The sequence below is a fragment of the Girardinichthys multiradiatus genome, chromosome 7, assembly GCF_021462225.1.
Source record: "Girardinichthys multiradiatus isolate DD_20200921_A chromosome 7, DD_fGirMul_XY1, whole genome shotgun sequence".
Classification (NCBI taxonomy): domain Eukaryota; kingdom Metazoa; phylum Chordata; class Actinopteri; order Cyprinodontiformes; family Goodeidae; genus Girardinichthys; species Girardinichthys multiradiatus.
In genome coordinates this window covers 40,357,337-40,429,219 of record NC_061800.1, presented here as the reverse complement: position 1 = coordinate 40,429,219, position 71,883 = coordinate 40,357,337, and the positions used below count along the sequence as shown (strand labels likewise).

Here is a 71,883-nt window from a genome sequence, read left to right as displayed (position 1 = left end):
TGCTTAGGATAAGAAGAATCGTTCAACTCACTATAAAAACAAAAGTGTCGTGCAAAAAAAGTACACTTCATGCAGCAGTAATAAGCAAATAAAGTGTCACAGATGTGGTTTCGTTCAGTATTATTGTCCAGAGTTCAGCTTGTGGATAATAACTGTCTTTAAGTCTGATTGAAGATCCTTTTATTTAAGGCATATTTCAAAATAAACTCAATAAATCTCAAAAACGAGTCTCCCACAAAGTATTGCGAGATAACACAAAGACTATTGTGAGTGAACGCAAAAGAATTGCGTGGGAACGCAAACGTTTTGCCAGCGAACGCTAAAGTATTGCATTGTGACGCAAAAGAAAAAAATTCCCCCATTTGAATCAGGTGTGCTGGAGGATACACACATCTAAAACCTGCAGGGAAGAGGTCCCTGACCACCAGGGCTGTGAACCATTGAGATACAGTTTCTAAAATGTGAAGGCAATGCCTTTTTGCCCTTTTGTTCACCAAGTACATTTCTCTTGCTAGGTGCATTTTTCTTTTGTTTCAGCAACTTGAAACATAAAAGTAATGTCATTGTTCAAAGGAAACAGTCACTTAATAAATGAGTAAAATACAACTATGTACATTTTGTTTATTCAGCTAAGATAGGCATGGTCTGTTTCCTTGTTTGATATTTTATTTTTTCTTCATTATTATTCTTTTTACTTTAACTGGCCTTTACTACAGCTAAACACAGGGACCTAACTGGTCCTTCAAACAAAGAAATTCCCAAAAGACTAAATGAAGAAAACAAAAATGGGACTGTCCTTTAATGCTGAAGTGCTCAAAAAACTCAGCGACTTGTTACTTTGTTTATTGAGAACTGTGCAGGTCTTCCTGCCACTGTCTCTTTGTCCTGCAGGATACACAAGCAAAAGGCAGATTTTGGAGGACGACTTGAGGTGTTAACTCTGCCACAGACCTTTGTACATTTGGCATTCACTGATGGAGTAGCCTCCGCTTCCTGTAGTTGCTCCCCACCATGGTCTGTACTAGCCTATAGAACACCACCTTTCCATGGGGCTGGCCCTAGATGCAGTGCTGAGAGATGTCTGTCACTGTTACACGTCTTGCACTGCACAGGGTTGTCACAGTCTTTCTATGGGTGGATTAAGGACAGCACCTGAAACAGATGTGTTTTTCCTTCAGATATGTTTTTCTTTCCTCCAACATTTGTTTCTGAAGCCACAGCACTTTCTCAGCGGATGTTGCTTGCTATGTAGGGGGCACTGTTTGTCAGGATTACCATCAGATCAGGTTGCTGCAGCGCTGTTCCTGTTTGCTGAGTCTTCAGTCTTTTTCATGATGTTCTCACCTGGTTACTGGTTAGGTTACCTTTTTTCTGGTTTGTCTGTGCACCATGATCCTGTTATGCAGGCGAAGCTGGGGTCATAGCATGTTCGCAGATAACAATTACCAAGATTGAGAATAGTGGGTATGGAATCCCATGTTGGTCCTTTTAGCATGATCCAACATTTCTTGTAGGGTATGCAGGAGTTTCTGAACAATAGGGCTGACGCCATTGGAGGGGTTGAGATACAAGAGGCTAGGTAAGTACCCTTCTGTCTTAGCTGCTTCGAACTTAATAAAAATGTCTCTAAGTTCCCTTAGTTTGTGATTGTCCTTGACTGAGATTTTGGGCAAATCTTCAACCTCTCCGAGGAGGAGGTCCTCGATACTCTCCAAAGAGCCGCAAAACTCTTCCAGGCTCCACCACAACATCCTGTGATTTGGGAGTGTAATACAGATCATCCTGTAAACTGCGGTTAACTGCTGTTCATTAGGAGGACCTTATCAAAACCAAAAATCCTCAAAGTCTGCAGAACTACTACATGTTATTTTAGATTAACAGGCGTTAACACTGATGTTCATTGTAAATCATTTTTTAATTAGGGAAGATGTCTGGGTAGGCACTGAGGTAGAGAGGTGAGATGTTTGGATAAAGGGAAAGTTGTGGGGTAAGGTAATTGTCTAAATATTTTATGCGTAGGTGTCTAAACAAACATTAATAAATTTAACATTTTAAGATTTGTATTTGTTCCTTGTCTGTGCGAATACAAGTTAAGAAATTACAAATACAAGTTACAACTTTGGACAATACAAGTAGAAATCACCAGTTTATGAGAATGTATCACAGAATTTACAAGTATGAATCTAAAACCTAAACTAAAGTTGTTGCACGCCTTACCAGTTGGTGGCAGTAATGCACCTGTAAGTTGTTCGCCACACTCCGTTAAACAAGAAGAAGAAGAAGAGAAAGTGGGTCTTTTGCTGTTCCAATGCAAAGATCTGTTCTCCCAAATAAATTAACCAAAATAATAAAATTACTAAATCATTTAATCTTTTAAATGTAACAGGCCTCTGTTGATTTATTTATATGACACAAGTTGGAAACATTGATTCTCTTGGCGAAAAAAGAAGAAAAAACCCCCCACAAAACTAAAAAGAATAAAAAACAAGACATAAGGAACAGATCTTCCTCTTTTTCTTGTTTAAGCGGGGTTGGCGAACAACTTTCAGACTTTACCGCCACTAACTGGTAAGGAGTGTAACAGTATCTTCAGGGATTTATATTCGTACACGTAACTTTGTGACCTGTACTTGTATTGTTGGAAAGTTGTAACTTTGTAACTTGCATTCGTAACTTCTAAACTTGTATTCTCACAGAAGAAACATCTGATGTCACACATATGTATAAGTTGACAACAGCCAACGTATTTTGAGAACAATAATGTTTACATGTGTGACAAAAATGAAACAATCACATGTAGATAAAGACATTTTAACAATTTGTAATGACAGGGCTAATCACACTAATATTCCACTCAGACTTGAGAAGAGAAATGTGGTAAAAAGCATCCTGATGTCACCAAGTCTTCATAGAAAGATTTTATTTTGAGCCTTCTGGATTCATCTTTCTTTTGAAAATAACAATCCTTAAGCGGGTATGAAACATAAGTCCACCTTCCTGTATCAAACTGTTTTTATTTTATTGGTCTGATGTAATATTCACATCATAAATGTCATTGTGTCATTAGCTGTAAGTGGGAAATTACCCTAATTAACAGTAATAAAGGATTAAAAACACAAGTCTGTGTGTAATTATTCTAAATACAGCCTTTTTTTTTAATGAAGTGAGTTACTGAAATAAATTAACTTTTTATTAGTATTCTAATTTATTGAATATGACTGTAAACTATATGCAACCTAGACAGAAAACAATTGGCTGAATTTAATTAAAAGAATTGAAAACATAAATGGAGAAAACTTAATCAAAACAAAACATAAAAGGATCAAAAACTTAAGACTACAGGATGGTCATTTGATTCTCATAGTTTCCACAGCTTTTTGTTGGATTTTTGTCAACTTGAAACCATAAATAAGTGGATTCATTATAGGAGGTATGATGAGAAATTCTATAGAAACAAAGTACTTAAGAGTTTGTGGTAAATTCTTGGCCTCAAATCGAATATATATAACATCAAAAAGTATAATTATTGAAAAAGTTAACAAGGAGATCAAATGTGGCACACAGGTTTGCATGAACTTTCTCCTGTTTTCTATAGAACCAAGACATGTTTTGATGAGAAAAATGTAGGACCACACAATTATAACACTGTGTAGAGAATAAACCACTATTGTGGTATTTGCAACTATGCTGGTCACAGAAGCTTCAGCTGGAAAACAAGCAAGCAAAACAATGCTCCCATTCATACAAATTAGTCTGTTTAAATACGGGCTGCATAACTTCAACCTTGATGTAAGAAAAGTGTTTACAGCTATAATGCAAAAAGGTATTAACCAAGCAAGACAAACTGAAGTGATGGCTCTCTGCTTTGGCATGACAGAGTGGTACTGTAGTGGTCGACATATAGCCAGATACCGATCATATGCCATGAGGGCAAGGATGGACAGATCACTGCAGGCAGAGGAGTACACCACCTGAGCCTGCAGAAGGCAGCCTGAGTAAGAGATGACATGAACAGGAGAGAGCAGATCCCACAGAAATTTGGGATAGAAACCTGCTGTTCCATAAAGGGAATTCATACAAAAAACACACAGCAGAATATACATTGGTTCATGGAGCTCATTATTAAAGATTATGGTCAAAACAATACAGACATTTAAAACAATAATTATGAAGTAACACATTAAAGTGAGAAAGAAAATAGGTGACCTGTAATTCCTTGTCTCATTTAAACCTGAAAGAAAAAACACTGAAACTGCTGAAACATTATTCATCTTGGTTATGGAATGTGACTCTGCTCTTCAACCAGCTCTCTTGGAGTATCTAATGTTGTTTCTCTGTTGAATGTAGCAATGCCTACAGTAGCAGTGGGATTTCAAACCAGCCAATAACCCTTCCGACAGATCTCATTAATTTGGAGGGAGGCTGTTACTTTACAAACTCTCACCTGATTCCACAGAGACAGACAGATGGGGTAGATATCGAGGAGGAACCACAATCAGACTCCAACTACAACAGTTAGGACAAACGCCTCTTTCCTAGCCTTTGTCAAAACCCAGACCAACTCCCCCTTAACTTAATGCTGCCCTTTAACCCTCACATCAAAGGATTATTTGGTAATGATTCACAGGTGTTTGTGTTTTGGTTTTCTTTTGTGTTCCTTTCTAATTATTTCTGGGTTATTTCTAACTATTTGGTTTTTGCAACATCAGTTTATTCATTTGTGCTTAGTGTTTTATTTTATTATTATATCTTGTGATTTATGTATTTTGGTTACTCTCCTATGTTAATTTCAGGCTTTTTCTTTTGGTTTGTAGATCTTTTTGAGTTAGTTCACCTATGTGTTTATTGGTCTCCCTCCCTCAGTTTCCCTACTTTCTTTCTGCCAAAGCTGTTCCACATCTCCGATTAGCTCATCTGGCTCCTTTGTCATATTTCACCCATGGTTCAACATTGAAGCTCCTGGTGTTTCATTGTTCCTTGCTGGATTATTTCATTACCTTTCCCATGCTCCATGTGCTTTCCTGATGATACAGCACAAGAAATAATAATAAAGAAACTAAACATAAAAGAATCAACTGATATGGCAAAACCTAAATGGCAATAGTTAACAACTGAACATGGCAAGACCTATTCTAACAATAATAAACCTAGAAATTATTGGAAATGAACACAGAAGAAAACCAAAATACTACACCTGTAAATCATAACATCTTTCTGCATACCACTGGATGTCCCTCAGCCTAGACACATATTCTGTAGTTACAGGAAACCTTTCTGCTGTGTCAAGACTCAGCATGATATCTACTGGCAACACCATTTCCTGTCCAAACAAAATGGTGTGAACCCAATACTCGAGTCCAAACTACTCCTATAGGCTAGCATCCCATATGGCAACAATCAATCCCAAATGGCCTGGTTTCCCTCCACAAACAAGGACAACATTGACAAGAGTGTCATGTGAAACCTTTTCCACTAGACAGTCAGATTGAAGGTGATAGGGAAAAGTGTGGGTTTTATGAATATTGAAATGCGGACACAACTCTTCAAATAGACCCAACTCAGAATTTCTTCCATGATGCATGTGAATCGCATGGGGAGTACCCAATTGACAGACCTACTGTTCCACCATCACCCTAGCTACAGTTTGAACTTTCTGATAAGGAAAAGGAAAAGCCCCTATCTACTTTGAAAAATAATCTGCAATGATTAAAATGTGTTTGTTTTTCAAAGTGGAAGTGGCCCTAAGATATCCAGTGCCACCCTTTCAAAAGGTCCGGAGATTGGTGTGGTCTGAAGAGGGCAACAAAACGAAACCTGAAAGTCTTTTGACCCACAATCCTTACATTCATGACACCAGCCTTTAACATACTCAAACGAACCTGGCAAATAAAACTGATCTTCTACTTTTACTTATAACTACCGAACACTTACATGGCGTGCCAACATTAAATTCAAATTCAATTTGAATTCAAAAATACTTTATTAATCCCAAAGGGAAATTAAATGTTGTTGTAGTGTTATGATTTGGGGTTTTTTGGTTTCAGGTTTTTTCCTTATATGGTTTTCACTGCTCAAGTTGTGAATCATGCTTTTGTTTATTATTTTTCTGGTCATGTTTTAGTCTTGTTCATGTTTTGTCAAGTTTGGTTTTGTTTGTATATTAGAGTCTCTGTTTTTGCCACAGCCACGTTTTGTTCTGTCTGTTAATTAAGTTTATTCGGTTCACCTGCTCAAAGTTAATCTGTCTCCTTGCTCACCCTAGTTTTCACTCCATATATACACACCTGTTCAGTTAGTCATCGCAGAAACATTCTCAAACCAAGTCTTGTTTTGTTTTTTATCATGCCATGCCTGTCTTGCCTGCCCATTTGTTTTGTTCCTGCCTCTTGCTGAGTGTGAGTTTTTGTTATTAAACCTTTGCACTTACCATCACGCTGCCTGCTCGTCTGCATTCTGGGGTCCTATATCTCGCAAACCGTAACATGTAGCTCATTTTGCAGGTTTCTTGAAAGAGCTGCTGTAGATGCTGATGGCTGTGGGCAGGAAGGATCTCCTGTAGGTCCGTCTTACAGCACATCTGAAGAAGCCTCTGACTGAAGACACTCTGTTGTTGTAGGACAGACCCATAAAGAGGATGCTCAGGGTTATCCATAATGTTCATTTTATGAAGAATCCTTCTTTGCAGAATGATCTCCAGAGGTTCCAGAGGAGTTCCCACAACAGAGCCAGCCTTCTTTATCAGCTTGTTGAGCTTTTTTAGGTCCCTGGCTCTGATGCTGCTACCCCAGCAGATGATGGCAGAAGAAATCACACTCTCCACAACAGACTTATAGAAGATATGCAGCATCTTGCTGCAAACACCGAAGGACCTAAGCTTCCTCAAGAAGTACAGTCTGCTCTGTCCCTTCTTGTAAACAGCTTCACATTTGCATCTCCACTCCAGTCTGTTGTCCAGGTGATCACCGAGGTATTTATTCTCCTCCACCACCTCCACCTCTTCTCCCATGATGGAAATAGTTTTTGACTTATTCCTGTTTCTCTTAAAATCTACAATCATCTCATTTGTTTTATTCAGAGATGGTTGTTTCCACACTGTGCCGCAAAGTAATCCACCACCTTCCTGTACTCATCTTCTTGTCCATCTCTGATCCACCCCACAACTGCAGAATCATCCGAGTATTTCTGCAGGTCACAGGAGTCTGTCTTGTACTGGAAGTCTGAGGTGTACAGACTGGGTACTAACTAGTACTAACTAAGAAGAGTAATTGGTTTATCTCCAAACAAGCAAACACAATGCAAAATTATAAGAGTAGAGGATGGACAGATCACTGCAGACAAAGGAGAAGAACACTTGAGTCTGCAAAAGGCAGCCTGAATGAGAGATAGCATTACCTACAGTAGCTGCGGGGTTTAAACCAGACAATAACCCTTCCTTCAGGCACTGTAACGCATTGACTTAATTGGAAGTTGGAAGCTTCACAAAGTCACAGCTGATTCCGTGGGAAGAGAGGTAGGGCAGATCTCCAGAAGACCCTAAGGGGATGGCAGGAGAGCAGTGAGTGTTGATAATGAGAATGCTCATGTATTTCTAGAAAAACTGAACTAATAAGAAAATGAAAGAGCAATGGGGGGAACTAGTGGCAAGAAACCAGTGATGAGAAATAGGAAGGTCCCACAAATGGCTTGCATGAGTGAAAGTGGCATGGCTGAAGGGTCTCAAATATTTATTTACCAATATAGGGGAGAAGAAACATAAGATTTCCAACATGCATTTATATATTATATTAAAACCAATAAAATAAGTAAAACAACATTTTAATAGAGAAACATAAAACGTTTACACTACAATTATTTATTATTAAACACAAATATCAGTAAATAAACACACAGTTAAAATTTGTAGGATGCTGAAATAATATGAATCATACCTTAGCTACAAGCCAAAATCAAAAAGGTGCCTAAAAAAGCAAAATAGAAATAAATAAAATAAGATTAAGGACAATGCAATTATCTGATCTTTACTCATTATTACTTTCCTCTTACCCTATTAAATCAAATTTTGTGCTTTAAATTTTACTGGCCCCACCCAGGTGTAAATACTAACAGACCAAGGAAATTAAGAAATCACTGTCAGTCAACATGTTGTGAGGTAAAATATATTAAAGCAACACATCAGGCTCCTAACTAAAGCAATTCAAGAACAAATAAGAAACACAATCAAACCACCAAGACTCAAAAGCCAGTCTAACATCTCCCAAAAAGATTATCTTAATTTACAAAATTTGCAGCTGAAATTCTGTGGACTGAAGAATCAAATGTGGAACCCTTTGAAAGGTGTGCCTCAGAGCAGTCTAGAAAGAAGAACATTATGCTAACAGTAAAACGTGGTAGTAGATGTCTTAGTGTGGTTTGCTTCTTCAGGACCTGGATGACTTGCCTTAATTGAATAGAAAATCCTTAAGGATGTGGGGTCATTGTTCATTTTGTGAGCCAAAAGAACTGCTACGCAGCTCTGATGTCACAGGAGGTGAGCATTATAAGGGCTCGCGGAATGCTAAGACTTTGCTTTTCCCAGCTGGAGCAGAGACCCGTTAACACGCAACAGAAGCACATCTTTGGAGAATCAGAGACTTGCAGGCTGGTTTTCGCTCCATTCTTCATTACTGGCCAACCTCAGGAAAAGCTTGACAAAGATAGAATTCTTGCTGGGATAAGAAGACCAGAGGATTTACTTTATCCATCGAAGGCGTGTCTGTAGCGCGTTACTCAAGTAAGAAAAACCCACAGAAGATTTACAAGAAGACGGTTTTTCCTCATTGTTTTTGTTCCAGTCAAGCACATCCAGTTGAATGTGCTGACAACAAAATCACACAAAAATCATCAATGGAAATAAAATTTATTAACCAATGGAGGCCTGGATTTGGAGTCACACACAAAATTAAAGTGGAAAAACACACTAGAGGCTGATCCAACTTTGATGTAATGTCTTTAAAACAAGTCAAAATGAGGCTCAGTATTGTGTGTGGCCTCCACGTGCTTGTATGACTTCCCTACAACACATCACATTTCTCTTGTTCTTGGTGGAAGACACACGCGTTTTCTGTCCTTCCCTCCCTGCTGATCCCTGCTTCTGCCTTTTGTCTGTATTATTCTCTGAGCCTCGGTTTGCATATCCTCCAAACTTTTAAATTATGGATTTGGTCAGCTGGACTCTCAACGTAATTGATCAAATTTTTTTTCAACGGGAAGATAGGGTAAAGGAGACCCTCTTGTCCAGCCAGTACATTGTTCTCTGGATACAAAATGGATTCTTGGCAGCAGTGGAAGATTGTGTGTCTGACTACGATGTCGGTCGCGGACGTAGAAAATATGTACATATCTGGACTTTTGATTACAGGATTTCTGCTTTTTGGAGTTGGTGGTTACCTGGCTTATCAAGTGATTCGCAAAACGTGGGCAGCTGTTCAAAGCATTCCAAAGCTGCCTGCGATGTTGTATGGAGTGTGTAGAGCAATCAACACTCAGACTGAAATGTTAAGAGAGCAAAATTACAAGCTGGACACAATTCTTGAACAGAATCGCAGCCTGGCAGCGGTTGGACTCAGAGCTTAAAGGATACAATCTTGGAGAAATTGTACGCTCTAGATCCGCGGAAAATACCAGAAATGTGGCTATTTGGATTTGCAATTGAGACATACTATTATGGTTTGCAAGATATAGGACCCCAGAATGCAGACCAGAAGGAAGCATTACGATAAGTGCAAAAGATTTAATAACAAAAAACTCACTCACTACAGGAGGCAGGAACAAAACAAACGGGCAGGCATGGCATGATAAAAAAAAAAACAAGACTTGGTTTGAGAATGTTTCCGCGACGACTAACTGAACTGGTGTGTATATATGGAGTGAAAACCAGGTGGAGCAAGGAGACAGATTAACTTGAAGCAGGTGAACAGAATAAACTTAATTGACAGACAGAACAAAACAGAGACTCTAATATACAAACAAAACCAAACTTGACAAAACATGAACAAGACTAAAACATGACCAGGAAAATAACAGAAGCATGATTCAAAATCTAAGAAGAAGAATAATAATAAACAAAAGAAAGAGTCAAAACCTTAACTGTGAAAAACATAAGAAAAAACCAGAAACCAAAAAACCTCAAATCATAACACATACCAGTAAAACTCTTAAGGTAGTTGGAAATTCACAACTGCCTGAACCACAACATTTATTGTTTTTATAAATCTGGCGCCCCAATGTGGCCTTGGCAACTTCTGCTAACTGGCTATTGACAAAATATCTCCTGGATGTTATATAAACACAACGCTCTTCCCCAGCACTCCCCTACCAGCTGTGTGCTGATAGGACTATGTGGCCAATTGATAAAACTTCCACCTCTCTTCTCAAGGACAGTGGCGCTTCTATCAGTGTTGACAGTCTAATTCTTGCAAACACTCTCAGATTTATATATTCGCACCCTCAGGATTCCACAGTACCCTTGCTAAATCTTTACTTATGTGTGTGTTGCTTACCCCTGCTGAGGTTTTTTGTACTATTTCAGACTCTATTCTTAGCAGAATAGAGTCTGAAATATGATTTTTCTTCCTCCTATCTTACTTTACCTAAATGTGTGATTTCATTACTTTTCTTAGATATTCAGATTTCTCAGAAGGATTACCAGCAAAAGCCAATTATTATTTGTATTTAATTACTTTTTCATTGCTTTTTAGTTTTATCAGAAGGATTACCAGTGAAAACCAAACATTATTAGTAATTTGGACTTTAACTGCTCTTACACCAATGACCCAACTTTCTTAATTAGACTACAATGGACTGTTGTTACTTAGTTCAACTTCAATACCAGTAAAAGCAATATATCATTAGCACCTGGAAATGTGGATTAAAGCTGTTTTGTACCAGTGACTCAGCTTCCCTAGTTAGAATTAAGTGGAATGACGAGACTATCAATATTATCATCTTCTTTTAGCATCAGATGCTTTATTATTAAGAGTGGCTTGGAATCAATTTCTACCAGTAAACCCGGAAGGATTATTAATTATTATTACTCCCAAGGATTATTAGTGTCATTTGATTTGTTTTTCTGTGTCTGTATCTGTGTTTATTTTCTTTGTGATTGTATTGTAATTGTTCTTCCTCATGTACAGCGCTTTGAATGTCTTGTTACTGAAAAGCGCTATATAAATAAACTTACCTTAGCTTACTTACCTTACAACGCCTTTGCATGCTCCTGATGAGATGGCGGATGGTCTCCTGAGGGATCTCCTCTCAGATCTGGACTAAAGCATCCGCCAACTCCTGGACAGTCTGTGGTGCAACGTGACGTTGGTGGATGGAGCGAGGCATGATGTCCCAGATGTGCTCTGATTCAGGTCTGGGGAATGGCCAGTCCATAGCTTCAATGTCTTCATCTTGCAGGAACTGCTCACACACTCCAGCCACATCAGGTCTAGCATTGTACTGCATTAGGAGGAACCCAGGGCCAACCGCACCAGCATATGGTCTCACTAGGGGTCTGAGGATCTCATCTCGGTACCTAATGGCAGTCAGGCTACCTCTGGCGAGCACATGGAGGGCTGTGCGGCCCTCCAAAGAAATGCCACCCCACACCATTACTGACCCACTGCCAAACCGGTCATGCTGAAGGATGTTGCAGGCAGCAGATCGCTCTCCGCGGTGTCTTCAGACTCTGTCACATCTGTCACATGTGCTCAGTGTGAACTTGCTTTCATCTGTGAAGATCACAGGGGGCCAGTGGCGAATTTGCCAATCCTGATGTTCTCTGGCAAATGCCAAGCGTCCTGCACGGTGTTGGGCTGTGAGCACAACCCCCATTTGTGGACGTCGGGCCCTAATACCATCCTCATGGAGTCGGTTTCTAACTGTTTGTGCAGACACATGCACGTTTGTGGCCAGCTGGAGGTCATTTTGCAAGGCTCTGGCAGTGCTCCTCTTGTTCCTCCTTGCACAAAGGTGGAGGTAGCAGTCCTGCTGCTGGGTTGTTGCCCTCCTACAGCCTCCTCCACGTCTCCTGGTGTACTGGCCTGTCTCCTGGTAGCACCTCCAGGCTCTGGACACTATGCTGACAGACACAGCAAACCTTGCCACAGCTTGCATTGATGTGCCATCCTGGATGAGCTGCACTACCTGAGCCACTTGTGTGGGTTGTAGAGTCCGTCTCATGCTACCACAAGTGCAAAAGCACCACCAACATTCAAAAGTGACCACAACATCAGCCAGAAAGCATAGGTACTGAGAAGTGGTCTGTGGTCCTCACCTGCAGAACCACTCCTTTATTGAGTGTGTCTTGCTAATTGCCAAAGATTTCCCCCTGTTGTCTATTCCATTTGCATAACAGCATGTGAAATTCATTGTCAATCAGTGTTGCTTCTGTAGGATCTCTGCTCCTCCCCTTCTGGTTGGTTCTGGCAGCTCATTGTCTGCAGCTGCAACGCATTCTCCTAATGAGCTCATGGGCTTCTTAAGGTAGCTGCTGATACAGACCTTTGCTGGAACATAACCTCAGTTATGTGGACTCCTGTCTGTCTGCCTATCCGTCTGCCTGCCTGTCTGCCTGTCGACCTGCTTATTGGCCTACCTGCCTGTCAACATCTGGTAAAACTCCCTCCTAAGGACTGCACTGTAAATATTCTCATCACCAGTACTCTCTCCCTCTCCTTGGATTCCTGGGTTTACCTCCTCCTCCTCTGGCTTCTGGACAACTCCAACTCAAGATTCCTTAAACAAAGTCTACAGTAGAAATAAACCTCATTTACCGTCTTATCCTGTGTGCTGAGTCTGTTTCATCCTCTGGTTTTGTTCTACTTCGACTATTTAAGCAATTCATGATAGTATGTTCCAGCCATCTAACATGTCGAAGAACAATTCAGATGATGAACAGACTTCCTTAAAGGAACGCCTACAATCTACTGAAACCATGCTTCAACAGCTACTGCAACAACAAAGGACTACGGATTCTCATCTCACGGAACTTGGTGGTATGGTTCATGCTTTAAGCGAAAACATAACCAAACTCTCACCTGCCTCTTCAAATTTTCCAGTTCGTTTAGAGAATCCTCAGCCACCCTCAATTCTATTCTGTCTTGGCGGAGTTCGCCATCAACTTCCGGGTGGCAGCGCAGGAAGTGGGTTGGGATGAAGCGGCACTCAAGGGTATTTTTGTTAATTCCCTTGCAGATCAAGTAAAGGACCAGTTGGTTTTGAGAGATGAACCCGAAAGACTGAATGAATTAATCAACCTATCGATCCGCATTGACAACCTTCTAAGAGAGAGACAAACAGAAAGGAACTACAATTCACAGTGGCAGCACTCTCTGGCGCCTCGAACCACTTTCCTCGACGCACACACTTCCTCTTTAGAGGGATCTGCGGAACCGGAGCCGATGCAGATTGGTCACACTCGACTCTCCCCAGAGGAACGACAACGTCGCTTTGAGGGTGGTCTTTGCCTGTATTGTGGACGAGGAGGACATTTTATCACAAGATGCCCTAAGAAGGGAAAAGAGAGGGCTCGTCAATAGGTCAGGGGGCTTTGATGAGCATATCCCATTCATCCCCTGTCTCTCGTCTGTGTTTTCCGGTCACTATTATTGTTGGCCAAGAGAAGTTTCCTGTTGACGCTTTTATTGATTCTGGTGCTGAACAGAATAGTATTTCCTCTGATCTGGTTGATAAACTTCAAAAACCCTCTCAGCCTCTCAACAATTCCCTTTCTGTCACTGGCATCACTGGTCAAACCATGTCTCAAGTGAGGTTTAAAGTGCCTCAGCTTCACATCATCACCTCTGGTAACCATCATGAATGGGGTGAGTTCTTTGTTGTCTCTTCCATCTCTCTCCACTATTAGTTTTGGGGTTTCCCTGGTTGCAGAAACATAATCCCGCTATTAATTGGGTGGAGGTTAGAGTAGAGAGATGGAGTAATTTCTGTCTCCAGAACTGCTTAAGAACTGCTGTCTCTCACTCTATCAAACAACTCAAACCTTCTGAGCCTGTTGATCTGTCCAAAGTTCCACCTGAATATCACAATCTCGCACCTGTGTTTAGCAAACAAGGGGCTCTTTCTTTACCTCTGCATCGCCCCTATGACTGCCCTATTGATCTCCTCCCAGGCGCTCCGCTACCATCCAGCAGACTCTTTAATCTCTCCGGACCCGAGAGAAAGGTCATGAAAGAGTACATTGAGGATTCTTTAGCATCTGGGATCATTCGTCCGTCTACCTCCCCTGCTGGCGCCGGATTCTTCTTCGTGGGTAAGAAGGACGGCACATTAAGACCTTGTATTGATTATAGAGGATTGAATCAAATCACTATTAAAAATAAATACTCACTACCACTTATTGATTCCATACATGAACAATTACATTCTGCCAAGATCTTCACTAAACTTGACCTGCGCAATGCTTACCATTTGGTCCGGATCCGAGAGGGTGATGAGTGGAAAACAGCTTTCAAAACACCCCTGGGACATTTTGAGTATTTGGTTATGCCTTTCGGGTTGACTAATGCACCCGCTGTTTTCCAGGCCCTTATTAATGATGTTCTTCGTGACTTTCTCAACCTCTTTGTTTTCACTTATCTGGATGACATTTTGATTTTTTCCCAGGACATAGAACAACATCACCAGCATGTCAGAACAGTTCTCCAGAGGCTTTTTGAGAATCAACTCTTTGTTAAAGCCGAAAAGTGCGAATTCAGTGTCACATCTGTGTCTTTTTTGGGTTTTATTTTTGAGGCAGGCAGGTACAGAACTGATCCCGAGAAAACCAAAGCAGTGGCAGAGTGGCCTACTCCAACTGATCGCAGGCAACTTCAAAGGTTCTTGGGATTTGCAAATTTTTATAGGAGGTTTATAAGGAACTACAGTCAGGTCACTGCACCTCTCACTCAACTCACCTCCTCTCTGAAAACGTTCCATTGGACTCCTGAGGCAGAAAGGGCATTTGGTGAGTTAAAGACTATTTTCTTCAGCACCCATATTGACCCATCCTGATCCATGTGCACAATTTATTGTAGAGGTTGATGCTTCTGACATTGGAGTAGGGGCTATTCTATCTCAACGGTCTCCTCTGGATGATAAATTACATCCATGTGCCTATTTTTCTCGTCGCTTGTCTCCAGCAGAGCAAAATTATGATGTGGACAACTGTGAACTTTTAGCCATCAAGTTGGCGCTTGAGGAATGGCGGCATTGGTTAGAGGGTACTGAAGTCCCTTTTCTCATTTGGACTGATCACAAGAACCTCTCCTACATTCAAAATGCCAAGAGACTTAACCCCAGACAAGCCCGTTGGTCTCTGTTTTTTGCTCGTTTTCATTTTTCTATCTCCTACAGACCCGGTTCCAAGAACATTAAGCCTGACGCTCTCTCTCGCCAGTTCTCTCATTCTGACCAACTCAAGACTGAAGCTTCCATCCTACTGGATTCTTGTATTGTGGGCGCCCTCACCTGGGCCATTGAAAAGGACATCAGGGAGGCACAGAGGTCCGAACCTGACCCAGGTACTGGCCCAGTGGGCAAGCTGTTCGTTCCCAACTCTGTCGTCGATAACGTTTTGGATTGGTTGCACAACAATAAACTGACTTGTCATCCTGGGGTGACTCGTATGATCACATTTACCAAAAGGGTTTTTCTTGTGGCCGACTATGAACCTCAACATTAAAGATTTTGTTGCAGCTTGTCCCACATGTGCTCAAAACAAGAACACTAATCAACCCCCTGCTGGTCTTCTTCAACCTCTGCCCACCCCTAGCCGCGCCTGGTCCCACATTTCCGTTGATTTCATCACTGGTCTCCCGCCATCTGACGTTAACACAGTCATCCTTACTGTTGTTGACAGATTCTCTAAGACAGCCCATTTTGTTCCTTTACCCAAGCTTCCGTCTGCATTGGAGACTGCCCAACTCCTGGTTCTCCACGTTTTCCGCATCCATGGCATACCTTTGGACATTGTTTCTGACCGAGGCCCGCAGTTCATCTCGCAAGTTTGGAAGGAGTTTTGCAAAGCTCTTGGTGCCTCCGTAAGTCTTTCGTCTGGATACCACCCCCAATCTAATGGACAGACAGAAAGATGCAACCAGGAACTTGAAGTTGCCTTGAGGTGCGTAATAAATGACAACCCCTCTTCTTGGTGCAAACATCTCACATGGATCGAATATGCTCACAACACACATACTTCCTCTGCTACTGGTTTGTCCCCCTTTGAGGCTTCACTGGGCTATCTACCTCCGCTGTTTCCCAGTGTTGAATCTGACATCCTGGTCCCCTCTGTTCAGCATTATGTTTCCAGGTGTTGCAGGATCTGGCAACAGACCAGGAGGACCCTCCTACGCACTCTGGAACAAAATAAGAGGTTCGCTAACCGTCACCATTCTGCTGCACCTGTCTACCGCGTCAATCAGAGAGTCTGGCTTTCCACCAGGAATATTAAATTAAAAGATACTTCTAGAAAGTTGGCCCCCCCGTTTCATTGGCCCTTTTCTCATCGAGAGGATCATCAACCCATCTGCGGTGAGACTCAAACTACCATCTTCCATGCACATTCACCCTACTTTCCATGTTTCCCAGATCAAGCCAGTCTCGGAAAGCCCCGAGTCCTCCCACCACGCCCCCTCCCCCTGCTCGATTCATTGATGACCACCCTGCATATACGGTCAACCGTATCCTGGATGTTCGGCGTAGGGGGCGTGGTTTTCAATATCTTGTGGATTGGGCAGGATATGGACCTGAAGAGAGAACCTGGGTTCCCCGTTCTCACATCCTGGACCCTCCTCTCATCACGTCCTTTTACAAACGCCATCCTGAAAAACGTTCTGGATTGCCTGGAGGCAATCGTTGAGGGGAGGGTACTGTAGGATCTCTGCTCCTCCCCTTCTGGTTGGTTCTTGCAGCTCATTGTCTGCAGCTGCAACGCATTCTCCTAATGAGCTCATGGGCTTCTTAAGGTAGCTGCTGATACATTCCTTTGCTGGAACATAACGTCAGTTATGTGGACTCCTGTCTGTCTGCCTATCCGTCTGCCTGCCTGTCTGCCTGTCGACCTGCCTATCGGCCTACATGCCTGCCAACATCTGGTAATACTCCCTCCTAAGGACTGCACTGTAAATATTCTCATCACCAGTACTCTCTCCCTCTCCTCGGATTCCTGGGTTTACCTCCTCCTCCTATGGCTTCTGGACAACTCCATCTCAAGATTCCTTAAACAAAGCCTACAGTAGAAATAAACCTCATTTACCGTCTTATCCTGTGTGCTGAGTCTGTTTCATCCTCTGGTTTTGTTCTACTTCGACTATTTAAGCAATTCATGATAGCTTCCTAAGTGGACAGTTTGATTTCACATAAGTTTGATTTACTTGGAGTTATATTGTGTTGTTTAAGAGTTCCCTTTATTTTTTTGAGCAGTGTATGTGTGTGAGTGCTGCAGTGTGCTACCACACAAAGCGAGCAGTTGGTAAACCAAACCGATGGTGGCTACCGTTTTAGCATCAGCAGAGCTTTAGCTGTAGCATTAGAGATAAAAGACACAATTTAGCAAGTTTTGGACTATATAGGCATATTTTTTTGCAGTTTAGTGAGAGGAGGCGAAGGGAAAACACTAAACGGAATAAGTTCACGTTACTGGAGCATAGGGACTCTTTAGAAACTTTACAAAACAAATTTTATTTTGAGGCTCATTGGCCTGTTAGTACTCAGTTAAACACCACAAACAAAGCTACACAATGAAATAAACAATATGTAAATAGTTTAATTCCAAACCAATTTTTTCTGCCCAGGCACAATCTCTTTCCCGTCACAATCCCATAATGATGAACAGGAGTACATTCAAGAGAGTAGTGTGGGGGCCGATCTCGGCTGGGGTGGGCATCTACTTGGACTGGTGCACGCGTCGGGCATACAGAGCTGCAGTTTCAGTGTGGACTTCTTCAGATAGAGGGGGAAAACTGCTTTGTTGACTTAATTAGGGACACAGTTTCTTCTTGGGAAATCTATAATTCTTTCAGATTCCTTCCTGCTGGAGCTCAAGCAGCCAGGTTCAGACAGCTAGGGTACAGTCACTGGATACACAAGCACCAGACCATATTTTACTTTGTATTTACTTTGTATTAAGCCTTCAAAAATATTCATGCAGCATGTGTGTGTGTGTGTGTGGGGGGGAACCTAAATCATTATCTTACATGTGAGACTAGGTTTGATGTCTGGCATTCCACAGTATATCAATAATTAAAATCATTTAAGATTAAGCAGAACCATTGCTGAAGCCAGCATCTGAAATGTGTGCTTAAATTTATTTAAATTTAAAAGCAACAAAATCAATAATTCTGCTTCTAACTTTGGTCAATTTGAAACCATAAATGAGTGGATTCATAAGTGGAGGAATGACAAGAAATTCCATTGCAATAAGATTTTGCAAAGTCTCACTTAAATGTTTAGAACTAAGTCGATTGTTAATAGCATCAGTCATCATAGTCACAATAAAGGTGGACAAGGAGATTAAATGCGGCACACAGGTTTGCGTAAACTTTGCCCTGTTTTCAATAGAATTGGCACATCTTCTAACAATATACATGTAAGACCATACAATAAAGAAGCCATGAAATACATAAATTATTATTGTAATGTTCGCAACAATGCTATTAATGGATGTTTCATTAGGAAAACATGCCAGTGACACAATGCTCCAATTCACACAGAAAAGTCTGTTAATATATGGTCTGCATAATTTCAGTCTTGATGTAAGAAAAATATTGACTCCAACAATAAAAAAAGATGTTAACCACAAAAAGCATGCCAGCTTAATGACTCTTTGCACTGACATGACAGAGTGGTACTCCAGAGGACAACATATAGCCAGATACCGATCGTATGCCATGAGGGCAAGGATGGACAGATCACTGCAGGCAAAGGAGTACAACACCTGAGCCTGAAAAAGGCAGCCTGAGTAAGAGATGACATGAACAGGAGAGAGTAAATCCCACAGAAATTTAGGATAGAAACCTGCTGTTCCAAAAAGTGCATTAATGCAAAAAGCACAGAGCAGAATATACATTGGTTCATGAAATGCATTATCCAAGATAATGATCAGAATAAGAGAAACATTTACCAGGAGAGTTATGCAGTAACACATCAAACTGACAAAGAAGACAGCTGATCTTTGATTCCGACTTGTTTCTTTCAAACCTGAAAGAAAAAACACTGAAATCGTTGAAACATTATTCATGTTTGTTGGTAAAGAACTGTCTGTTATTTGACAGCTGACTAGCACTCTTCAAGTGATTAGTCTTTTACCTCTCTACATTTAAATAAATTTGTCAACAACATTAAAGGATTTCAAATCATCCAATCAGTCTTCTTTGAAACACTCTAACCCTGTCATCGGGTAGACGTTTGCGGCTTCGTGAAAATCAGAGTTGATTCCAAAAGGGAAGATAGTTGTTGTGGATACATTCCTCTGAGAGTTTGGTCCATATTGACATGATAGCATCACACAGATGTTGCAGATTTGTCAGCTGCACATCCATGATGTGAATCTCCCGTTCCACCACATCCCAAATGTGCTCTATTGGATTGAGATCTGGTGACTGTGGAGGCCATTTGAGTACAGTAAACTCATTTTTAAGTTCAAGAAACCAGTCTGGGATGATTCGTGCGTTATGACATGGCGCGTCATCCTGTTGGAAGTAACCATCAGAAGATGGGTACACTGTGGTCATAAAGGGATGGATATGGTCAGCAACAATACTCAGGTAGGCTGTGGCATTGACATGATGCTCAATTGGTACTAAGGGGCCCAAGGTGTGCCAAGAAAATATCCCCCACACCAGTACACCACCATCATCAGCCTGAACCATTGATACAAGGCAGGGTGGCTCCATGCTTCATGTTGTTGATGCCACATTCTGACCCTACCATCCGAATGTCGCAGCAGAAATCGAGATTCATCAGACCAGGCAACATTTTTCCAATTTTCTATTGTCCAATTTTGGTGAGCCTGTGCAAATTGTAGCCTCAGTTTTCTGTTCTTAGGTGACAGGAGTGGCACCCGGTGTGGTCTTCTGCTGCTGTAGCTCATCCGCCTCAAGGTTCGACGTGTTGTGTGTTCAGAGATGCTCTTCTGCATGCCTTGGTTGTAACAAGTGGTTATTTGACTTACTCTTGCCTTTCTATCAGCTCGTACCAGTCTGGCCATACCCCTCTGACCTCTGGCAAAAACAAGGCAATGCGCCAACAGAACTGCCGCTCACTGGATATTTTCTCTTTTTAGGACCATTCTCTGTAAACCCTAGAGATGGTAGTGCATGAAAATCCCAATAGATCAACAGTTTGTGAAATACTCAGACCAGCCCGTCTGGCACCAACAACCATGCCACGTTCAAAGTCACTTAAATAACCTTTCTTCCCCATTCTGATGCTCGGTTTAAACTGCAGAAGATCGTCTTGACCATGTCTACATGCCTAAATGCATTGAGTTGCTGCCATGTGATTGGCCAATTAGAAATTTGTGTTAACGAGCAGTTGGACAGGTGTACCAAATAAAGTGGCCGGTGAGTGTTTTCGAAATAAGGTGAGATCTTTCCATGTAATCCATGCAACATTCATTAACTGCTCACAGTTAAATCCATAAAAATTACAATAAATATCCTTTTGTGTAATCCATGCAATAATTATTAAAATACACAGTTGAAGCAGTAGAGAGTGAAACAAGCATATTCTCATATTCTAGAACTAAGAGACTGGAGAGGCCTGTGTGTCGTCACACATTAACTGTCTTATCTATTGCAGAAGTATAACCAAGAAGTGTAACCAAAGGAATAATGTATGATGATTTTCCATTTTCTACAAGTATTAAATGAAATTAGTAATCTTCGATTATCAAATTAAACAAGTATTAAATGAAACAAATAATCTTTGATTTTCAAGTTAAAACACGTGATTGAAATATGATTGAGAACTGATAATTAAAATAAAAAAACATTAAGGTTTAGAAATTCTCAATCAGCTATATATGAAAGAGATGATGTTGTGTGGTGTATGAATAAAAAGGATGAAGTTTAAGTAATGGTTTTAAACTGTAAATGAAGTAAATGCTGTAACTAAAAGTTTGAGCAGCACCAATGTAAGAATTAAAGCCTCTGTTTAAGAGGAAGCGTAATGTTGAGTGAGACAGGAATAGAGCAGATGTTCAGGAATTGGGGAAGGGAGAGCTGTAGCTTACAGCACAAGGCTGATGACTGAGGCAGGGGTGCAGGTCAAAGAAGAGGCCAGCAGACAGCTCAGGACTGAGGTGATGATGGCATGTCTGATATGGACACGACTCGGGAAATTCCAGAAAAAAAAGATCACCTTATGTTATGGGTGACCAATGGGACAGCCATGGCAACAACTACTGGCCAATGAGCACAAAGAGTTTGGTGGAAATGCTCTATAAAATGGGCAAGAATAGAGGAACTAGATGGTTGTTTCCTCGCAGAAGACCAGCGAACAAGATCGGAGAGACGCTACAGATGAATCAGAGGACCAGAGACACAGCCCAGCTGATCGACTGCATTAAAAAGAGAATCAACCCGTTTGCCTTAGAAGGACTATGCCTCAAGATTAAGAATCTGATTTCATCTAAAGCCTTTTTATCCAGACAACAGAAGTGAACTTGATCAGTGAACAGCTGATTGCTCTAAGTTTCAGGCTTCTGGAAGTCCTGAATCAACCTCATTTATGTCTCTGGGTTTCCTTCAACTCTTCAGCCTCTGGAAACTACTGTCTTCGGAGACATATGACAACAAAGTTCCTGTTTAACCATTGAAGCCTGGAGCATCAGTGTCCTAAATAATTTCAAGACAGGTTAAAGGTGCACCTCTAGTAAGGTATTGCAGGAAGTATTGGGAATTGGGAGTGTTCATTCCTGTGCTTGTCCACCAGAGGTCTTCCTGGAGCCACTACTGACTCTTTTACAGGTGTTTCTGATCTTGGCCTGATTGTGCATACCTGTGAGGAGTATTTAGGAGCCTGCTAGCAGTCCTTCGTGGCCTGAGTGTTGTTGCCCAAGTGGTAATCACCAAGCCAGTGAAACTTTGTCTGTCTGACTTGAACCTGAGCTAACTTTGTTGCTATTTCTGCTTCCTGCTAGAAACCTGTGAGGTGTGGGCCAAACCTTCCAACCTGGACTCGGACTACCTGTACCCTCAACTACAGTTTGTGTATTTAGATTATTCATCTCAAGACTGGTTCGGCTCCTAACCCTCCTACTCCTGCCCTTGTGAGTACTCTGGCTGGCTCTGGACTAGCATTCTGGATTGCCTGACTTCCAAACCCTGTGGTACTTTCCCTGCACTGTGATCAAGTAAGCAAACACCTTGGATTTCTGGATGATTGTTTATTCGTGACCTACACTAATCTACATTTCTCTCTTCAGTGAACCCTGAAATCCCTGCCCCCTTTGTTTCTGGAGGAACTCTCTATTTGTGTTGCAAATAAATCTTTGAACCCTATCTGATCTTCTGACTGAGTATTGCATGTGGGTCAAACTAATCCCTATAATAATGACAAGAAGGATAAAAAAATTATAAAAACAATAATGAATAACGATGAATAAAAGTGAACAAAATAACAAACAATATTGTACCAAATTATTTAAATAGTTACAGACTGTAAAATGCTTTCAAAAATTGGAAAAACTGAAAAAAATGTATATACATAAATATAACCTCTAAGTACAATAATCTAAACACACAAACATTTACTTTTCTTTCCCATAGAAAGTACTCCTGGATCAGTGCTTCTGTGTTCTTTTTGTGTCTCTGCTCTGTTCTCTCTAACCCCCAGTCGGTCGTGGCAGATGGCCGCTCACACTGAGCCTGATTGTGCTGGAGATTTCTTCCTGTTAAAAGGGAGTTTTTCCTCTCCACTGTCACTACATGCATGCTCAGTATGAGGGATAGCTGCAAAGGTAATGCAAGCCACTGCCCAGTGTCGCTACAAGCTCATCCAGGAGTGACTGCTGCAAGTCACTGACTCGATGCAATCTGCTAGGTTTCCTTAGAAAGAAAATCCTTTTAAGCAATTTGAATAATAAACTGAATTTCACTGCACTGTTTGATAGTTAGGATTAATTGGAATGTATGTACTTGACTTGAAATCTGTATGATTTGATTGAACTGACTTTGTAAAGTGCCTTGAGACAACATGTGTTGTGAATTGGCACTATATAAATAAACTGAATTGAAGGAAGATGCAAATGAAGTGAACAAATATTTGTGGTATTGTAAACGATGATGTCAGAAGCCAGAGCCTAACTGGTCATCTAAAACATTCCCCTGCCTGTAGAGACGTTCGCTAATGTGCTGCTCCTCTCCTCTCTAGTTTCTGACTGGAGCAGGTACCAGGCTGGTGCATGAAAGCAAAGGGAACGATGCATTGATCTGCCTGGGATGCCTGTTTGTTCGCACCATGATCCCAGGACCAAAACTACCTTTCAACATGCCTCTCTTCTCCTCCACCAGCTGTCAACAGCAGGCCCTACTCCCCTGGCCAGTTCGGTTTTCTCCTCCTTTTTTTCTCTCCATGTTGTTATGGTCATTTTACCAAATCAAACCTCTTTATACAAGAAGCTAATCGTAGTGAACAAGAGCCGAGATACTTTTATCCTCCATGTCAGGCAGGAGCTCTCCTCCACCCTGAAGAAGGCAAACCACCTTTTTTCCGGTTGAGAACCATGTCCTCAGATTTGGAGTAGCTGATCCTCATCCCAGCTGCTTCACTCTCGGCTGCGAACCACCCCAGTGCATGCTGTAGGTCTTGGCTAGAGGGGGCCAGCAGGACCATGTCATCCACGTCATTGCTAGAAATTCTGTCTATGAAAGCTATGAACAGGACCGGTGACCAAGGGCAGCCCTGCAGGAGTCCAACATGTACTGGGAACAGGTCTAACTTAGTGCCGGCAATGTGAACCAAACTCCTGCTCCGCTTGTACAGAGACTGGGTGGCCCCTAATAAAGGGCCCCTGACTCTGTACTCCTAGAGTCTCCCCCACAGGGCACCATGAGGGACATGGTCAAATGCCTTCTCGAGGTCTACAAAACACATGTGGACCAGTTGGGCAAACTCCTACGAACCCCGGAGCACCCTTTAGAAGGTGTAGAGCAGGTCCAATGTTACATGGCCGGGAAGAAAACCACACTGCTCCTCCTAAAGCTGAGGTTCGGTTATCGGTAGGGCTCACCTCTCCAACAACCTGGCATAATCCTTGTCAGGGCAGCTGAGAAGTGTGATCCCCCTGTAGTTGGAACACACCCTCCGGTCCGCCTTCTTGTGAAGGGGCACCACCACCCCGGTCTGCCACTCCAGAGGCATTGTCCCCGACATCTACGCAATGTTGAAGAGGCGTCTCAGCCACGGTAGCCCAACAACATCCAGAGACTTGGGGTACTCAGGGCGGATCTCATCCATTCCCGAAGCCTTGCAATCGCAGAACTTTTTGACTACCTCGGTGACCTCAGTCTGGGTGATGAACAAATCCAACTCCAAGTTCTTTGCTTCCACCAGGGAAGTTGTGATGGCAGGACTGAGGACAGTACTCCTTCCACTGCCTGATAATGTACTCCGTCAAAGTCAGCAGTTCCCCACACTCACTGTACAGTGTTGGTGAAGCATTGCTTCCCGGTCCCGAGTCACCGGACTGTCTGCCAGAATTTCGTCAAGGCCGACCAGTAGTCCTTTTTTATGGCCTCACCGAACTCCTCCCAGGCCAGAGTTTTTGCCTTTGCTACCTTGCCTTTCGCCATGGCACACTTGGCCTCACAGTACCTGTCAGCTTGACAGCATCCCTTACTGCCGGTGTCCACCACCGGGTTCGGGGATTGTCACCGACCTTACAGCCACATCTACGGGCAACAGCATCGACAATGTCTCTAACCTCCCCTGGAGGTTCTATGTTCTCCAGAAAAACTAATCGCTGCTTATGGATCAGCCAATGGCCTTGTAGGTCCAACCCACTGATGCTGATTGGCAGACAAGAGTCATTAGGTTAAAAGGGACATTGTGATATAAAAAGGCCTTTGAGAAAAACACCATTATGAAATATAAGCTGACTTTATGGAATAAAAGCTGAATTTATGGAATAAAAGCTGACTTTTTGAATATTATTTTCAAAACCACTGGAATTAAAAACAAATGCCTCTACAATAATTTTTAATGGGGACATATTTTTTGCAAGTTAGTGGGAGGAGATGAAGGGAAAACACAGATAAATGGAATAAGCTTGTGTTACTGGAGTAAAGGGACTCTTCCTCCTGTTCATCAGAAAGGTTTTCATAAAAGGTTGTCTGGGTAGAGAAAATTGATATAGGATTAAACAATTTAAGTATTATTTCATTGTGTTGCTTTGTTTATGGTGAAAAATGTAGCTCAAATAATTACTATTGGACTGTGGGTTGTGGTTTATGTAGTCCAAAAGTACAACAATGCTGTTTGTGATGTTTTATTTCAAGTAGCACGCAAACAACAAATATATGCCATAGGCCTTGCTGCCTCTCTTGCTCTGGCTCCTGTATGACTGTCCCCACCAGCCTCAACATCTGGCTGACTCCTGGCCTGACTGACTGACTGACTGGTGAAAAACAATAGGACCACCCACATGCATACTGGTCTTCCCAAAGCCTACATACAGGTCCTTCTCAAAATATTAGCATATTGTGATAAAGTTAATTATTTTCCATAATGTCATGATGAAAATGTAACATTCATATATTTTACATTCCTTGCACACTAACTGAAATATTTCAGGTCTTTTATTGTCTTAATACGGATGATTTTGGCATACAGCTCATAAAAACCCAAAATTCCTATCTCACAAAATTAGCATATTTCATCCAACCAATAAAAGAAAAGTGTTTTTAATACAAAAAACGTCAACCTTCAAATAATCATGTACAGTTATGCACTCAATACTTGGTCGGGAATCCTTTTGCAGAAATGACTGCTTCAATGTGGCGTGGCATGGAGGCAATCAGCCTGTGGCACTGCTGAGGTCTTATGGAGGCCCAGGATGCTTCGATAGCGGCCTTTAGCTCATCCAGAGTGTTGGGTCTTGAGTCTCTCAACGTTCTCTTCACAATATCCCACAGATTCTCTATGGGGTTCATGTCAGGAGAGTTGGCAGGCCAATTGAGCACAGTGATACCATGGTTAGTAAACCATTTACCAGTGGTTTTGGCACTGTGAGCAGGTGCCAGGTCGTGCTGAAAAATGAAATCTTCATCTCCATAAAGCTTTTCAGCAGATGGAAGCATGAAGTGCTCCAAAATCTCCTGATAGCTAGCTGCATTGACCCTGCCCTTGATAAAACACAGTGGACCAACACCAGCAGCTGACACGGCACCCCAGACCATCACTGACTGTGGGTACTTGACACTGGACTTCTGGCATTTTGGCATTTCCTTCTCCCCAGTCTTCCTCCAGACTCTGGCACCTTGATTTCCGAATGACATGCAGAATTTGCTTTCATCCGAAAAAAGTACTTTGGACCACTGACCAACAGTCCAGTGCTGCTTCTCTGTAGCCCAGGTCAGGCGCTTCTGTTGCTGTTTCTGGTTCAAAAGTGGCTTGACCTGGGGAATGTGGCACCTGTAGCCCATTTCCTGCACACGCCTGTGCACGGTGGCTCTGGATGTTTTTACTCCAGACTCAGTCCACTGCTTCCGCAGGTCCCCCAAGGTCTGGAATCGGCCCTTCACCACAATCTTCCTCAGGGTCCGGTCACCTCTTCTCGTTGTGCAGCGTTTTCTGCCACACTTTTTCCTTCCCACAGACTTCCCACTGAGGTGCCTTGATACAGCACTCTGAGAACAGCCTATTCGTTCAGAAATTTCTTTCTGTGTCTTACCCTCTTGCTTGAGGGTGTCAATAGTGGCCTTCTGGACAGCAGTCAGGTCGGCAGTCTTACCCATGATTGGGGTTTTGAGTGATGAACCAGGCTGGGAGTTTTAAAGGCCTCAGGAATCTTTAGCAGGTGTTTAGAGTTAACTCGTTGATTCAGATGATTAGGTTCATAGCTCGTTTAGAGACCCTTTTAATTATATGCTAATTTTGTGAGATAGGAATTTTGGGTTTTCATGAGCTGTATGCCAAAATCATCTGTATTAAGACAATAAAAGACCTGAAATATTTCAGTTTGTGTGCAATGAATCTAAAATATATGAATGTTAAATTTTCATCATGACATTATGGAAAATAATGAACTTTATCACAATATGCTAATATTTTGAGAAGGACCTGTAGTTATACCCCAGGTGCTCATGGTAAAAACAAACAAACACAAAATTACTTTTAAACAACTATGATTAAACAAAATTGCTACTTTAGAATCATCTAATTAACCAAATTCAAAACTTTAACAAAATAGACAAATAGTACCGGCAAAATCATTTGAGATAAAGCAGGTCCATTACTGAAGTCAAATTATAAACAGGAATTTCACACTCACCTCTGTGAAACAAGAAAAAAACAAATGTTATCATGAGGAGAAAAACAATAAATAATAACAAAACATAAAAGCAAAGGTAATGACAATGTATCTAAACATTTTTTAATAATGTATCTGAAACTTGCATGCTTAAATTTATTTAAATTTAAAAGCAACAAAATCAATAATTCTGCTTCTAACTTTGGTCAACTTGAAACCATAAATGAGTGGATTCATAAGTGGAGGAATGACAACAAATTCCATTGCAATAAAATTTTGCAAAGTCTCAGTTAAACCTTTAGAACTAAGTCGATTGTTAATAATATCAATCATCATAGTCACAATAAAGGTGGACAAGGAGATTAAATGCGGCACACAGGTTTGCGTAAACTTTGCCCTGTTTTCAATAGAATTGGCACATCTTTTAACAATATACATGTAAGACCATACAATAAAGAAGCCATGAACAATATAAATTATTATTGTAATGTTCGCAACAATGCTATTCATGGATGTTTCATTAGGAAAACATGTCAGTGACACAATGCTCCAATTCACACAGAAAAGTCTGTTAATATATGGTCTGCATAATTTCAGTCTTGATGTAAGAAAAATATTGACTGCAACGATAAAAAAAGATGTTAACCACAAAAAGCATGCCAGCTTAATGACTCTTTGCACTGACATGACAGAGTGGTATTCCAGAGGACAACATATAGCCAGATACCGATCATATGCCATGAGGGCAAGGATGGACAGATCACTGCAAGCAAAGGAGTACAACACCTGAGCCTGAAAAAGGCAGCCTGAGTAAGAGATGACATGAACAGGAGAGAGTAAATCCCACAGAAATTTAGGATAGAAACCTGCTGTTCCAAAAAGTGCATTAATGCAAAAAGCACAGAGCAGAATATACATTGGTTCATGAAATGCATTATCCAAGATGATGATCAAAATAAGAGAAACATTTACCAGGAGAGTTATGCAGTAACACATCAAACTGACAAAGAAGAGAGCTGATTTTTGATTCTGACTTGTTTCGTTCAAACCTGAAAGAAAAAACACTGAAATCGTTGAAAAATTATTCATATTTCTTGGTAAGAACCGTGTCTGTTATTTGACAGCTGACTAGCACTCTTCAAGTGACTAGTGTTTTTCTTTCTAATAAAATTGTTCACAGCATCAGCTGATTTCAAATCATCCAATCAGTGTTTTTGAAACAGTCTAACCCTTTCATTGGGGGGAAGTTTGCAGCTTCATGAAAATCAGAGTTGATTCTAAGGAAAAAAAGGAAAACTTCTGAAAGCAAATATACTCGAATAATGAAACATGTTTTATTGACTTTGACTGAGATCAGGTCAGTATCACACACACACTTGCAGAGTCCAGTCCTTACCCCCTCTCATACTGACAGATTTTTGATTTATCTTGCCTTCCCAATTGTCCACAACAACTGCTGCAGAACTTTCCTAACCAGGAATCGTTGGTAAAATAGGCAAAAAATTATGTTGTACATTCCCAGCTTAACAGAAATTGAGGAACAGTTAAAAAAAAGAATACAGGTGATAGAGTTTAGATAATCTGCCAAGGAAGTGAGGAAACTGACAAGCTTTTAACTACTGGCAAGAGTGGATAATAGACATGAGAAGCAGCTGAGGAAGCATCTAATCAAGGAAACAGAGGAAAGGTAACTGATAAACAGAGAAAAGAACACAGAGTAATTAAGACAGGATGAAAAAAAAATGTTATAACCAAAAGCCAAAACTAATACACAACAAAATTCCCGATTTTTAAAATTTTTTTGTTTCTCAGATTAACAAACTTCTGCAGGGTCCATTGTGAGGTTAGGTCCTTCTGCCATGAACTTTTGAGTTTTTAAGGGGACATATCATGCAGAATTCACTTTTTTACCCCTTAAATACATTTTGCTGTGTACTTGGAGTTTGTAGAAATGAAGAAAAGTTTAACTTAGTCTCTCCAGGTGCTGCACAGATATCTTTATTTTCTTTTTGGTCATATTTTTCAATCTGTTCAGTTTTCTCTAACCGCTATTACATTTTTTGAACTATTATGTCACGGAAATAGCTAAACAAACGTATGGACTTCCAGCTAACCAATTCCATGAGTCCGCCATTTTTATTTCCCACTATGGTTTTGTAGTCCAACCTCAAGAATGCTGAAGCTGCAAGTGGATAAGTCTAAATGTTCTGTTGTGGGGCGTCCCCCAGCATCAGAACCTCAGTTCATTGCCTTGCAAGGAATTCATAAAAACACCAGAACCAAAAATAAGACTTCAGGAGTGTTATGATTTAACAAAAATATAACAAAGTATTGCAATACAGCAAAGAATTAATCAGAATCATGTAGGTGGATCTTTTTCATTCACCAACCAGCATTTAGCTGCTTTGTATTCAGTCACTTGGATAGCTTCAGAAGAAGGATCCCAAACTATCTAATTGTTACAAATATGCAAAAATGCTGTTGGGACCCAGCCATGGATTTCAACATTAAACTCCGGTACAAACTCTTCTGGAACTTTCAAAATAAATTGCATTAACCTACTTCCAACACAGCCAGGAAACGGGATAACTGCGGACTTCCTGTGACATCACTGCCCGAATAAAAGCACCGCTCTTGCTACATCCTGCCTCTTCCACGCCGGTGATTATCGGGATAGGGGAGGCAAGCGTGCTAATGTCTCTTTGCTGGCAAACAGACATAAACTCTTCAAACTGGATCCAAGGGTGTCATACGATCATCGATCATATGCGCTAAGTTAAGTACTCATGAATTGCTGTTGAAAGAATCCAGTATTCATTCATAAAAGGGGTAAATTAAGCTATAAGCATTGCTTAGTTTCTCTCTGAGGCCTGCAGAAGCAAACTGTCCCGGAGACGTCCCCAGTAGAGACGCTATCTCTACAAGCCGAGTGAAGCGGTTTTCCCTGCCTGAGAGAAGGACAACAGGAGCCGCATCACCATGGTTACGGTAACGTGCAGTTTGGCCGGCCGACAGAACAGCCGCCACTCCCCACAGCTAAGGAGGTTAGCTGTAGCTAACCGTTTAAAGACTGTGGATGTTTTTTCCAGCTTCACCGCCCTGGACAACGTTCCTCACCACAGTTCATGAGGTTAAGTGTTTGGGCAGAATGATATAGAAGTGATTTAGATTTAAATGATCTAAACGTTTTTCATTTTATGAAGTTTGGTTTTGTTGAACTCAGCTATCTTGGTGCTAGCAGAATATCTGCAGCACACGTGTTCAGGTTGTGTTCTGTGTTTGTGTGTTTTAAAGTTGAGACAAACTTTACTTGAAGGGTAATTTTAAACAGAAGATTGATCATAACGCGCTATCCGCACTTATGCATTTTAACCCTTTTATTGATGGTATTTTTAAAGGTGTGTGTTTGATTCTGGTGCTAAGCTATCAGCTTCCTTTGTTAGCTTCAACTGCTAACAGGTAAGGACACGTGCTTGCTGCCAAATAATATTTACCCAGAAAGGTTTAGTTTTGAATTCAGTAAATAATGTGTCCCTAACATCATTTTACTAAATTTGATAACTAAGTAAACACCATTAAGCCCCATTTCTCCAGAAAGATTTGGCTCTTTTCCAAAATATTCCCTTAAATATTTTAACATTTCCCTTAATAATATTTCTTTAAATATTATGTTAATAAGTAAAGGCAGCTAATGAGACACCGTTGAGAATTAGTCATCCAGAAGGTTGGTTTTATTCAGCAGATCTTTCTTTAAAACATTATTTTAATAAAATAATATTTTATCTGATCTTGCATTGTCAATGGTTGTCTAAAGGTTTGCTGATTATTGCCTAAGTTGGTTCCAAGACTAACTTAACTTCATTTCCAGATTCTTCAAGATAATCCTTGGTTCTCAAACATAAACAATGCATGGTAATGTTGCATCACTCTTTTTGGTCATGGTTTCAATCATCTTTGATCAACTTGTTTATTTTGTACATAGCCAATTAGTCTTCCCTATTCTTTAATTCTGCTTTGTAGTTTAGTTGGATTGTTTCAGCATAGTAAAGCGTTTGTTAATTGAAATATGTTTGACTTTGAGTTGACTTATTTTTGTTAATAAATTCTTGTATTTTAAGAAATTGTGTGAATTCATTCCATGTGTGTGCAGAGTTTTGCTGTTCAATAATGTCAGAGCTCGTCTCACACCTTTCTATTTTGTCCTAATACCATCGCCTTACTGGGCTGGTATTCACAGGACAATCCTTAACAGACTGAAATATTATTTGATAAAATATTAATATTAAATAATATTCTCGGATTCATAATCCTAACAATGCGCATGGACCTTAATTCAAATTCAATTCAAAAATACTTGATTAATCCCAAAGGGAAATTAAATGTAGCTCATTATGTAGGTTTCTTCAAAGAGTCGTAGATGCTGATGGCTGTGGGCAGGAAGGATCTCCTGTAGCGCTCCGTCTTACAGCAGATCTGAAGAAGCCTCTGACTGAAGACACTCTGTTGTTGTAGAACAGTCTCATGAAGAGGATGCTCAGGGTTCTCCATAATGTTCTTCATTTTATGAAGAATCCGTCTTTCCACAATGATCTCCAGAAGTTCCAGAGAGGGTCCCCAGAACAGAGCCAGCCTTCTTTATCAGCTTGTTGAGCTTATTTAAGTCCCTGGCTCTGATGCTGCTTCCCCAGCAGATGATGGTAGAAGAGATCACACTTTCCACAACAGACTTATAGAAGATATGCAGCATCTTGCTGCAAACACCAAAGGACCTAAGCTTCCTCAAGAAGTACAGTCTGCTCTGTCCCTTCTTGTAGATGGCTTCACAGTTGCATCTCCACTCTAGTCTGTTGTCCAGGTGAACACCGAGGTATTTATTCTCCTCCACCACCTCCACTTCTTCTCCCATAATAGAAATAGTTTTTGACTTATTCCTGTTTCTCTTAAAATATACAATCATCTCCTTTGTTTTAGTCACGTTCAAAATGAGATGATTGTTTCCACACCATGCCACAAAGTGGTCCACCACCTTCCTGTACTCAGCTTCTTGTCCATCTCTGATCCACCCCACGACTGCAGAATCATCCGAGTATTTCTGCAGATGACAGGAGTCTGTCTTGTACTGGAAGTCTGAGGTGTACAGAGTGAAAAGGAATGGTGAGAGTACAGTCCCCTGTGGTGCTCCTGTGCTGCTGACTGCCTGGTTAAACTCACAACCCTTCAGTCTCACAAACTGTGGTCTGTTTGTCAGGTAGTCTTTGATCCAGGAGATTGTTGAGACCTCCACCTGAGTCTTCTGGAGTTTCTGACAAAGCAAATCAGGTTGGATTGTGTTAAATGCACTGGAGAAATCAAAGAACATGATCCTCATAGTGCTGCTGGCTTTGTTCAGATGACAGTGGGTTTGTTGAAGCAGGTGTATGATGGCATCTTCAACTCCAACTCCACAGCGATAAGCAAACTGAAGGGGGTCCTAATGGTTTACTGTTTGCTTACTCAGGTGGGCCAACAGGAGTCTCTCTAGGACCTTCATGATGTGGGATGTCAGGGCAATAGGTCTATAGTCATTGAGGACTGATGGGTGAGTTTTCTTTGGTACCGGAACAAGACAGGAGGTCTTCTTAATTGTTGTCATTGCGATTCAGGTGGCACGCAGGATCCCGTCTTCTCACTAAGAACAAAAGAAAGTGCTTCTCTAGCAGTTTACAGAGTTTGTATAGGGAATGTCCAACTATCTAAAAGACTAGATGGGGAGTGTCCAGGTTTAGACTACTGACATTCACTGATGATTCAGCACTGCATTCCAGGAGACCTCTGTTCTGTCACCACTCTGTGTTGTACAATCTCACCATCAGCTTCTGTAACATTGCACTATGTGACGTGTCCCATGGTTTTTCTACTGTAATTTAGCTCGATGTAACTGTGCAATAGAGTTTTAAAACAGAAAACCCTTAACATCAAGCAACTGTATCTTGAGGACATTTTTTTTAAAATCCTAATTTAAAATATCAGCCTGTAAGACTAAATTTAAACTTTATCCCCACAGTAAATTACTGCGGACAGACTCCCTGCAGTAAACTACACAATCAAACAAGTTATCATCTTAGCTGTGAGATGAGGTAAGTGCTATTTCATATTATTAATAACAAAAAACATTTGAGATCAAACACGGACATTGCTGGAGATACATTTTACGCAGATGAAGCCGGTTCACAATCACATGTGGGAAACGCAAGCTAAAAAAGGTACCACTTTACAATAAGGTTCCCCTTATAGATCGCTAATAAATAGTTCATCTGTAAATCATCTGTAAACACATTACAAATCATTAATAGGTGTTTATTATGCATTGATTGGGGGGGGGGGGGGGGACAAAACTGACCGGTTTCTTGCCAAATAGTCAGTCTGTATATTTAATGTTGAGTTGCAATTTAGAACATTTGAGACTAAGTTATCAACTTGAAAACACAATTTGTAAACATATTTGTAGAATATAATACATTCTACTTAATCACTGCATTATAACCACTTATTAATGATTTGTAATGTGTTTACAGATGAATTAATAACATCTGTAAACTATAAGTGATCTATAAGGGGAGCCTTATTTTAAAGTAGTACCAAGTATTATTATGCATGCAAACTGGTGAAAACCATGAAAACAATAAACGCTGCACATATTTTTTAAGAAAACATAAATAGAGGTTATGAAAATATTGCTTATAAATGCATCTGAAAAACGTGCGATTACATTTATTAAATTTTTAATGTAACAAACTCAATGACTTTTTTGTTTTACTTTGGTCAACTTGAAACAATGAATGAGTGGATTCATGAGAGGAGAAGTCGCAAGAACTTCTATTTCAATAAGGTTTTTCAAATTCTGAGGTAAATCTTTGGATCTAAGTTGATTGTTAACAATTTCAATAAGTATAATCAGAAAAAAAATGAATAAAGAGATTAAATGCAGCACACAAGTTTTCATGAACTTTGTCCTGTTTTCTATACAATTGGCATGTCTTTTAATGATATGTAAGACCATACAACCATGAAATATATAAATTTTTATTGTAATGTTTGCAACAATGCAATTAATAAACGTTTTATTAGGAAAACATGCCGGTGAAACAATCAAGTTCACAAAAACGTCTGTTAATATGAGGACTGCATAACCTCAGTCTGGATGTGAGAAAAATATTGACTGCAACAATGAAAAAGGATGTTAACTGTTGGAGAAAATCCCTCGCCTCTCCTGATGGATCTCATATTCTGGAAGCAAGACTGGTAGTTAGCAAAAGAATCACAAAATAATTTAATTTAAGTATTCAAACAATATTATTGGATTAGAAAAAAAGTATATTAACATTGAATGCATACAGTGACCTTTTTCGCTCTACTGAACGCAGTCAGTTTGCCCAGAACCAAAAAGGCTAAAGAGTAGAGTCCACACAGTTCCCTTATACTAGCATATACTAGGGGGTGGGGCAAGAACTGATAAGAGAAGCCCCAAAACCAAGCACCCCCAGTGCTTCCTGAAATGGCCCAGGCTTACATTCCTTGACAAAAAAATCCCTCTTTTGTTCACAACATTGGATCCAGTTGGAACAAACATCTAGCTAGGAGCAGATGGACCCATATTTCATCTCCTTCCAGGAGATCCTTAAGGGGGCAGATAACCTATGGGGTACAGTATGTGCTTTGCGCACAGTAGAACTCCTTGCAAAATCTGAGAGGTCAACTGGACATACCCAAAGGGTTGCAATTCAACTCCACTTCTCCTTTAACCTGTAAAGAATTACCCACTCCTCTAATAACTGTTAAACACGATAAACACATGGATGCTAATAAAACATATCCCCACATAACCACAAAAAGCATGCCAGCTTAATGACTCTTTGCACTGACATGACAGAGTGGTAATCCATTGGACAACATATAGCCAGATACCGATTGTATGCCATGAGGACAAGGATGGACAGATCACTGCAGGCAAAGGTGTCCAACACCTGAGCCTGAAAAAGGCAAACTGAGTAAGAGATGACATGAACAGGAGAGTAAAATCCCACAGAAATTTAGGATAGAAACCTGCCTTTCCCTAAAGTGCATTAATGAAAGCCAATACATTAATTACTTGCTTGAATGTAACAACTTTAACTATAAAAACGTGATTGCACTATAAACTATAATTATAATAATAAATAAAGTAATTACAGTTAGGGTTTCAGTCCACAGTGATGACAAGGATTAAGGTGATAACGTTTTTGAGTGAAGAAGAGAAGCAGATTAGGGATGTCCATCAAATATACGTTTATAAAAAACGAGAAAACTGGAAAGTTGGGTTCACCATACTCCATACTCCTCTCTGCTAGCAACACAAGTAGTCGCAGAGCTGAGTTGGTTAATATGGGAAATGGGCTATCACGTTTAGCATTTCACTAACTAGCACTGCAGTACTGCCACTTTAACCTGGTTCCTGACAAGGGTTGCTGAACTAAAAAATGAGTATTGTGACTCGCCGTTAAAATGACCTGGTTAATTCGGGTGTGACGTCATCGTTCGTTCTGAATTCCGACGCGAAGTGAACGCATCATCAGCGCTCGTCGTTCTGATCAGTCGATAAAGACGCCGCATTTGATGGCTTTGGAAACTAATGTTCGTTAACAGCATCTGCACAGCAGTGCGACACGGAAGCTGACAGATGTGCTACTGAATAGCTTTGAACTGTTACCTATCATCGCTCTTTACGTGCGAAGCCGCTATGTTTAGGAAACCTTCGCGTTTCCATGTCGGAATTCAGACTTCTTGTGGCTTTCCAGCATATTTGTCCCGCAGCAGTAGTGTCTGGCAATGGTGGCCTCAGTTGGAGGATTTCACTGTTTCTTTGCTTTGCTAAGCTGTCTGGTTAGCCGTTACCTGAAACATCTGTTAAAAGCTTACTGAGTGGTCATGTGAGGCAGATTTTCACCTGTACAAAGTCCCTCTGAGGTTTGCATTCCTTGAACCGAGTATATTGTGCATTAACTCCATAAGGACACGTCTTCATTAAGGTAATTATGCGAGAGGCTTTGAAATAACTATCTGTAAGTCTGTGATTTATATAGTTTGCATTAAAAAGTACGTAAATGTATGTTTGGTTGATTATTTACTGTGTTTACTGTCGCAATGCTTCTTGGGAGAAACAAAACGAAGCTGAAGTTGGCCTCCGATTCGAACAACGGCTAAAGGGCAATTTCACCCTTTTTCTCTACCTTGAGCATCGTTAATCTGCTCTAGTTTCAAAACTACAACATCTAGACTCCCCAAACGTTGTCTGTTATTCTACACTAATGGCAGAATCTTCCAACCCGTTTGTGATTTGTGAAACATTTTTATTTGATTTGTGAATGTTCAATAAAGTGCTAAATTTTTTAATTTGAAGCGCATTACAACAGGTCCAGCTCTACACATCAATACTCAGACTCTTCAAATCTGGACTAGATTGTCCCTGTGGTTCGTGAAACCTTCAATGGATTTGTGAAATCTTATTTATAAGGCTAGGTAAATTCCACTTCCTCTCTGGCATGAAGAAAGGTCAAAATTCTCAAACCCATTAATTATGTCCTCTAAATGTTTCTTACACATAGTTTATGCAAATGACAATGACTTTTATATGTATTGTTTATGTTTTTTCAGCACTAAGGGTTGATTTTTATAAGCGGTCTGTTAAGATCAAGAGCTTTGATTAATCACTTATCAAGTATCAGTTAACATTTTTCTAACTTTTGTTCCGATGAGATATAATTTTCCTCTGATTTTCTCTTTCATTAAACATCATACATAACAAGTGTAACTTGACAGACATGTCTATTAAACATGTTACATTACCGTACAGAATTAATATTCTGCTCCTCCAATCATTTTTCTCATACTCTGACCAATCAGAGGTCATTTGTAATTCCCCTTCCTTTACTGGTTCAGACTGGATACACTGATCGCAATCTGTTCTTTTTATAAGGTGAATGCATATGAATTTATTTATATGACAGGGCATTATAACAAAGGAGGGGATTAGATCCTGTACATAGAAAATACTGTAAATATATAGTTGTGGAAAACATGAAAGCTTGTATTGATATTGTTATGGAATGTAGAAATCTGTAGAAATATTAATGGAAAAACAAAAGAATGTCATCAATTGTGTGTACAGAGCTCCAGCTTCTAACATAAATAACTTCATAGATAATATAGAAATGTTATTTGCCAATGTAATCACAGAGCAGTGGAGTGACTGACAAACAAGGAGCATTAAAAATAATCATGTAAAGAAAGAAAAAAATAATTTTATAGTAATTCATAGCTATGCTTTTTATGCAGTGAGTTTCTACTGCAACTAAGAGCAGAAATTGAGACGTGCACATCTCTGAAATACAACAGTATTTCTGTTTAAGAAAGTACTGCCATATTAATAACATTTTTACAGGGCTGAAGTTATACATTTTGTACAACTATGGCCTATTTTATTGTTGGACCCGTGACCGACACCCAAACACACAGGTTTTAGCCTTTTTTGAGTATTCCTTTAATTCTGCTCTGTGTGCTATTAGTTTAGAATGAGCTAGTCCAGGTATGAAGAGTTTAAAGATTGTACTTTTTGAGCTGGATTAGTTCTAAAGTTCTCACCATGCAAAAAAGCACTAATATGGCCCTTTATTGAACTTTCACAAATCAAAAGTTTCACAAATCACAAAGTTATATATAATGAAAACCTACAATTATAGTTGTACAGATAAGAAGTAAGTTTGCACTATCTAAAATGCTGATTTTGGAAATCTAAAGTTTGATTAAATATCTGAAATATTAAATTTTACTAGGGAGAACTTATTTATTAAAATTGGTTTCCCTTGCTATTAAATACTAAAACGGCTTGCCATAGTACAGGTCCTTCTCAAAATATTAGCATATTGTGATAAAGTTCATTATTTTCCATAATGTCATGATGAAAATTTAACATTCACATATTTTAGATTCATTGCACTCTAACTGAAATATTTCAGGTCTTTTATTGTCTCAATACGGATGATTTTGGCATACAGCTCATGAAAACCCAAAATTCCTATCTCACAAAATTAGCATATCATTAAAAGGGTCTCTAAACGAGCTATAAACCTAATCATCTGAATCAACGAGTTAACTCTAAACACCTGCAAAAGATTCCTGAGGCCTTTAAAACTCCCAGCCTGGTTCATCACTCAAAACCCCAATCATGGGTAAGACTGCCGACCTGACTGCTGTCCAGAAGGCCACTATTGACACCCTCAAGCAAGAGGGTAAGACACAGAAAGAAATTTCTGAACGAATAGGCTGTTCCCAGAGTGCTGTATCAAGGCACCTCAGTGGGAAGTCTGTGGGAAGGAAAAAGTGTGGCAGAAAACGCTGCACAACGAGAAGAGGTGACCGGACCCTGAGGAAGATCGTGGAGAAGGGCCGATTCCAGACCTTGGGGGACCTGCGGAAGCAGTGGACTGAGTCTGGAGTAGAAACATCCAGAGCCACCGTGCACAGGCGTGTGCAGGAAATGGGCTACAGGTGCCGCATTCCCCAGGTCAAGCCACTTTTGAACCAGAAACAGCGGAAGAAACGCCTGACCTGGGCTACAGAGAAGCAGCACTGGACTGTTGCTCAGTGGTCCAAAGTACTTTTTTCGGATGAAAGCAAATTCTGCATGTCATTCGGAAATCAAGGTGCCAGAGTCTGGAGGAAGACTGGGGAGAAGGAAATGCCAGAAGTCCAGTGTCAAGTACCCACAGTCAGTGATGGTCTGGGGTGCCGTGTCAGCTGCTGGTGTTGGTCCACTGTGTTTTATCAAGGGCAGGGTCAATGCAGCTAGCTATCAGGAGATTTTGGAGCACTTCATGCTTCCATCTGCTGAAAAGCTTTATGGAGATGAAGATTTCATTTTTCAGCACGACCTGGCACCTGCTCACAGTGCCAAAACCACTGGTAAATGGTTTACTGACCATGGTATCACTGTGCTCAATTGGCCTGCCAACTCTCCTGACCTGAACCCCATAGAGAATCTGTGGGATATTGTGAAGAGAACGTTGAGAGACTCAAGACCCAACACTCTGGATGAGCTAAAGGCCGCTATCGAAGCATCCTGGGCCTCCATAAGACCTCAGCAGTGCCACAGGCTGATTGCCTCCATGCCACGCCGCATTGAAGCAGTCATTTCTGCAAAAGGATTCCCGACCAAGTATTGAGTGCATAACTGTACATGATTATTTGAAGGTTGACGTTTTTTGTATTAAAAACACTTCTTTTATTGGTCGGATGAAATATGCTAATTTTGTGAGATAGGAATTTTGGGTTTTTATGAGCTGTATGCCAAAATCATCCGTATTAAGACAATAAAAGACCTGAAATATTTCAGTTAGTGTGCAATGAATCTAAAATATATGAATGTTAAATTTTCATCATTACATTATGGAAAATAATGAACTTTAACACATTGACCTGTTCTATAGGAAAGCTACCTTAAATCTGGTGCTGTAGAAAATAAAATTAACTTCATCTTGAACATAATGGCAGGGCAAACGATAGATTTTATTTAGGGATATCAGGGTAAAATGGGCTGTATAAAAATGCATTCCACACTTTTCAGATTTTCATTTGCAAGAATTCACAATTCTGTACAAATTTTGTTGGTCTATCACATCAAATCCCAATGAAATACAATAAATATTTGGTTATAATGTGACAAAATATGAAAAGGTTTAAGGAAAATGGATACATTTGCATGGCACTGTATGTAGTGAATGATGTAAATTACCTCTAATGATAATTTCTCAAATCTTTCTTCCCTGTACTGTGAGTAATCTCTCCAGGTGATTAAACAAGTAAACAAAGACAGTAAGTCACAACTTTTGGGACTCAATGCCTCAGTGTACAAAGCTGTTGCATGTTTTAAAGAAAGAAGAGATATATGCCTAAGTTAACTCCTTTGATATTTTAAAACTTAATGAGAACCCTTGGGATGGCATTCTGCTCACTGCCTCATTTGGAAATGGTCAATAGGTCATTATTACCATCCCTCAGGTGCAATTAAGCACACGTTGCTTCCTCTGAGGGCCATTGTGCAGAACATAAAAATTGTTTTTCTTGTAGCAAATGGTCAAGAAGAAAACAACCCTGACAAACAAAAGGAAATAAACAAAGTATGACTGGCCTGACCATGTTCATTGCTTGTTATAGTTACCTGTTGTCCTCAAATGAGAGAAAAAAAATAGCTTTCAGAGGAGTAGGTAGGCCTGTCAAAATGATCAGTTAAAAGCATAATTGTAGTTATTCTAGATGATTGTGACTATGTCTCCATAGTCATAGTTATATATAGCTACTGGTATAAAGTTGTTGTGTGAAACTAAAAAAGTGACATAATTCCACATTTTCCAGCTACCGCTCACAACCTTTTACTGGCATTTTTTGTTCCTTTTGTTTTCTTGGCACGTTTGTAATGTGAACTTTTGTTTTTAAGGCTTTCATAGTCAAAATATGCAATATGCACAATATATACAGTGCCTTGTGAAAGTATTCGGCCACCTTGAACTTTTCAACCTCTTGCCACATTTCAGGCTTCAAACATAAAGATATAAAATTCAAATTTTTTGTGAAGAATCAACAACAAGTGGGACACAATCGTGAAGTGGAATGAAATTTCTTGGATGTGTCAAACTTGTTTAACAAATTAAAAACTGAAAAGTGGGGCGTGCAATATTATTCAGCCCCCCTTGCGTTAATACTTTGTAGCGCCACCCTTTGCTGTAATTACAGCTGTAAGTCGCTTGGGGTTTGTCTCTATCAGTTTTGCACATCGAGAGACTGAAATTCTTGCCAATTCTTCCTTGCAAAACAGCTCGAGCTCAGTGAGGTTTGATGGAGAGCGTTCGTGAACAGCAGTCTTCAGCTCTTTCCACAGATTCTCGATTGGATTCAGGTCTGGACTTTGACTTGGCCATTCCAACACCTGGATACGTTTATTTGTGAACCATTCCATTGTAGATTTGGCTTTATGTTTTGGATCATTGTCTTGTTGGAAGATAAATCTCCATCCCAGTCTCAGGTCTCTTGCAGACTCCAGCAGGTTTTCTTCCAGAATGGTCCTGTATTTGGCCCCATCCATCTTCCCATCAATTTTGACCATCTTCCGTGTCCCTGCTGACGAAAAGCAGGTCCAAACCATGATGCTGCCACCACCATGTTGGACAGTGGGGTTTTGGTTTCATCTGACCAGAGCACCTTCTTCCACATGTTTGGTATGGCTTTTGGCAAACTTTAAAGGAGACTTTGTATGGATGTCTTTGAGAAATGGCTTTCTTCTTGCCACTCTTCCATAAAGGCCAGATTTGTGCAATGTACGACTGATTGTTGTCCTATGGACTGAATAATATTGCTGAATAATATTGCACGCCCCACTTTTCAGTTTTTAATTCGTTAAAAAAGTTTGACACATCCAATAAATTTCATTCCACTTCACGATTTTGTCCCACTTGTTGTTGATTCTTCACAAAAAGTTTGAATTTTATATCTTTATGTTTGAAGCCTGAAATGTGGCAAGAGTTTGACCAGTTCAAGGGGGCCGAGTACTTTCGCAAGGCACTGTACACTATGTTACCAGAAATAATTAGCCACTTACCTTCACACGCACATGAACTTGAGTTAAATCCCATTTTTAGTTCATTTTTAATATGATGTCGAGCCACACTTTGCAGCTATAACAGCTTCAAGTGTGCTGAGAAGGTTGTCAACAAAATCTTATTTTATTGTTGAGGTGAACCTCCAGGTACCTAAAAGAGACCAGCATCTAAAAGCCTGTTCCTTCACCAATGTCTTGTGTCAGCTCTCGGCCCTCTGTGTCTTCACCTGGGATGAGGCTGACTATGACAGATTCATATGAGAACTTTTGAAGACGACAGTAAAACAAGTGTATTGAGAGGTCTTGATTGTAGAGGGTGAATAGGAACAAGGCCAGCATTGTTACCAGGGAGAGGTTGCTGTACTGCAGACAAGTCTGTCTCATACCCAGCGCCATGTCCTCACATACTGGTAACAGCCGGTGAGATAGTCCAGGGTGCCCTGTGAAAGGTGGTGGTCCACTCCTGACATCTCTAGCTTGTGTTGGGAGCACTGAAGAAATCAAAGTACAAGATCCAAAGTACAAGTGCTTTTAGGCTTCTGCAGGTGCATCAGAGGATGGTATCATCATCCACCATAGGCAAACTGCAGCAGATCCCAGGCAGATCTCATCGAGGCGTGAACATGGTTGAGAACTCGCCTCTCCAGGGTCCTTATTAGATGCGAAGTCAGTCTTGCGGTAGCTGGCGAGGTCTTTTGGATGTATGAATGACATGTCATACTTTTGAAACAAATAGTGTACTGTTTATAGTTGCAACAAAGAAATCGGTAACGAGGGTAACTGGATTTTAATAGAATATAAAAGGACAATTAGAGACTTGGGATTTTATTGGAAATCTGAGAAGTCTTTATGTGTGTGGGTGAGTGTGCATATATGTGTCCTGGTTTATTTGAGAGGACATGTTTTGGACTGTTTGCCAGGTGTGTCTCTGTGTTGCTCTGTATTGGACTGGCGACCTGTCCAAGGTGTACCCCGTCTCTCACCCAATGACAGCTGGAGATGGACACCAGTCCCCCTCAACCTTGCAGGGACGAGCAGGTGTATAGACCATGGATGGATGGATGGATGGTTTATAATGTATTTTGCTCTCTGGAGCACACGGTGGCGGTAGCAAACCATTAAGCTGAATACTAAAAAGCCTTAAACAAGAAGAGGTTCTTCATCAACTCTTCCTATGACTGGTTTGTGGTTTACCTGTACCATCCAGTCTTCTGGATTCAAGTGTTTTCTCTCCTACCTTTTTGCTCCTTGGATTTGGACTTTTTGACGATAGGTTTAGCATTAAAAGCAGCGTACTTGCTTTGTAATGTGCACGTTCGCCTTCTATGGCCATCAATACATCAGTTGATCATTGTCTGGTTGGAACGCCTGATTTGTAAATTGAGTGAATGTTGATTGTGTCAGACTGGTGAAAAAAGATCAGTGTTAAACTGTTTTGTGTTATTCAGTAATTTCACAAAGTATGACATATTTGTCTTAATGCAGGGAAGTGTACCGTAATGTTACAATCTGAAAAACAAACGCATTGTATTAATGGCACCTAGTGTTTGATTTAAATAAAAACTTGGCACTTTTTAAATGATCCCAGGATATAAGTTTCATGGGAAACAAATTGTTATTGTGCTTACAGACAAGAAAATAAATTTACCTCCATTTTACTCTTGCATTATTTTACAGGTTTATATAATTTGTCAAACATTGTAGTTAGTTTGTCTGTGTAGAAATGTGCGGTGAAAGGGTTAAGCAGGAAGCCCAGCTCACGTTTCACACAGCCAGCAGTTTTGTAGCTGAATTAACAGAACCTCTGACATCAGAGTTAGCTTTTATTTAGTAAGGAGCTTCATCAATCAGTTTTCTTAATTTGTGTTCCTTTTTTGTCCATCTTCTATAATGTTGAAGACTTAATTTGTAGATAAATCAAGATATTAATTTATTGTTTCTCTGCCTATCTGTTTTATCTCAATTCTAGGAAGTCCGGGAACTTTCATTCCAGCAAGACCGAAGACGTTACAGGTGTCTGAGAGGAGGTTTGAAAATAAATCTGTAATAAAAGTAACAAGATTTTTAGAGAGGGGAAGCAAAGACAAACAAGCCATTGAAAGAGACAATAGATGAACTTTGCTCTTAAGTTATAGACTGCTTTGCGGGAGCGATCAGACAAGTTACAACTTGCAACAGATAAGGAAAGTAACTGAAGCAACGTTTCAATGGCTTACCGACTTTTTGAAGGGAAGGAACATGCTTCCATCTACCAACAGTATCGTTTTACGCCTCCAACAGGGCTTAAGGACATTATCATTCAGTACCTGGACAAAAAGGTAGGCCCTGCCTGGAAATAATCTGATTATAGACTTCAGCTTTTAACGGCATACACACTCTTTAATGAGGAATTTATCATCTGTTTCCATCCACAGAAAGGACAGCCCCACGTGCTTGCTGTAGATCTAGGATGTGGAACTGGTCAGCATACTAGGTTACTGGCGCCACACTTCAAAGAAGTGGTCGGCATCGATATCAGCGAGTGCCAACTAGAGGAGGCCCGGTCCGTGCCAGGGTTCACTAACATCACATATCGGTAGGCAGGGGTCAGCGGTTCTGTATGTGTAGATTTTCGATGGCAAATCATGGATTTTTTTCATATGCGAAATAACATTGTTGCAGGTAAATTAAAATTATGAGCTGACTAATTGCACAGCTAGTTAAAACTTCTGCCTTTCCACATTGTTGCTGTGCTGCTAGCCTTTCTTTTGCTGACATTATAAAGAATAGGATTTTTAAACGAAGTGTATCTATAAGGTGATTAACTCAAGCAGGAAGGAGAACAAATCAGTGAAATACAATAGAAACATGAAAAGAAATGACAAACAAATACAGTAAAAAGTGGACAGAAAAACATGCTCATAAACAAGGAGATATGACAGCATCAGGTACCTTTTTGGAATCGAACTTCAATTAAAAGCCAAGATAAAATAAGTGAATAGTTGCAGTGCTACAGGTATTTACTTGCTAACCATATCAAAATGTACCTTTATACCCTTGTACAAAGTCACACACCTTTTAATATTACATTAAAGATTTTTGGGTTATATTTGACAATTGCACTGCAGACCCGTTTTTAACCAAGGCTTTTTTCTAAAAAGTCAAATCATTTTTATCTTTTAAAGACGTAGAAGTGAAGATCATTATTTTAGTTCATCCTAACTGGACTATTGTAACTGTTTAAACCTGTGTTCGTCTGGCCTGCCTTGCATGCTGTAGCTTGTCTTCTGACAAGAACTAAAAAACATTAATATATTTCATCAAAACAAAATCTGTACTCATTGGGTTTTAATACAGCAAGAAAGTTAAAGATGTTTGTTTTTTATGTCTTATTTTATCTACTTTTGAACTTTTCTGGGGTTTTTTTTACGTTATCTACAGCACTTGGGGTTGCTGTATAAATAAACTTAAAATTAATATAAAAACTTAACAAAGCCGCATCTCCATTAATTCCTCTGAATGAATGTCTTAAAATCATTGCTGGTGTTATGCACAAATACCATGTAGAAAGGGGTAACTGGAAGATTAGACAAATACACTTGGATTGATATTGCTCAATACTATAGACATTTAAACTTTTCATTATATAGCATTACATGGCACTCTGTTCTTAGTCCTGTTTATTCTTGCTTTCTCTCCCTGAAACCCAGACCAACTGACTGGTAATGTGTTGATAGATGCTTTATGTACTTGTCTCTGTGTTGCATTTGCAGTGAGGGGACAGCAGAAGAGCTTCCTTTTGAGGATGGCACTGTAGACTTGTTGACAGCAGCTTCAGCGGCACATTGGTTCGACCAGTCCAGGTTTCTTATTGAGGCCAATAGGGTCCTGAAACCTGGGGGCTGCATGGCTCTGCTGGGCTTCACAGACTGGTACATAAAATTAAACTATAAGGACTGCGGAGACAAACTAAACTGTATCTACCATGAGGTAGGTGTAGACTAAATGGCATGTGGTTTTGATGGTTGAAGTTGAATTTTAAAGCCCAGCAAAAGGATCTGCACTGTCTCTATAGGTATTAAGATAAGTCCACACTGAGTAAAATAATTATTAACCGTTGGGTTGATTCTGCAACAGATATTTTCTTTGCATACATTTTATAAAAGAATAATTGCTGATTTTTTGTGGTAAATAAAATGTCTACATAACCAACTTCATACCTTCAAACAGTGTTCTGACCAAGAGCAGCAAGCAGCCACTGCATTTGCCATTTCTCATTTTTAAGAAGCTTCCAGTATGGAAGAAATAAACAATTGTAATAGTGTTTTTCCTTGCTGTAAATTTCTTTACTCTAAAGACCATGTTTAGTTATTTTTTGTATTATCAGAAAAATGAGCTTCACAGTGTAACATTTGTAACTATTCAGCAACCCTGTTAGGTTAGAATTTTTGCTAGGACCGTTTTGTTCTCGCTTTGAAAACGGCAGCGGATTCAGCTGCTGCTGAACTTCTCTCATGTTTTCCAAATGTTAAACACACTTCACCAGCAAGGCACACTCGTGCTGTGCCTGTGAGGACACGTCTTAATTCGACTATATTCAGTGATATTGTACAAGTTAACAATTAACCAAAGATCACACCTTTTTAATGCGTCGAGTGTCCATTTGCCCTAAAGACTTTAGTTAACTATTAATCCTCCAAATAAATAAAAGCCAGGTTCCAGAACAGGTAGTAGAGTTGTAGTTTAACAAACTTCCTTGCAGCTTGTGTACTGTTACCCACTCACTACTCCATTAAGAAGGTGTCTTGGCCTGGTCCTTAATTAAACAAATTAGAAAACAACTCGAGGAGAATAGATCATACTATTTAAATTTAACAAAAAAAACAAACAAAAAAAAACAATTTAAAAAGGTTAATTGAACCTATTTCTCTAGACCTTGTTAGTTATTGACCTGATTTGTCATAATCACATTGATATATTTAGTCTTACAGAACTGTGGCTTCAACAGAAGGGCTGTGTTGGTATTCATGAGTCAACTCCTCATTTAAATTTTCACATTACTAGGAATAATGGCAGTGGAGGAGTAGCAGCCATCCTACACAAAGTTATGGTTTACAATTTGAATTTTTGAATTTTCCAAAGCAAGCACTAGACTTGGTGTTAAATACTGATGAGATCATTGTAGAGGAGGATTCTAATATTCATGTTGATGTTGAAAGAGGTAGCCTAAATGTAGCTTTTAATGCTATTTCAAATTCAATTGGCTTTACCCAAAACATTTGCAGGCCTTCTCACCCCTGTCTTCATACTCTAGATCTTGTGCTGACATACGGCATTGAGTGTGACCAGTCTCCACTTAATCTTATTAAGTTTGGATAAAAGTCCAGTTTTGTAATGCCATTTTTTTCATGTCACACATTTGACGACCACTGTACATACACTTGAGGACAAGGCAAGATAGGTTTATTTATTTAGGACTATTTATACACTAGGCAATCCAAAGTGCTTTACTGGAAATCAAAGTAAAGAAACGGAAAATAACAAATACCCTTAGGATTTTGCTTAAAAAAGAGCTTCACATGCCAAACACTTAAATGCGTTGCAAAAAGAACAAATATTAGAGTTCATGTTCAATTTAAAATCCATTTAAAATGCATCTTTAAATAGAAGATTAATTAGTAATTTAAGTTCAAATCCAGATCTAATCTAAATTGGGGGAAAAAAACTAAATGCTACCTTTTGTCGTTTAATTCTGGTCCTGGTAACGCAGAGTAAGCAAGTCTCTGAAGACCTGAGGGGTCTACATGGTTCATACTTGAGAGGCACCTCAGAAATACGTTGCGGGCAGCCCACGACCATTTGGTGCTTTGTAGACCAACAGAATTTTATTTTAAAATCTATCCTTTGACAAACAGGGAGCCAGTGCAGTAAAGAACCAGTGTGATATGGTTTATTTTGCTAGTGTCAGTCAGGACTCTGGCAGAAGCACTTTGAAAGAACAGCAGCTGCCTTATTGATTTTTACAGAGAGCTGTATAGACACTGTTGGAGCAATCCAACCCACTGAAAATAAAGCCGTAGCCCAGTTTTCCTGTATTATGTTTTGACAGGAAACTATTTATTTTGGCAATGTTTTTAAGATGATAGCAAGCTAATTTGGTAATAGACTTTATGGGGTTGTTTAATATTGAAGCTGGAAACAACTCCCAAGATGTCTTGCATGCTTTGTGGTCTTTAGCCCCATTGAGTTTAGTTCAACGCTCATCTCCATCCTAACATTTTTGGAACCAAACACAATATTTTCTGTTTTTACTACATTAAAGTGGAGGAAATACTGACCCATCCAATGATTTATGTTATAGCCACATTGACTCAGTGAGTGTAGTGGACTAGGGTCATGCGGTGACACGATGTAAAGTTGTATGTCATAAGCATACATTTGATAGGGGATACTTTGGTACTCTTAAAATACAAGCTGTTGGAATCATGAGAATGTTAAATAAAAGTGGTCCAAGAATGGACCCTTGAGGAACACCGCAATTCAATTTTGTTCACCCAGATTTATAATTACCACATGACACAAAGCAATCCCTGTCTGTCAAATCAGAATCAGAATCAGAATCAGAAAAGCTTTATTGCCAAGTACGTTTTTGGACATACAAGGAATTTGTTTTGGCGTAGTCGGTGCAATACAGTACAAATTAAACAGTACAAACATACCTACAATATAATATAAATATAAGTGCACAGTTTTAAGTGAGTGAGAGTAAATATAGAGCAGTATAAGATGCAAGAGCAATACAACAGTGCAGGTGATCATTGTGCAAGTAAAGCAGTGCAAGTAAGCAGGAGTCCAAGCTGAGCGTTAATGTAACGCATAGAGTTGCAGGTTACAGGTGTCCTGTCAGCAAAAAAAGGGGGGGTGTGGGGGAAAGGGGGAATGTCAGGGTGGTTTCCGGGCTTTGTTAACCAGGCTGGTGGCAGATGGGAAAAAACTGTTCTTGTGGCGTGAGGTTTTGGTCCGGATGGACCGCAGCCTCCTGCCAGAGGGGAGAGTCTCAAAGAGTCTGTGACCGGGGTGGGAGGGATCAGCCAGAATCTTCCCTGCCCGCTTCAGGGTCCTGGAGGTGTACAGTTCCTGGAGCGACAGTAGACTGCAGCCAATCACCTTCTCAGCAGACCGAATGACACGCTGCAGCCTGCCCTTATCCTTGGCTGTAGCAGCGGCGTACCAGATGGTGATGGAGGAGGTGAGGATGGACTCAATGATGGCTGTGTAGAAGTGCACCATCATAGTCTTTGGCAGGTTGAATTTCTTCAGCTGCCGCAGGAAGAACATCCTCTGCTGGGCTTTCTTGATGAGGGAGCTGATGTTTGGCTCCCACTTGAGATCCTGGGAGATGATGGTTCCCAGGAAGCGGAAAGATTCCACAGTGTCAATTGTGGAGTCACAGAGGGTGATGGGGGCAGGTGGGGCTGGGTTCTGCCTGAAGTTCACAACCATCTCCACTGTCTTTAGAGCGTTGAGCTCAAGGCTGTTCTGGCTGCACCAGTCCAACAGATGGTCCACTTCCCATCTGTACGCGGACTCGTCACCATCAGAGATGAGTCCGATCAGGGTGGTGTCGTCCTCAAACTTCAGAAGCTTGACAGACTGGTGACTGGAGGTGCAGCTGTTGGTGTACAGGGAGAAGAGCAGAGGAGAGAGAACACAGCCTTGGGGGGAACCGGTGCTGATGGTCAGGGAGTCAGAGACGTGCTTCCCCAGCCTCACGCGCTGCTTCCTGTCAGACAGGAAGTCAGTGATCCACCTGCAGGTGGAGTCGGGCACACTCAGCTGGGAGAGCTTCTCCTGGAGCAGAGCTGGGACGATGGTGTTGAAGGCAGAGCTGAAATCCACAAACAGGATCCTGGCATAGGTTCCTGTGGAGTCCAGGTGCCGGAGGATGAAGTGAAGGGCTAGGTTGACTGCATCATCTACAGACCTGTTGGCTCTGTAGGCAAACTGCAGGGGGTCCAGGAGGGGGTCGGTGATGTCTTTTAGGTGTGAGAGCACAAGGCGCTCAAAGGACTTCATCACCACAGAGGTCAGGGCGACGGGTCTGAAGTCATTAAGCCCTGTGGTCCTTGGCTTCTTGGGAACAGGGACGATGGTGGAGGACTTGAAGCAGGCTGGCACATGACATGTCTCCAGTGAGGTGTTAAAAATGTCTGTGAAGACTGGAGACAGCTGATCAGCGCAGTGCTTCAGGCTGGCTGGTGAGACAGAATCCGGACCAGCAGCTTTCCGGGGGTTCTGTCTCCTGAAGAGTTTGTTGACGTCCCTCTCCTGGATGGAAAGAGCCGTCCTCGGCGTGGGTAGGGGGCTGGTGGGGGTTGGAGGTGCCAAGGCCCCTCTTGAGGTTGGGGAGGTGGGGGTGGTGGATTGTGGCTGCAGCTGTTGGGGGGCGTCGTGGGAGATGGTTGCAGGACTGTCCCTTTGTCTTTCAAAGCGGCAGTAGAACTCGTTCAGGTCGTTGGCGAGGCGTCGGTCGTTGATGGAGTGGGGGGCTTTCGGCTTGTAGTTGGTGATTTGCTTGAGCCCTTTCCAGACAGACGCAGAGTCGTTGGCTGAGAACTGGATTTGGAGCTTCTCAGAGTACAGTCGTTTGGCCTCTTTCACTGCCTTGCCAAACTTGTACTTGGCCTCTCTGTATATGTCTTTGTCCCCACTCCTGAAGGCCTCTTCCTTATCCAGTCTTAACCTTCTGAGTTTAGCTGTGAACCAGGGTTTGTCGTTGTTGTAACTCACCCTGGTGCATGATGGTACACAGCTGTCCTCACAGAAGCTGATGTAGGAAGTCACAGCCTCTGTGTACTCGTCCAGACTGTTGGTAGTAGTCCTGAACACATCCCAGTCTGTACAGCCTAAACACGCCTGGAGATTCTCCACAGCCTCACTGCTCCACTTCCTTGTCGTCCTCACAACAGGTTTGCAGAGCTTTAGTTTCTGCCTGTATGCAGGAATCAGGTGGACCATGATGTGGTCGGATTGGCCCAGTGCAGCACGTGGGACGGCGTGATAAGCGTCTCTGATGGTGGTGTAACAGTGATCCAGAATGTTGTCCTCTCTGGTCGGACATTTTATAAACTGTCTGTATTTGGGAAGTTCGTGGGTCAGATTACCTTTGTTAAAGTCACCAGCGACGATTACTAAGGAGTCCGGGTTGGTCCGCTCCACACTCAGTATCTGGTCGGCGAGCATGCGCTGTGCGACCTGCACGTTAGCTTGCGGTGGGATGTAAACACCGACCAGGATGAACGAAGCGAACTCACGGGGGGAATAGAAAGGCTTACAGTTTATGATGAAGGATTCCAGGTCTGGAGAACAGTGCTGTTGAATCACTGTCACGTCGTTGCACCAACCACTGTTGAGGTAAAAACAGATTCCTCCACCTTTCGCTTCCAATAAGATCTAAACCAATTTAGCACAGTGTCAGAGAATCTCACTCATTTTTCCAGCCCTTCAATCCGTATGTCATGATAAACTGTGTCAAAGGCAGGACAGAGATTGAGGAATACCAAGACAGAAGATCTAGACCCTCACTGTTGAGTTGTATATTGTTAAAAACCTTTACCAATGTTGTCTCAGTGCTGGAAACCACTGATGGGATTATTTTTTTATAATAAAATTTGCTCATAAACTGCTTTTTTATTTATCTTTTGGATATGGTGATGTAATGACTTACCATTGATGCATCTAGATTTGGTTTCTTTAAAAGAGGTGCGATCAGGTGGTGTAGGGGTGTCGATTTTATTTTCCAGACAAAACTTTTTTATCGGGTCTGTTTTATCCATAAGCATCACAATATGCAGCCCAAAGCTATCTATAAGGTCATGACACAATAGACAAGGGCCCACTGTTTGATGTAAATACCTGGCTGAATATTGCAGAAGTGTTTATAAATGCAGCATTTTGTGATGACCTCTGCTCTGCCTCTTAACAGTTTTAGCATTGATGTTCATGTTAAAATGCACATAGTATAGTCCAAAAGGGCAACATCAGTCAAAACCAGTGATGGGAATAACGGCAATAAAATAAACTGCGTTACTAACGGCGTTACTTTTTCAGTAACGAGTGGAAAGTGGAAGTGAAAGTACAGACACCACTTTATTCTCCTTGAGGTAAAGACAAGAACGTACATGTGAAGTAAATATTAAAAGTTCTGTGTAAGTAGGCTACTTGTTCATGTAATTCTACTAAATGCAACTGGCTTGTGAAACCTTAGAAAACAATCTCAATTGGTAGACATATTTGAACTTAAAAAAGTAACACAATAGTTACTTTCCCTGTTAACTAGTTACTTGTATAGTGGAGTAACTCGGTTACTAACTCAGTTACTTTTTGGGAGAAGTAATTAGTATCTATAACCAGTTACCTTTTTAAAGTAACATGCCCAACCCTGGTCACATCAACATCGGCAAAGTTTAAACCTCTGGAGCAAAAAACCAGATCCAGTATATGCCCCTTATTATGGAGGATGGGACAGATTGTTGACCATCTGTGTTACCTCCTTTTCAGGTGAAGGAGTTGCTGAAGCCGTACACAAGCAGCGCAGTTGCTGCGTCAGAGAGTAAACTGGAAGACTTGTACTCTGCCATCCCCTTTCCAGACAAGGAGAGGTAATCATCTCCAGTTGATTTCGTGTTATAAAACAGTTTCATCACTTTACTTTAGAGGTACTATGATCCTGACCAGTCATCTTAAATATAATATAGAAAACATATTAAAGCTAATCTGATCTGGATGTTTATAAAGATGTAGCTATTATGACACTTCTCTTAAATTTGACCTTTTTATTGTCCTTTGTCCAATGTTTGTTCAACAGGATTGAGAGTTTTCTGAACAAATCCATGATCTCTGTCAGAAAGTTGGTGGGTTTTATTAGCAGTTGGTCCATGTACAATTCTTACAAGAGTAAAGACCCTCAAGGTGCTGAAGACATGCTGGCCAACATTCAGAAGCGGTAAAATTCTGTTCTTCAACAGACAAACACATTCTGATGTCTGTATTTCACATTTTGTTGTTTAGTTCCACAGTTTCTGGGGAATTATATCTGAGTATTTTCCTTGCAGGTTCCTGGATGACATGGGTGTCACTTCTGCTGACACTGAAATAGAGCGGGAATGGGAATATTACTGCATCCTGGCTTCAAAGCCTCTGTAATCAACAGCACAGCGTTGAATACATTCTACTAACCACTGGCAGTTTTTTCTAGATGTTATGATTTATAATTCATTGGTGCTAAGAACAATCACAATACGTACAGTTTTGCTCATAGGTTTAATACCTTGGGAAAATTCCAGATTTTTAGGGTATTTTTTCAGAGAATTTGAATGATATACAAAAATGTTTCTGTTGCACACATTTAGTATTTGGGTTAAGCTCTTTCATAATGAATAAATCATAATGAAAACAGAAACTAAAATGACCCTGATCAAAAGATATAACTGTGTGTGGTTCTTTATGTTACCTGTTTAGGACTTTTTCTGGTACATTCACTAATCTTGTAAGACCCATCGGCCTTATGTGGACCAAAGTCTAGTCTTAAAGTAGCGGACCCCTTTTTTAGGGTTAGCGGTAAGGTTTATAGGTATGGTGGTTCAGAAATAAATATGGTTACTGAAATGAATGGAAACATATCCATGTTTTGTAGAGCAACTTTAAAAAGCGACACCAAAACAAAACAGATGTAAACAAATGTCTACATGTAGCATCCAGTCAGCCCAAACTCTGTCTATAGTATGATATGCAAGTCAGAGGAATCTCTGTTGATGAGAGTACAGCTGGTACACTAGGTTGTCGAAATATCAAAAAAGTAATTAAACATGTTTAATCTCAAATATGGACACAGTCCTATTTAAAAAATTCTAAACACCAACACTGACTGTTTAAGTGGGTTATATTGTTGTATAATCGCTCGATCCGGGGTTTGGCTATGCCTGCTTATAGTACTTTATTCAATGAAAGAAATCCTATCAAATCTCTATTCAGTTATTAACTTTCCACTTTTTATGATTTAGAGTATAATACACACTTAAACGTTTAGTAGAGGGAAACTGAAAGATTTTTTAAAACCTCAACAAATATGTTTGAATCCAGTCGCTTTCTTCTGTGGTTTTGTTGCAGTCTTCACCTAAACTTTAAACTTGACTCCCTTACATCTTTTCTTTCTTGACCAATGCACCATTTAGGTAGATCAGACATAGTTTAATCAATTGCTCTGTGGTTGCCTAAACATAACCTGACAGTAAAATGTAAAAAGTGAATTCTCATTGTAATTTGCTGTTCTATGGTTGAACGTGCTTTTACCAACTCCCTCACTTGCTACATTGCCTTGTAAAAGTGTTGTTTGAACATTTTTCACATTTCATCCAAAAATGTTAAACCTCTTCAGATAATGTAACCTTTTGATCCACTGCCAGTCGTAGTTTTTAATGGTACATTTCTACCAGCTTTGCTTGCTCTTGCTGCCATCACCATGTTTCACCATAGTGATGATGTGTTCAGGGTTTTGTGCAGTATTAGTTTTCTTCCAGACATAGCGTTTTCGTGTAGGTTGAAAGGTTAAATCTTGATCTCATTTGACTAGAACGCCTTTTTTTATGTTTGCTGTGTTCGCTACATGGCTTTTGTCAAACTTCAAATGGGGCCAAAGGCGGCTTTCTTTCAATGATGGCTTTTGTCTTTCTTGCTTCTCTTCCATAAAGGCCACATTTTTGGACTGATTCTAATATGAGTATTCTGAAAATAAACTGAATTCCCCATGTGAGCTGTGGTTCAGTGCAGCGTCTCCATGCTTCCTCTCTGATGAATGTTTTCCTTACCCTTCAACGTTAGGTGGACAGCCATGTCTTGGTGGGTTTGTAGATGTGTCAGATCTCTGTTGGTTGTCCAAAGCTATGAGATATTGTTTTATAACCTGAGCCTGCTTTAAATTTCTCCACCGCTTTCTCCATCTGCTGTTTCCAAATGCTGTTTTTTTTTCAATTAGGTTCATTAGTAATACCCTGGGCCTTTACAGAACAGTTGGATTTATGCTAAGATTAAATTACACTCCGGTGGATTTGTTTTACTGATTAGGTAACGTCTCAAAGCAATTGCTTGCCCAATATTATTTTTTGTTTTAGTTGAAATGCGATAAGGTTGGGAAAACTTGCATCCTCTAAAAAGACTCACTGTAATAGTCATATAACCTTTAAAGGCTAGCTGGTGATTCTGTTTCTTAGAAAATGTCTAAATGACTTTAGAGTTTAATTGTCCTGCAGTGGGGAAATTCTAGTATATCAGCAGGAAAGTGAAAGGTAAATGGAAGCATGCAAATACACACAAAGGTAAAACAAAAAAGAGACTGTACAGTAAGGGAAAATATATTTTTCTCATTTAATCTGGTATAACCAAATAAAATCACTGACAGAAAAACTTGGTTCTGCTGGTTAGCAGTGGAATTTCAACAAGGTTTAGCATTTTATTAAAGTGATGAATTTTAGACTAAACTATGTATTTAATTCTCTCCAGAGAGTGAATAAGCAATGATGATGGCTGGTAAAGCCACTGAAAAAATAAAGTGCCTTTTAAAGACTGGTAAGTTACGCCTCATTTGTCTTAAACACATTTTCTGGTTGGATCTTCTGTCAGTAATATAGAAAATTCATTTTGTTCAAGTCAGCAATTACGTTAAATCCATCACATCAAATAAAAAACATGTTTTGATTATGTTTTATTGTGTAACATGTCACAGATTGTGATTGTTTAAATGTTTCCAAAATATGTTACAAAAGTACAAAATATTATTGGCCTAATTAAATATGTATATAATATGGTTTTTGTACTTTTTTTTTTTTTCCATTTTGAATGACCAACAGAAGTGTTAGGTGTGTTTTAAATGACTTTTTTTTTCTTTATCAATTAATAATGTATATACAGGTGTGCTTTGAAAGTAACAGCAGTCCAACATCACTGGCCAGTTCTATCACTGCTCTTTTCTAGAAATGACATTTCTATATGGCAGATAATTTACTAGTAGGTGCAGCAGAGCAATTAAAAGACAGCAAAGCCAAAAGCCATGGCTTGCATCTGATTTTGTATAATTAGATCAATCAGTGATGTCATTCAGTCTGTGAACAAGCAGTTGTCAAACATTTGGCCCTTCATTAAGGATGAAAAGCAGCAAATGTACAGGTCTACCACATTTCTCTGCAAATCTGAGTAAAATGGGTCATTTCTGATATTTCTTGGAAGAACGGCACTCTGATTTTAAAGTTGAGTAGAGAGAAAAAGTGACCAAAAACACTTTAAAACCAAAACCAGAAAGATATGAAAGAAAACAAAAGTTCATTTTCTAATGTTTTGAAGAATAGCCAAAACGTTGAAGATTCAGCCAATTATCAGCTCCAGGGTGATATAAAAAGGACTGCTGTTACCTGTGAGTACTTTAACACTTAGAAGATTCTTATGTGAATCCAAGCTATTGAAGCATGAAGCCCCTACAAAGTCCCATTGTTATTAAACATTGGCTGATTGCGAAGAAACACTGACTTGCTGTAAAAGACTTGGTGCAACATTTTATGGACTGATCCGTGCAAGATTATTTTGACTAAGGAGTTCACAGACAATTTATCAGACGACCCCCAAACACTGACGTCAAGCATCAGTACACTGAAGCACGGAGGCTCAGACATCATCATATGGGGATGTTTCTCATTCTATTGTGTTGGGCCTATTATCACATACCAACGATCAGGAATCAGTTGAAATATATCCAGGGACTTGGAAGATGTTATGTTGCTCTTATGCTGGGGACAATGATGTTTCAACAAGACAGTGACCCCACCAATAAGGGATCAGCTTCTTGGTCCCAAACCAACATGGTTGTTTTTTTTTGCTGGTGGTGAATCAAACATGCTGTTTCTGAGGCAAACGACGTACAGAGGACTTGTGGAACATAGTCCGGTTGTCCTGTTCACAAGAGCCAGACGTTAGTCGACCCCATGCAGCACAGATGTGAAGCCGTTTACAGAAACAATGCTTGTGTAACAGTTTAAATTGCAACGTTGTTAACTAACCAGTTTATGCCACTGTGTTTATTATTTTATTTTGTAAATGTGTGAATATTATCTTTTAGAGCTGTTTTATTTAGAAAGTCCTACTTGTCCTCTTGCGACGCGTAACTTCCTCTTCCTCACATTGCAGCCTAACATTGTGTAGGTCATAGGCCAAAAACCGATCCGGCGCACCCCACAGGGAATTTTGATAGATAAAAACACACTTTTGAACATTACAAAAATGTTTTCTTGTGTGGGACTGACATTTTCCATGAGGTTTAGGAGTGTATTCATAGTTCGGTGAGAAAACCAGAATTGCAGCTTCGGCTCTAATTCATCCCAAAGATGTTCAGAAAAGTTGAGGGCAGGACTCTGTGCAGGCCAATCAAGTCTCTCCACACCAAACTTTATACACCTGCAGCCATTAAACTGATTCCTTTATTTGGTGGTGTGACCCAAGCGTTTTGGCAATATAGTGTAAGTATATTGTAAGAATGTGATATATGTTCAGATGTGAAGAGTATATTGTAATAACATGAAACATAGTGTGATATAGCTCTACTTTTTTTTTTTTTTTTGGGTGGCAGCTTTAGGCTTCTGCACATCTGGATATTATTTTGATATTGGATATAGATTTTGTGAATGGGTTTATGTAGAATCCAGAAAGTGGGTAAATCTCCAGCCTTTAAAAAGAAAGTCAGTGGTTCGGCCTTTCTCCTGAGTCCATCCTTGGGTGAGCAAAAAGCAACACACTGGACAGGAATACCCCACTTGGGATCTGCTTTTGAACTCACACACGGACTGATGGCCCTTTTCTTCTTCAGGGTTCTATTATTTCTAACAGAAACCATGCATGACCCATAACCTTTCCCTCTAAGTCTCAGTGAGTCTCTGAGTTTGACCTCGTTTTCTATTCCATTCAGGGGTTTATCACAAACGTAGTACAACAGATTTGTTTTGCTTTTGCCCCCTTTAAAGGCCCTCATTATAAAGCACAGCACACATGCATGAATGCAGTTCAGTCCTCCCAGTTCCCCAGCACCCCCTGCTTGCCCCCTTTGTTCATGTCAGTGTGTTTGTATCTGACGGCCAGCAGACAGGAATTTAAAACCCTTTACATGTGGAGGTTTGCTTCTATTGTCAAGTAAAGAAACTGGACAGTTTGTTTTCATCTCTCTCTTGCCAAACTTGTGTCAGGTCAGCTGAAAGGAGGCATCAAACAGCTATGACTTACAGACTTTTTGAAGGTAAGGAGCATGCTGCTTCCTACTGGAAGTACAGGATCTCTCCATCAGATCATCTAATCCGACAGCTTCTGGACTTCTTAGAAAAGCATGTGAGTACAAGCAGCAAAACAAAGATTGTTCTTATGTTCTTGATTTGCAAGGAACTAATCCAGGCGTCCATTTATTGTATAACTTCCAAATAGCCTATTTCACAGCAATGTCACGTAAAATGTTAAATATTTTCTCAGCGAGGTCGTCCCTTTGAGCTGGCTGTGGATGTGGGTTGTGGCTCTGGGCAGGGCACGCTGCTCCTGTCCAAACACTTTGCTTCAGTTGTGGGGACAGATGTGAGTCCTGCTCAGTTGGAAGTGGCTTTGCAGCAAGCTAAAGAGCCAAACATCACATATAAGTAAGTCTGAGCCAAACAAGACGAGCTTCATAGGCCGATCCTCTCTGTATCTCCTCATTTTTCTTGTATCATATTAAAAGCTTACAGTGGCTTTAAAAAGTCGCTGTTGAGCTTTTCCACGTTATATGAACAACAGCTCAGATCTTCAGGGCATTTGGTTGGGCTTTTATGAGATAGAAATATTGTGTACCATGTTACTGCGACAACAATGCATTTGTGATATATTGTGCAGTCATACTGGGGATGCTTTTCTTCAGCAGGGACAGGAAACTCGGATTGGTTGATTGGAAGATATTTGGAGCTAAATACAGGACAATGTTAGAGGCTGCAAAAGGGTTGAGACCTTTTAGTGGGACAAATACCCAAACCTTACAGCCAGGGCTGCAATGGAGATTTAGATTAAAGCAGATTCATGTGTTAGAGTGGAAAATATCATTAAAAATCTGTTACAAGACTTCATAAATTATGTTCACAGACATTCTCCATCCAGTCCAACTGAACGTGAGTTATTTTTGCCTATTTATAAAGATAAATAGGCAAACATCTCTAGATGTGTAAAGGCAGTAAAGACATACCGAAAAGACTTGCAGCTGTAGCTACATTAAAAGGGTGTTCCTTCATTGACCCAAGCGGGCGAACTACCAATGCACACCATGCATTTTAGATTATTAATAACGCATGAAAACCATTTATAATTTTGTTTTTGCTTTGTAACTATTGAGAATGTTCTATGTCTGTGGCTGTAATGTGACAAAATGTGGAAAGGTTCGAGGGGTGTGAATACTTTTGCAAGGCACTGTCCGGTTTTTTTTAAAACCTCTGAAAAAATGACAACACAATCTTTTATTAAAAGAACTGTTGAATTTAATGAAAAAATTACATTCAATACCAGATTTCTTGTTAGCCCCATTAAGCTGGAATCCTGCAGATTCAAGCAGGAACAAAAGTGCATATGAGCCTCACAACACGCTGACTTTCATAAGTCAGGGGTCACGCTGTTCGTGTTTTATCTTCGTGCTTTCAGACATCCAACTCCTGCATGCTTAAAAGGAAAAGTCACCCCGGCTGAAAGTTTCAATTTTCCCCCCGATTTATCTTTAGACAAAGTGCGGCCGAGGAGCTGCCCTTCGCTGACAGCTCCGCCGACCTGGTGACGGCCATGTCTGCGTTTCACTGGTTTGACAGGCCACGCTTTCTGCAGGAGGCCCACAGAGTCCTGAAGCCCCAAGGCTCTTTGGCTCTGCTCAACTACATGATTGACATGGAGCTCAGCTACCCAGACTGCTGCAAAAACACACTAAACCAAGTCTGCAAAGAGGTAAAGATGGAATGTTTAACCAGAAACACAAACATAACTGTTCCTTTATTGTTTCTGTAAAAATAAAACAGACAAACCCATAATATTAGAAATTATTTTTCCTATGCTTACTGATTTCCTGGATGGATACTGCAGGGAAGGATTTCTGTTAGTTTGTGTGTTAGAACAGAGCATGCCAGCTAAAGCAACACTATGATTTTTGTTCAGGCTCATTTTCATTTCACTCACCTCAACTCAAAGCTCTGACCTTCTGTTGTAGAGTTTTCTTTAGAATCTTTAGTTGCTATAATTAACAGCATCATTTTTTTCCAGCCTGCCTGTTCTGAGTAGTAAATAATAATTTAGATTAGGACCAGAGCAAACTTTACACTGCTGTGTGAGAGCATTCACTGTAAAACAGGATTTTACTGTCATTTTGAAACAAAGAGAAAAGGATTAGAGTTCACATTTTAAACTGTCAGGCCTGTTACGTAATGTGCATGTAGCATGACTAAAACCACAGTCTATATAATCTGCAGAATGGAGATCCTTACCTACAGGAACTATCTCAAAGCATAAAACAGATCGAAAGGGCTCTACTGCATGCCTTCCTGTTATCTGCTGAAAGTCTTGTTCTCTCTTGATTTTTTGCTGTCTGAATGGAAGACAGTTTCCTTTCATTTTCTTCTTTATTTCATTTTATACACATAACTGATTCTCAAAATAGCTACTTTGATGTTATTCCCTCAGTAAGAAAATCCACGCTAAAGAGTGTTGTTGTCAGGCGAGTCTTGTAGTGCTTTGGTATGGTGCAATCACAGAACATTGGATTGTTTTGGTCAACTATGGTTATTTCTATGCTGTAGGACTAAAATTTAACTCTCAAAGATGACTTCTGCCCTTTGGTGCTTGTTCTACACTTGTAATCTCATCATAAATGAATGATCTTACATACCCTCCACTGATCAAAATGTGGACCTAATTATATTCAAACCAAACCAGTCCTTCTGGGTGTTTAACTGCTTTTGCTCTAAAATAATCTGATTGAATAAACACGTGTAGGTTCAAGAGTATAAGATTGTATTTTTCAGAAACATCTATGTTGTTTTACTGGTTGGGAACCAGATATTTAGAGGGTTGAATAATATTAAACATTCCCTCCAGCTATCTAATCCCAATGAACCTCATAATAAATGTAATGCTGTCCTGTAAAGTATCAGACAAACACATTAAGATAAAAAAAAATCATACATTTCAGTGTAAGGCTGTACTTTGACGTAAATGCATTTAAAATTTGGGGTTTTGACAAAGTCTTTAAAACTAGTCGAACATAGAAGTTAAATTCATTACCAGTTTTATGTTGAATCCATCATCAAGGATGGCATAAAATATACATATGTTGGGAATGGGGTGTATGACGCACAACATTGGTTTATTTGTGTTTTTAAAAAGCAACAATGATTAAAAAGGAGGAAAATGTTCATTAAATTGTTCATCTTTTGAATTTATACGTAGTCTAACAATGACCAAATTTCTTTAGAAACTATTGCATGATTTATTGATAATGTACAGATTAAATCTCTCAAAAATGAATGTAAAATGCTAAAAAGGGTTACCTTACCATTCAGTGGGCATTTAAGGTTGAAGCATCTTATTCAGGCTGCACGGTAGGTAGCACTGTTGCCTTGTAGCAAGAAGATTCTGGGTTCGACTCCCAGACAGGGGGCTTTCTGCATGGGGTTTGCATGTTCTGCATGCATGCATGGGTTCTCTCCGGGTCCTCCGGCTTCCTCCCAGAGCCCAACAACATGACTGTTAGGCTAATTGGTCTCTCTATATTGCCCTTTGGTGTGAATGATTGTATGTTCTGTGTGTCTCTGTGTTGCCCTGCGATGGACTGGCGACTTGTCCAGGGTGACTGGCCGTAGACTGCTGGAGATAGGCACCAGCTCCCCTGCGACCCTGTATGAAAAAAGCGGTATAGAAGATGGGTAGATGGATGGATGGCATCTTATTTAGGCGGTTGCATTTATTTTCAGAGTAGGTTTTACACTGACATGAAGGGACAGTGTAGTGTGTGAAAATCTGTTAAAGCTAGAAAGCATCATTCATTTTTACAAAAACATAACATGTCTCTGGTTTAATATCTACATAAATATAATTTACAAAATTATATCTGGTTGGAGGAACTTGGAATGTTAATAATGATACATTTTTGTTGTTGTTGCTTCAGTTTTATGCTACCTTGCAACCGTACAGGAGTCCCCACCTTGGTCAAAGCTCTATTGAGCTTTACAGGGAGGCATATGCATCTATTCCCTATCCCAACAAGGAGTGGTGAGTGATGCTTTTCCTCAGCCAGAATTTTGATTCATGGGATTCATGGATTTTAAGAGTTTTCTCCGCTTTGATGTTACAGAACATGGACAAAAGCTGTTATTGCTTTGTTTGATATGCATACAATATACAATACATGTATTGTGTTTTATTCCAGGCATGAGTGTTTTTGGGACACAAGGAGTATGCCGCTATCCAGCTACATGGGGTTGGTGGAGTCTTTCTCCAGTTATCAGGCTCTGCTGAGAAAAGACCCACACAAGGCAAACAGGCTTTCCCAGGATGTCTGTGAGAGGTGAACAGCAACTTGCGTATATATATATATATATATATATATATATATACACACACACACACACACACACACACACACTCACACTCACATAGCTTATCCTGCCTCCTTTGAAGAAGTCTGTGTAACTGTCCCCCTGCTGCTGAGTCATGGCAACTTGTCTCATCTCCTTTCTTCTTTCCTCCAGATTGATGTGTGTAATGAAAGTGACCTCTGCAGACACAGAAGTGACAGTGGCTGTCAAGTATTTCTACCTTCTGGCCTGCAAACCTCAAGAAACCTGACTTCTGACAGCTCTGCCCTTTTTAACAAAGTCAGTAAAGGTCACATCAGCTTTCACTTATCAATGTTTCTCTGTGGAGAGAAAGAATCCCATCATATCAGACATAATTCTTTGACATTTGGGGAAATTATCATGTTTAATTTCTGTTGCTGAAATTTACATAAACTGATAGCATTTTCATGTCTGTTATTAACACAGTAGCGAACACTGAGAAATAAGTTTTAAAAATGTACTTTCTTTTTTATTCGCATTATGCCACTAGAGGGCGACATTTGATAAAATTTCATTTTAACTGTGCACATTATTCCTTTGGTTATGTTGCTCTCCTTAACGTTCAGGGAGGCTGAAAGTAAGAAATTGTGAAGTTGTGTAGTGCATCTTGTTTATGTGACCTTTCCGAAAGGTTCAGTCATCTTTTCTCAGGAAACTATCTAATTATTCTGATTGGTTCATGTTAAACCATTTCTTTTCAAACATGAATGTAATCCTAATTGCCCAACAAAGCATCCAAATGTTTTTGGAAAGACTATACAGCCATTAGAATAAAATAGATGGAAAGTATAATGGATAAAACTGTAAATACTGTAACTTGTACTGCATAAAGGTATGCACTACAAGTTACTGTGCACACTCCATGTTACCTTTCAACTTTCAGCTAAAGGATAAACCTGTTTTCCTGTTGTAGCTGTGAAAAATAGGTTAAATAATAAACATTCCTGCAATAATTCTGTTGCATAAGTTTGCATGGCCTGAAACTAATACTTTCTAAATGAAGAACCTTTTTATACAAATAATTCTCTACTTTTTTATTTAGGGATCTATTTTCTCTAAAACGTTCTCTAAAACCTCATTTTCTTCCAGTGAAACAAATTATTTGTTGATTTTGTGGTATGAATGGAAAATAAAATCCCTCTTTATCTTCCTAGTGGATAAAGGTTTCAGGTCAAAACTGACTGGTTTTTGGAAATGGTCATTGTTTGATCCACCTTGACAAAAGGAAACCCCAGATCATCATTGTGTCACCCCCATGTTTAACTGTGGGTATGATGTTATTTTGGTGATGCCAAGTGTTGTTTCTTTGCCAAACATTCCCTTTTGGAATTGTGGCCCACATATAAAGATTAAGGTTTTATCAGACTATGACAGATTTACCTACAAGGTGTTGAAATTAACAGGAAGCAATATGAGCCACGTGATCGCTCTGGTTTTTAATATTTTTAAGGAGTCAAGTTAAAACCCAAATTAGATGATTTCATTATTTTTACGGCACCGTATCTCGGGGTCTTGTTTACAAGTGAGGGGAGCATGGAGCAAGAGATCGACAGACAGATCAGGGCGGCTGCTGCTGTAATGAGGACGCTGTGCTGGTACGTTGTGGTGAAGCGAGAGCTGAGCAGAAAAGCGAAGCTCTCGATTTATCAGTCGGTCTATGTTCCTACCCTTACCTATGGGCATGAAGTTTGGGTCATGACCGAAAGAACAAGATCCCGGGCACTCTCTTAGAAATAGGGTGAGGAGCTCAGCCATCTGGGAGGAGCTCAGAGTACAGCTGCTGGTCTTCCACATCGAGAGGAGTCAGTTGAGGTGACTCAGGCATCTGTACCGGTTGCCACCTGGACTCCTTCCTCAGGAGGTGTTCCAGGCACGTCCCACCAGGAGGAGGCTGGATGGACTATGTCTCTCGGCTGGCCTGGGAACACCTTGGGTTCCCCCTGGAGGAGCTGGAGGAGGCTTTATCCCGGTCCCGGCTAAAGTGGAAGACGACAAGTGCGAGTAAAATATACTCTAGTACAATCAAAGTCAGTGGATCATGTACTACTAAAGATGTCGGTCTAAGTAAACCCAGCCAACTGCATCAAGTAACTGACGACGTGATGCAAAAAACCAAACAGGAAAAGTCACTGATTTTCCAGCAACTTCTTCCTCTGCGCAAGCATGAAATGACAGTGGAAAGGGATGACTCCATTTTAGCAGGAAGAAACCTCCAGCAGAGCCAGGCTGAGTATAAACGACAATATGCCATCACTGGATGTGGGTTAAGAAGGCAGCCGATGAATAGTATGCAGCACAAACATGAGTGAAGAAAAGAATGGAAAGTGAGTTCATGAAGTTAATGGCACAAGTTGCACCCTCAATAGCTCTGTCCAGGAAAGGTGCACTGGGCAATGGGTACTTTCTATGGGAAAGAAACAAGAAGAGTACAGAGAGTTAATGGCATCAGTAGCTCTGTCAATGACTATTTTTGGGAAAGAGACACAGCTAAACAAAGGCACTAGGTCAGGAGTACTTTCTATGGAAGGAAAAAATAAGAAAACAGTAAACAAAGTTATTGGGAGCAGAGGTGCAGTCTCTGGCACTAGCAAGGAAAAAGACAGCTGAACACAGAATCACTGAGCCTGATTCATTCTTTAGAAAGAAAACAAAACACTATGCTAATAGCAGCATTAATTGCAAATAATGCAAAACACTGTATGTCAGTATATTTATAGTTTTCTAATAGTAATTCTGGTAAATATTAGGGCTTTTCTTCTGTGTGTTGGTGCAAATGTAAGAGCCATTGAGATCACTTCCAAACATCAAGCTTTTATCTACAATATTACAGCCCAGATCAATACCTGTCCATCCTGTGAGATTGGATCTGCTGGCAAAACATGGCTCACGCCGGGCTTCGGGTGGTTTGTTCTTATTGATCTGTTTTTTTAAATATGTCCCTCCAGAAAATAATACCCTCTAACTAGAGTATACTATCGCTTCTAAGGTGTCTTTTAGTCTTTATGGACTGCATAGATGTAGGTTTAAAGTTTGCGCATTATGACAAAGGTAGCGTTTTAAGAATTAAAAAGGCAATAGTTGAAAAGAATGAAGGAGTAAATTACAAACCAAAAATCAATGTGAGAACATTAGAAAGAGAATCTTTGGTTTGAATAAACAAATAAGAGCTCATCCTCATTTGTATTTGACACAAGACCTCTTCAGCCATATTCAAATTGGTACAGGACACTATGATGAAACAGACATTGTGTGATTTGAAATGGTAAAAGAAAAGGATTCCTTTGCTTTACCTGAGGGATGCCAGGGTCAGTTTTTAACCTTCTTACTGTAATGATAGAGCAGGATGAGTTGGACAGACTTCAAATCAGTCAAGCTAATCTGTCAAATAGTGATGACATCTCTTCTGTCTGTAGTACAGATGTTTCAATACCCAGAGTTTAAAATTTGCTTGCTAAATTCGGAGCTAAAACGAAACGTTTTAAGATTATTTTCACGTGAGGAATATTCAACATTCCAAACATTTTGTGGAGACTGTAGCTGCGCAGCAGATGTCAAGCATAAGATAGCATAACACTCGATTACTATAACTCTGACTAATGCATTAGTCATTTACTTGCAGACTTGCAAGTTTTCTTTTCAAACTAAGCAGACATTTGGCTCATATTTGGGTCACTTGGTCTGACAGGGAGAGCAGAGCCTCAGGTGCAACACTTTGCTTCTATATGATTAAGACCGGAGCCACCGGGCTTCTGTCACTGCCGCTGCAGTCACAGTCGGATTGGAACTCACACAGAAATGGCTTTTAAAATAATGGGTACTGCTACAAAGACTTACAGAGAATAAATTAATTTATGGGAATTAGTAAATGACTACAGCACTGAAACTGAGTGGGTAAACATTATGTTTGAGTGAAGGAATTGTGCATAGTGATAAATTAACAATAAAGATGTTAAATAATACAAAAGACAAACAGCAGCTCAGTAAAGTCACTGGATCAAAGTTTTTGGAAGGTTTGTCATGCAGATTTTAACAAATCTACATTGACAGTGTTCGCACTGATGCTTGGGGGCCCTAATAAAACATTAAGTAAGAAAAATATAGAAAATTGAATCATTCTGTGCATTCTGCGCTAAGTATTTATAGCCTAGAAGAACAGGCTGTTCCCAGGGTAAGTTAAAAGCTACTTATAAAGATGGTTCAGTACTCAAAAGAAAAGAAATTGAGAAGCGGATGTAAAACTTTTCTGGTTTTCAGACCCAACACAACCATGATGCCATGGCAAATTGTATGGATGTCTTAAAATGATTTAACTCTACTGTCTTTTTAGCGACCAGTGATTACAGCTAGTATGATAACTGTAGATTTGTAGGTTTTCTACTTCCGCCTGCTCAGACGCTTTTCTCCTAAGCTCCCTGCTTGCTTGCATTCTTTTACTCCTAACTTTTTATCTCTTAGCCAAAATTATGGAAATATTGGACTAAAACAACTTCTTACCAGCGACTCCAAAGAATTATTATTATTATTATTATTATTATTATTTTTTTTTTTTAAAGGACTTTGATGTTTTTATAATCGAACTCGAAAGCAGGACAAGTTGACACCAGCTAATCAGCACAAAATGTCTCCCTTCATCACAGAGGGCTTTGACAAACTTTTACAGAAATTGGCTGTTTTGGAGATGAAAATCCACCGACTAGAAGTGAATGTGGAGGTGAATATGAGGTACAACGATGATTCAACTCTGCCTGTGATCCCAAACAGTGACAACCAGCTCAACGACTCAGCCGGAAATCAGAACACTGAGAATAAACCTACCGGCAGACCCTCCTGGCATGTTTTAGGGGCATGCCCAAAAAATCAAGATGAACGACTCACTGGAAGATCTCAGCAATTAAATAAATTAGAATGGCCAGAATTATAGAGAAATGACCCCGTTTCCCCTGGTAAAAGGAGACTTCGACAGCGAGCTGCTGTCACAACAACTGATAGGAGTGAGACAGCTGGAAATAATGGAGTTCCCCCCCAAGACAGATTTGCTCCACTACAGAATGAAAACCAGGAAAATGATCCATCTTCTGAGATCAATAAAAGGTTTGAGAACAATCTTCATTCTAAACAGTCTTCTCCTAAACTGCCAGAAAAAAAGCGCCCCACCAGACCAAGAACCCTAATAGTGGGCAACACAGCTGTGGATGGGATTAAAAACTTCTGCAACAAGAAAAACACAGAAGTTATGATTGGTACCAGTAACATGGCGTCTGATTTCTCAGAGAATATTCTTGCAATCACAGAAAAGCGCCCGTCTCTAGAAAACCTTATTATACACTGTGGAGCCATGGATGACGTGGCTCAGAAAAAATCAGAAGGATTGAAAGGAGGATTTCACTCGTCTCCTGAATATTGTTGGAGGTCTCAATATTAAGGTGTTTCTCAGCGGACCCTTTGCACCAATTTTCTGTGGAGATGAGATTTTTTCCAGACTTCTGATGATTAATAAATGGTTGAAAAAAACATGTGCCACCACACTTGTGAACTTCATCGACAACTTTAATATTTTTTGGGATAAAAGGCAATTCTTCAAGCAAGATGGTTTCTGTTTGAACAAGCTGGGAGCCAGACGTCTCACATCTAATCTCTTCTATTCAGTAAATAATCCGCCAGCAGCTTCGACCTTCAGCAAAGAACATGGAGTATCAACAACAATGATGCCTCCAACAGCTCCAGCAGAAACAATCAGCCAGTTGGCTGAGAAAGAGAGGTCATCACAAAAGGTCTCCCCGTCAAAATCCACAGGAGAAGTGGACCCCCCCATTGTACCCCCATCCCCCCAAACCCAGACCCAGACCTACACCCCGGTAAACCCCCCTTACCCGAGACCCCGACCCAGACCGCACAGAACTCTCCCATCTCCCCACTGAGCCCGCTTTTTGCTTTACTGGATTCTGATAACATGAAAGGAGCTCTTAAAATCGAGACCCAAATGGTTCTGACATCTTCTCCATTAAACACCCCCCGTGGCCGAGGCCCTGCTATTAAACCAACATCTTCCAAATGCCACAGACCTCCACCACCTCCTAATCTATCTCTTCCTAATCAGGACCTTCAACTCACTTCTCTGTGATACAGTCTGGGCCCCAGTGGTAACTCTATCAGAAAGGAGCATGTCCAGGAAACACTTGGGCCCCTAATAGGAGATAGTTGTAAAATCTCTGTGCTTATAGGTGACAGAAAGAACAAAGCCAAAAGGATAAGAGACAGTAATAAACAATCAACAAAAGCCATAAACTGTCAGGTACAACCAGACACAGAGTTAATACCAGCAACTAAGTCATATAAACTGGCTTTATTGAACATTAGATCTCTGTCAGGAAAATCATTTTTAATCAATGACTTCATTACTGACCACAATCTTGATGTTATGTTTTTAACAGAAACATGTTTACATGAATTTAATGAAGCTCCCATTCTGATAGAGGCGACGCCTCCAAACTACAATTTTCTTTGTGAGAGCAAAGAAAAGGTGGAGGGGTGGCCACTTTGTTTAAAAATTTATTAGAGTGTAAAAAAGTATTTCTGGGCAAATTTTACTCTTTTGAATATTTGGCTCTCCAGGTAAAGAGCCCGGTCCAAACCATGTTCTTGAATATTTACAGGCCTCCTAAGTCCAAAACAAACTTTAGTGATTTTAATGAGCTTTTATCTGTGATATGTGCTGATTATGACTGTTTAATTATTGTGGGAGATTTCAACATTCACATGGACAATCCTGAAGACAGAAGTGCAATAGATCTATGTGACACTCTTAGAAATGTTGGTTTGACTCAACATGTTAAACAGTAAACGCACAAACAGGGACATATTTTGGACTTGATCATCACTAAGGGTCTAAACATTTTGAAGGTGTCTGTAACTGATGTTGCTCTATCTGACCACTTTTCTGTTATTTTTGAAAGCATCATCTGCAATGACTCAGTTTGCCAAAGAGACATGATAAGAAAACGCATCTTTAAGGACGGTGCTGCTGAAACCTTTAACCAGATTTACTCTTCTACCTCCACTTTGCCCTGTAACACTGTAGATGAGCTGGTAGATAACTTTCTTTCTAAAATCTTGGACATCATTGATTCAATTGCTCCAATTAAAGTGAAAGTCGTTTCTGGGAAGAAAACGTCTCTGTGGAGAAGTGCTCCACCAGTCAGAAGTGAAGTAAAAGGAGTATCGAAAAGCTGAAAGCAGGTGGAGAAAGACTGGACTCCAGGTTCACTATGTTATCTATAAAGAGAGACTATACAGATATAACCTACAACTGAAAAACGCAAGGAAATCTTTCTTTTCTGAGATCATCAGCAAAAACATTAACAATGCTCGTGCATTATTTGCCACGGTTAACAGGTTAAAAAACCCAAAAGATCAGAGGGGCAGTCAGCACATCCACATCAACTCCAGTACCAATGTTGTCTCCAACTAGAACTGATTTTGACAAAATTTCCCAATTTCACCAAATAAACTGCAAAAACTTAGAAGAAATTGTACAGCAACTAAGTTCTTCTTCCTGCTGTCTTGATCTTTTACCCACAGCTTTCCTTAAGAAAGCTTTGCCTGTAATAACATCTGATTTAACACAAATAATAAACACGTCCCTTTTGTCAGGTGTTTTCCCCCAGGCCCTGAAAACAGCAATTATCAAACCTCTATTGAAAAAGAGCAACTTGGACAAGCTGCTATTACAGAACTACAGGCCTATATCAAACCTCCCCTTCATCAGTTAGATAATTGAAAAAGCTGTGTTTCAGCAGTTAAACAACTTCCTAACAATGACCAACCGCTTCGATGTCTTCCAGTCTGGCTTCCTGCTCACCACAGTACAGAGACTGCTCTTGTCAAGGTGTTCAATGACATCCGTATAAATGCAGACTGACTATGAACCCATTCAAGCACTGTGTAAAATTTTCTTCAGCTGAATCAAAACAAAACTGAAGTAATAATCTTTGGACCAAAGGAAGAGCGTTTAAAAGTCAGCACACAGCTTCAGTTAATACAGCTAGAAGCCACCAGTCAGGCTCGAAACCTGGGTGTAGTGATGGACTCAGACCTGAACCTTCAGAGGAACATAAAGACAGTAACAAGGTCGGCCTTCTATCACCTAAAGAACATCTCCAGGATTAAAGGACTAATGTCTCAGCAGGACCTTGAAAAACTAATTCATGTGTTCATGTTTAGTAGAATTGATTACTGCAACGGTGTCTTCACAGGTCTGCCTAAAAAGTCAATCAGACAGCTGCAGTTGATCCAGAACGCTGCTGCCCGCGTCCTCACTAGAACTAAGAAAGTGGAGCACATCGGCCCGGTTCTAAAGTCCCTACACTGTCTCCCTGTAGCTCAGAGAATAGAGTTTAAAATACTTCTGTTAGTCTATAAATCACTGAATGGCTTAGCACCAAAATACATTACAGACTTGTTGTCAGTGGATCAACCAGCCAGACCTCTCAGGTCTTCTGGCTCAAATCTACTCTGCATAGCCAGAACCAGAACCAGACATGGAGAAGCAGCTTTTAGTTCTTATGCTCCACTAATCTGGAATAAACTGCCAGAAAACTGTAAAATGCCGAAACCCTAAGTTGCTTTAAATCAAGATTAAAAACTTATTTGTTTAGAGTGGCCTTTGACTGTGCCATTTAGGCATGATTAGTTGCGTTTTCAGTCCAATTTTCCTTTCATTTTCTTGTCCATCATTCTATTCTCTTTATTTTATTTTATTTAACTTTTTTGAATTACCTCTGTTGTTTGATTTTATCATTTGTTTTTCTGTGTCTGTATCTGTGTTTATTTGCTTTGTGATTGTATTGTAATTGTATGTACAGCACTTTGAGTGTCTCGTTGCTGAAAAGCGCTATATAAATAAACTTACCTTACCTTACCTTACCTGGAAATAGCCTATACCAGCACAGGGTGAATATGCAAACTCCACAAAGAAAGGCCCAGGCTTGGATTTGAACTCATCACCTTCTTGCTCCAAGGCAACAGTGGTAACAGTTGATCTACAG

General features: G+C 40.2%; 5 protein-coding genes across 6 annotated transcripts; 2 read left to right on the top strand and 3 right to left on the bottom strand.

Moving 5' to 3' along the window:
- Positions 1 to 3,347: 3,347 nt before the first annotated feature.
- Positions 3,348 to 4,271, bottom strand: LOC124870879 (olfactory receptor 11H6-like). Its single transcript, XM_047369702.1, has one exon. It carries the CDS (start codon positions 4,269 to 4,271, stop codon positions 3,348 to 3,350), a length of 924 nt encoding a protein of 307 aa, XP_047225658.1.
- A 14,057-nt stretch (positions 4,272 to 18,328) lies between these two features.
- Positions 18,329 to 19,261, bottom strand: LOC124870878 (olfactory receptor 1D2-like). The gene has a single exon (XM_047369701.1). The coding sequence runs from the start codon at positions 19,259 to 19,261 to the stop codon at positions 18,329 to 18,331; it is 933 nt and encodes a 310-aa protein (XP_047225657.1).
- An 8,391-nt stretch (positions 19,262 to 27,652) lies between these two features.
- Positions 27,653 to 28,585, bottom strand: LOC124870877 (olfactory receptor 1D2-like). Its single transcript, XM_047369700.1, has one exon. The coding sequence runs from the start codon at positions 28,583 to 28,585 to the stop codon at positions 27,653 to 27,655; it is 933 nt and encodes a 310-aa protein (XP_047225656.1).
- Positions 28,586 to 36,059: 7,474 nt separating this feature from the next.
- Positions 36,060 to 54,951, top strand: zgc:162396 (uncharacterized protein LOC555292 homolog). 2 transcript variants are annotated; one of them, XM_047370460.1, is made up of 7 exons: positions 36,060 to 36,540; positions 44,131 to 44,479; positions 44,576 to 44,736; positions 45,914 to 46,130; positions 52,701 to 52,801; positions 53,008 to 53,145; positions 53,255 to 54,951. In XM_047370460.1, the coding sequence occupies exons 2-7, from the start codon at positions 44,369 to 44,371 to the stop codon at positions 53,343 to 53,345; spliced, it is 819 nt and encodes a 272-aa protein (XP_047226416.1). In that variant the 5' UTR covers positions 36,060 to 36,540; positions 44,131 to 44,368; the 3' UTR covers positions 53,346 to 54,951. The 2 variants fall into 2 exon arrangements, with proteins under 2 accessions (XP_047226416.1, XP_047226417.1); XM_047370461.1 differs by lacking the exon at positions 36,060 to 36,540 and adding an exon at positions 43,932 to 43,991.
- Positions 54,952 to 56,132: 1,181 nt separating this feature from the next.
- On the top strand, positions 56,133 to 63,984 carry LOC124871275 (putative methyltransferase DDB_G0268948). The gene is made up of 6 exons (XM_047370458.1): positions 56,133 to 58,559; positions 58,698 to 58,858; positions 59,960 to 60,176; positions 62,389 to 62,492; positions 62,650 to 62,787; positions 62,972 to 63,984. Exons 1-6 carry the CDS (start codon positions 58,449 to 58,451, stop codon positions 63,066 to 63,068), a joined length of 828 nt encoding a protein of 275 aa, XP_047226414.1. The 5' UTR covers positions 56,133 to 58,448; the 3' UTR covers positions 63,069 to 63,984.
- The last annotated feature ends 7,899 nt before the right edge of the window (positions 63,985 to 71,883 follow it).

Coding starts and splice junctions, on each gene's coding strand:
- LOC124870879 (XM_047369702.1), bottom strand. CDS start 4,271: ATGAATAATGTTTCAGCAGTTTCAGTGTTTTTTCTTTCAGGTTTAAAT.
- LOC124871275 (XM_047370458.1), top strand. CDS start 58,449: ATGACTTACAGACTTTTTGAAGGTAAGGAGCATGCTGCTTCCTACTGG. Junction 60,177..62,388: donor TAAACCAAGTCTGCAAAGAG/GTAAAGATGGAA, acceptor TTGTTGCTTCAG/TTTTATGCTACCTTGCAACC. Junction 62,493..62,649: donor CCCTATCCCAACAAGGAGTG/GTGAGTGATGCT, acceptor GTTTTATTCCAG/GCATGAGTGTTTTTGGGACA.
- zgc:162396 (XM_047370460.1), top strand. CDS start 44,369: ATGGCTTACCGACTTTTTGAAGGGAAGGAACATGCTTCCATCTACCAA. Junction 44,480..44,575: donor TTCAGTACCTGGACAAAAAG/GTAGGCCCTGCC, acceptor TTCCATCCACAG/AAAGGACAGCCCCACGTGCT. Junction 53,146..53,254: donor CTGGCCAACATTCAGAAGCG/GTAAAATTCTGT, acceptor TTTTCCTTGCAG/GTTCCTGGATGACATGGGTG.
- LOC124870878 (XM_047369701.1), bottom strand. CDS start 19,261: ATGAATAATGTTTCAACGATTTCAGTGTTTTTTCTTTCAGGTTTGAAA.
- LOC124870877 (XM_047369700.1), bottom strand. CDS start 28,585: ATGAATAATTTTTCAACGATTTCAGTGTTTTTTCTTTCAGGTTTGAAC.